Source organism: Felis catus, chromosome B2 (assembly GCF_018350175.1).
Source record: "Felis catus isolate Fca126 chromosome B2, F.catus_Fca126_mat1.0, whole genome shotgun sequence".
Classification (NCBI taxonomy): Eukaryota; Metazoa; Chordata; class Mammalia; order Carnivora; family Felidae; genus Felis; species Felis catus.
The window spans coordinates 69,297,272-69,369,360 of NC_058372.1; positions in this window are offsets into that span (position 1 = coordinate 69,297,272).

The following is a 72,089-nucleotide window of genomic DNA, read 5'->3' on the forward strand; positions in this document are numbered from 1 at the left end:
ACATTCTAACTCAAAAAGTCAGGGCAGTGTTAAAAACAGCAATCCCAGAATTTCTCTCTCTTTTTTTTTAGTGTTTTTAATGTTTATTTATTTTTGAGAGAGAAAGAGACAGAGTGTGAGCAGGGAGGGAGCAGAGAGAGATGGAGACACAGAATCTGAAGCAGGCTGCAGGCTCTGAGCTGCCAGCACAGAGCCCAATGCAGGGCTTGAACTCACAAACGCGAGATCATGATGTGAGCAGAAGTCAGATGCTTAACTGACTGAGCCACCCAGGTGCCCCTGTGATTTGCTCCTTTTAATTGCAAAGAAAAAGTCATGTTTGTCCCCAGTCATTGTCAGCTTCTTTCTCCTTAACTCTCTGGGAAGACCTTTTGCTAATAACATGCCAGGAAATATACCACCCAGGAAAGCTTTGTTCTTTTGTGGCTACTGGAGGAACTCTTAGCAAAGAAAATAAAGTGGATGACTAAGTGCAAAACATTCATTAGAGTACTCTCCAAATATGTTTTATATGAAAAAATGATTTGGCTACAGAGAATGATTGGTATGTCAAGAATTTCATTTCAGGCAACAATTTTGTTATTAGAACAAGCCTCAGTTGTCTACACGTTGGTTTTGTTTACGAGATGTAACGTAAGATAAATAAAAAAGAGAACTTTGAATGCTGTTATTTGCCATGCAGTACTTCTATTGTAAGTACAGATAATAACAGCTCTAATATTTTTTCATTTCCTTGGGTATCAAATCTCCTTCTCACTGCACACGATGCCTTTCTCACTGCCGCTGGCTGCTGTGGCCACACTGCTCCAGCTGCTCAAGAGACCTGAACAAATAATCCAGCAGTTTGTCTCTTGTAAAGAGGAAACAAACTCATATCTTTAAACTCAATCTCTTGCATGTCTTACAAGGAGCAACTGAAGTGTTTCTTATAGTCCAGGATACCTCAAGAATGAAAGTCACTTAAAATAGAGGCATCTTACACTGTGCCCAATTCCCTGAGCAGCTGATTACTTAAAAAAAGAAAAAAAAGGGGGGGGGGAATTATAGGATCTAACTTGATGCATGTACCCAGCACAGTGCTGTCCCTAGCTGGAGAGCCTAGGTCTGATTTTAAAAGATACTCCGGCAGCCTCACAAGGTAAATGTCTCTTTTGCATTCAGTTTATCGTCTCAGAGGAAGTTTCACAGGAAAAGGATTTCTTGTTCTCATTACATAATTGCCAAGCATCATTTTAAAATATGTCCAAGCATCTGAAATATAGAATTTTCACGAACCTTTCATGTGGCCACGTGATATGGTAAAATGTGTTCCATCTCAAAGGTTAAGAGTATTAGGGGTGCCTGGGTGGCTCAGTTGGTTAAGCGTCCCAATCTTTCAACTGAGGTCATGATCTCACGTTTCCTGAGATGGAACAACTGCCTCAGGCTCCAAGCTGACAGCACAAAACCTGCTTGCAATTCTCTCTCTCCCTCTCTCTCTCTCTCACCAAATAAATAAATTAATTTAAAAAAATGGTAAGTAGATCAGAATGTTGATTGCAGATCTACTTGAATCTCTTGGGTTTCTCAACTACAAGACAAGTTTTGCAACTGTCCCTACAGGTGCTATAAAGACAGGTGCCGTTGATACAGGAAAGTGCACTTTGGAAAACACTGCCTGTTACATGTCAGTGGTTCTCAAAGTTTAGAATGCCCCAGGATCTGTTAAAATAGGGGCGGCTGGGCTCCTGGGTCTCTAACTCACTGGGCACAGGACAGGGCTGGAGATTCTGCATTTCTCAGGGAATACTGATGCTGCAGGTCTAGGCAGCACACTTTAACAGAAACAGACATAAATTAATTGCTCTCAAACTACAGTTAGAGCTTCACTCTCACTTTAATCCCCCACCCATTTCTGTTTCAAACAGAGCAGTTGGGCATGTTTTATTTTTATATCTTTGCCAATATTGGGATTGTGGGTAGTATTTCATTTGAAAGAAGGGTTAAAACTGTCAGTTTAAAAAAGTATCCAAATGGTAAAGCACTGAACTGCACATCTTCCATATCTTAGCAAAAGGAAATGGACTTTATAAATTATCTGACTACTTTAATCAGATGGAAAATCTAAACTAAATGTGAGCTCAAATTCTGGAAATTTCAAGGGCTTATAGTATTCATCTTTGTTGTCCTAGATGCTTAAAAAACTCCAATTGTCCTATATAGGACTGTTAAGGCACTCAGAGATTTAAATCTGAAATAATCCGGGGCACCTGGGTGGCGCAGTCAGTTAAGCGTCCGACTTCAGCCAGGTCACGATCTCACGGTCAGTGAGTTCGAGCCCCGCGTCAGGCTCTGGGCTGATGGCTCAGAGCCTGGAGCCTGTTTCTGATTCTGTGTCTCCCTCTCTCTCTGCCCCTCTCCCATTCATGCTCTGTCTCTCTCTGTCCCCAAAATAAATAAACGTTGAAAAAAAAAATTTAAATCTGAAATAATCCATAAGGAGAACAAGTTTTAGTGTGGTCATATTATTAATACCATAATATAAAACTAGTTGCCAATTTTTAAATATACTTATTCTTTCTGGTTTTTTTATGGGATATTAAGAGAATTAAATGAGTTTGTGTTAGGCAACTGAAATACATTAAACAATTCAAACTTGTGATCAATTCATAATTATTACAGTTCATGAAGAAAAACTGAACATTAATCAATCAAATGCTTTCCTCCAAATTCTACCAATGACCAAAACATGTGAACCATATTTATTCATTCTGGAAAATATATGGTGGGATTTTTTTAGTACATGTTTAATTATTAATGTAAATTTCTTAGATTAATATGAGAAATTAAAAATGAAGTAGAATTGCACATAGTTTATAGTTTCTATTACTATTTCCAATGGAAAGAAACAAGCCTCCTTTAAGAAATGGGTATGTCCATATTTGTGGCAAGTAATATACAAGATGTGCTTATAACATCTTGTTTTGTCGGAAAGAAAGGAAGTTTTCATATGATTAAATGAAGTTGTGATACAACATAAGAGCCAACTTGGAGGAGCTCCCACTGAGTAAGCTTGGTGTAATTTGATCATCAGAAAAAAAACATTCACTGTAATTGATTAACACACATTATATATAAAATTCCATGTTTATAATGATAAAAAGACTCGTTGGCCAATAATGCTATCTACTAGGGCACCAACTCATCACTTTGAAAAAAAGTAAAGGAAAATGACTAAGCATTTATTCTGCAATTTTTGAATGGCCTGTATTTCAAAATAACCAATAGTAAGTGAGGAAAACTGTTCTTTATAGAAAGTGTTCAGCTTCAAAAAGTGCAGACAGAATGACAGAATAAGAAAATCACCCAAAGTGAAATAATGAATCTAGGAAACAGTTATTAAATGGATTCTAAAGCTATTAAGTGAAGTGTAAATGAAGAACTTTATAGAGGAGAAATCAGGCTGACCCCACCTATATCCACTGATTACCTTTCATTAATAATGAAAGAAGACCCTTTGTGTTTTAAGAGGTGCTTCAAAAGAAAGTTGAAAACATCCATCTAGGAAGCATTCTTGCTAAATAATGTGTCTGAGTCTAATCACACTTCCATATCTAACTACCAGCTTATAGGGAATAGAGGAAAAGTTAACAACATCAAATGAAGCAATCAGCCAAATGTGGAAATTGAAACATTCTGTTGGACAAGAGAGCTGGTTTCTCCAACATTCTAATCATTGGCAACATGGAAGAGGTGAAAGTGAGGAGATGGCACAGTTACATTTAAAAAGGAGACATAACATAAATTAGAAGACCATACCTCTAACTAGATTCTAACCTGACAAAACAACTATAATCTACAATCATATGTTTCTGAAACAACTGGAACAACTGAAACAACTATATTTTAATATAGCCTATGTGGGGTAATATTAAGGGAATATTATCAACTTTATTAAGTGTGATAATGACATAGATACAAGTATATGGATATGATGTATGTATTTGTGTGTATATATACCTTTTCTCAGCTATATATATGTGTGTGTATATATATATGTATACACACACATATATATCTATGAAGTCTTTCCTGATATTGCCATAATATCTGAGATGTGCTTTTAAAACACTTGAACAGAGGGACGCCTGGGTGGCTCAGTTAAGCATCCGACTTCATCTCAGATCATGATCTCATGGTTCGTGAGTTCGAGCCCCCATCAGGCTTTGTGCTGACAACTCAGAGCCTAGAACCTGCTTTGGATTCTGGTCTCCCTCTCTTTCTGTGCCCCTCCCCCACTTGTGCTCCATCTCTCTCCCTCTCTCTCAAAAGTAAATACACATTAAAAAGTTTTTGATAAAAAAATAAAACACTTAAACAGAATAAAATATTAACAGAAAAAAATAGTTGAAACAAGATTGGCAAAATGTTTATAATTATTAAAGCTGTATATTGATATGTAACTATATAATTATTAATATATACCATTATCTCTACCTCTGTGTAGGTTTGAAATTTTCTCCTCCGAATTTATAAATGATAATAAGTAGAGAGAGATGACCCCAAAATGACATAGGACACCAGAAGAATCTAGTCCCGTGTTTCTCAAATACTTTGGTCTCACAAGCTCTTTATACACTTAAAAATTATTGCGGACTCCAAAGAGCTTTGGTTTATATGGGTTATATCTATTGATACTTGCCACTAGAAAATAAAATGTAAATTTTAAAAATATTTATTTATAAATCATTTATAGCCCTAGTAAAGCTATTATATGTTAACACAAATGACATAGTCTTGTTAAAAAAATTAGTTTCAAAAAAATTAGAAGTGACATTTAAAAAAAAATTTTTTAACATTTATTCATTTTTGAAAGGCAGAGAGAGACAGAGCGCGAACGGGGGAGGGGCAGAGAGAGAGGGAGACACAGAAACAGAAGCAGGCTCCAGGCTCGGAGCTATCAGCACAGAGCCCAACTCGGGGCTCGAACTCATGGACTGCGAGGTCATGACCTGAGCCAAAGTCGGCCATTTAACCGACTGAGCCACCCAGGCGCACCAAAGAGTGACATTTTTAAAATATTTGCAAATTTCTTTATATTTTGGCTTATTAGAAGAAATCAGAGTTCTCATATTTGCTTTTTTATTCAATCTGTTGAAACATCTTGTGTGAAACATTTGAAAACACAATCTTATAAAAACATGTAGCTGGGAAAGGAAGGAGTGTTTAATAACCTTTTCAGATAACTTTGAATATTCTTCCATGATATTATAACAAAATCTGGTAAGTATTGTTCCTTAGATATTAGTTGCAGTATAGGACCCAAAAACATATCAATACACTTTTCATACTTTATTACAATAAAATCCATTGGTCCATCTTGCACCTTAAATGGATATTTTATCCATGCATGATTTTATGTTACATATTTGTCATTTAAGATATATTGGTTCATTAAGTTATACGGATTGTTCAAATGATTTCATGTTTCAAAAAATCACATTTTTTGATACTAACCACAGATATCAGAAATTTTTTTTAAGCATTGGAAAACTGTCAAGCTCATGGTAGTGGATGGTTTTCCAAAATTCTAAGTTTCTAGGTTAAATGAATGTCTTAAAATGTCTGCCTAATACCCAGTCTGCTGTGGTTTTATCTAAATGTTGTAACCCAGTCTTAAAAGAAGCTTCTATTTCAGCTCACATCTCAAACAATTGCACAAATTATTTTTTTTGAGACAATCATTCTACCTTGCTAACCAAGAGAACTGTTTCGCTCATATTTCCTACTTCCTCACACAGAATATTAAAGAATGTTCTATACTCAACGTTAGAGACTTAATGAAATTAATAAAATTATCTGCTCTGTTAAGGACACTTTAAGTGAAACTATCCATGTATTTTTAATTTTTAAACTATGAGTGCATGAGAGTAAAGTAAACAAGAACTACTGGTCCAGTTTCATGATGATGCTTTGATTCTGGGCCAAGCTAGCTATGGTTTTGCTCACTGTTAACTTCTGTACTATCAGTGAAAATGTCAACACCATGAAAAAAATTAGATAGCATCTTACTATTATTATAAAAGTAGTTTTGACTTCACAGTCCCCTTGAAAAAACTAATCATGTAAAACTTCCCTAGATCATCTGCAAAATATATAAGTAAAAGAATCATCAGTAGAAAAGGCTAGTGTAATCAAAAGGTTCATTTACTAGTCAACCGTTTCCTCCTCTCAATAGTTGGTTTTTTTAAGTGTTTAGGCTTATATAGAATTTTAAAACTAAAAAGAACTTCTTAGAATTTTTATTTCTTGATCAGCAAACCTAACCTGAAAAATTTATTATTATGGGGGCGGGGGGTATCTTAGATACAAGAAATAACATACTTCTTCATATATATGGATTGCATATTTCCCACACAGCACATCTTGTACAAAGAAAAGTTCTGATACACTCATAACTTGTGGATCAATGACCCGAGTTTCATCTCAGGAATATGCAGAGCTAGGCCAAAAAGTAAACTGGATCTCAATGGCAATATGTGGAGAATATGTGAGGGTTTGTAGATACAGAAGAGTTTTCTTCCTTCGAGTTCCTTTTCCTCCTTGTAGACAGTATCTCAGAGCTTTCCTCAAGCTGTCCACTGATGGTTTGAGTTTTCTTCTCCTCACCAACTTTCTTATCAAATCTCCAGACTCAAATCTAAATACTAGTCTTGCATTCTCATTTCCTCTATTTTTTCCAAATATGGGCTTTTATTCACCTCCTCTTTTAAAATTTGATGTGACAAGAAATATTAGTGAAGAAACATGCTAGTTGAGGTTTAATATGGAAAAGTAGCAATGGCATGGGTTCCTCTTTTTTAATAATTTTTAAAGAATTAGAGATAAGAGCTCTCTGAAAACCCTAGTCTTTCTTTCTGTGCTTCCCCCTGATGTTGTCATGAAAGAAACAGTCAAAAGAACTAATAGAGTGGGCAGATGTGCAAGATATAAAACAAACACATTGAGATCAAGTATTTGTAAGCATTTATATATTTTATATGCACCTAATTAAATGAAAGAACTGCTTTTTTTCAGAAATTCACATGTTGAACACAAACATTCTTCCAGTCTAAATCCAAACCTTCTTTTGCCTGTTTTGTTTCATTCACTGACTCACTTTGAATAGGTTTTCTACCCAAAGTTTGTGGTTTTCTTGGTAATAATATAATTAACCTAGTAAACATAATGCATTTGTATTACAGCCTGAAACATATTTTTGTATACTAATTAAGGATTAATTTATTGTTTCTAGTCAAAACAGAAAGAAGAAGGATTTGGGCTCTCAGACCCCACACCATCTGCATTTCTAATGACAACAGAAATCAAGTTGGCACATTCACAAGGACAAACTCTTTTAGAAATGTGTCTAATTTTAGCAAGCAGCAATGTTATTAAATTTGACATTCAAAAGTATATGTAACTTTGCAGAAGCATTTTATTCTACCATAATTTATAACAACATAAATAACTATATAGTTAATATAGGTGCATTGTTTACTTAATATGTTTTGTTCCTTCTTGTTAACTTGAACAGAATTAAGCACAAACCCTAAGTAAGGTTTTCAGTTGGATCAGATCATTTGATAAGAATTTGCTACTTCTTCTGCTTAGCTGATTAGCAAAACTTATCCTGGGGATAATTTTTTCCTAGCATTTTTCAGATGGTCACAGATTCTTAGTGGTTACTCCTTTTTTCTTTTCTTTTCTTTTCTTTTCTTTTCTTTTCTTTTCTTTTCTTTTCTTTTCTTTTCTCTTCTTTCTTTTCTTTCCTTTCTTTCCCATAGTCTTCATAAATGAGATGAAACAATGCAAATACACCAGTCAGTATCACCTATTACCTTTCACCTGTTACCTACCACCTATTAACATCTGGGGAATCACATATGCCTAATAGAATCCTTCAGTCATTTTCTCAAATTATGCAAATCCATGGAACAAGGGGAAGTATCCTCCTCTTTGTTCTACTACTAGTTTACTGGTCTCAGGCATCAACTGCTTCTAAAGTTTCACACTGGGAAGCACCACTAACCAGTCAAAAGCATCTTTCATTTGGGGCACTTAGTGTTGCTTATTCTCGTCTTGCTGACTAATGTAATGATTAATCACTACATGTCTATTTTTGTCTTAGTTTCCATCAAATAACTGCAATTTTGGAAGCATATCGACTACATGTCTTTCTAATAAAGATTTTCAATATCACAACACTTTTTAGGTAGGTGTGAGCATCAGAATCACTTGGGAAACTAACTTAGGGATGTTTTCAGAAAAAGAATCTCTAGAAGTGAGACTAGGTTCAGGTAATTCCAAAATATGTCCATGTGATTCTGAGGCATACCCTTGCCTAAGAAACAATATGTTTAGTGTTCAGTGGAATACTCAATACTTTATTGAGTCTTATATTTAACTAAGAACAATTGTTCATAAATATTTTCAGTAAAATCTAGAATTATTAATTTGAATAGTACACTTAGCTTTTTAGGCAAACCTTATATCTTATGGTTTTAAGATAGCATTTCTTTTTTATTGAAGTATAATTGATCTGCAATATCCCATTAGTTTCAGGTGTACAGCATAGTGATTCAATATATTTATACATTTTGAAATGATTCCCATGATAAGTCAAATTACCATCTGTCACCATACAAAGTTATTATGATATTATTGACTGTATTCCCTATGCTGTACATTAAATCTCCATGACTTATTTATTTTATACCTGGAAGTTTGTACCTCTTAATCCCCTTTACCTATTTTGCCTGTCTTCCAACTACCCTTCCCTCTGGCAACCACAAGGTTGTTCTCTGCATTTATAAATCATATGGCATTTGTCTTTCTATACCTGACTTATTTCACTTATCATAATATCCTCTAGATCCTTCCATATTGTTGCAAGTGGCAAGATTTAATTCGTTTTTGTGGCTAGAAAATATACCATTGTATATATGTACCACATATTTTATCCAGGTACCTATCAATGGACACTTAGGTTGCTTCCATATCTTGGCTACTGTAAATAATGTTGCAATAAACAGGACTGCAGATACCTCTTTGAACTGGTGTTTTCATTTTCTTCGGATATATCCACAGAAGTGGAATTACTGGATCATACAATAGTTCTTTTTTCAATTTTTTGAGGAACTTCCACAGTTTTCCACAGTAGCTGCACCATTTACATTTCTATCAAGTATATGAGGCTTCCTTTTTCTCTACATCCTTGCCAACACTTGCTATTTTTTGTCTTTTTGATAATAGCCAATCTGACAGGTGTGAAGTGATATCTCCTCGTGGTTTTGATTTCTGTTTTCCTGATTGTTGCTAATGTTGACCATCTATTCATGTGTCTATTGGCCATCTATATGTCTTTGGGAAAATGTCTGTATAGCATTTTAACATTTACTTTGCATGTCTATCATGGTTAATTGTTACTACACATGAAGTGATATGTTCTGTAAGAGGAGAAAAAGTGTTTGCCTTCCTAATCATTATATGCACTGTCTTTTGCCCAAAGCCAAACACATAGAAGGTGCCTGATAAATGTTTCTTGAATGATACAACATAAGTCTTTGTACAACAGGCCATCAGTCTTTTGGTAATAGAAAGCTTCAATCCAACAATAAAATTCAAAAACTGTTTCTAAAACATATTCCACATTTTTATTTTCATAACAACTTGTGATCTGCACAGATGACATCCCTTTGCAACTATTCAAATGGCCCTTGACGTAGTTACCAGACTTGTTCTGCCTATACAAAAAATTCAGTTTATGTAACAAATTCTAGATAAGGCAAGACTCGGTCACTCATTAAATCTTTTAGAAAATTATCCCACCAATATTATTGTGAAGTTTGATCCAACGTATTTCTACCATATGGGTGCCCCCATGTAGCATGAAAATGAAAGTTTTGCAGATGGATTTAAGAACCACCAAGAAGCTGCCTTGAAATTTTCATCATCTATCATCATTCCTGAGAAAGTATTGAAATGGCTAATAAGCTCTTTCATATGTAGGGTTTTTAAAAAATATATATTCTTCAGGGTTCTCAAAATAAAATCAAATATCTGCTGTTGTAATGCTTATAATTGTAAAGCAAATATACTTGTTTTGCGGGGTAGTTAGCAAGAATATCTCCTTTACTTTCTAATATACTTTTATTATGGATTTCAATCATTTAAAAAATTTTTTTAATGTTTATTTTTGAGATGGAGAGAGAGACAGTGCATGAGCAGGGGAGAGGCAGAGAGAGAGGGAGACACAGAATCTGAAGCAGGCTCCAGGCTCTGAGCTGTCAACACAGAGCCCAAGGTGAGGCTCGAACCCACAAACTGTGAGATCATGACCTGAGCCAAAGTTGGACACCTAACCAACTGAGCCACAGGTGCCCCTGGATTTCAATCTTAATACAAAGATTCTTTGTTGGAAAGTCATAGATTTCTTTCTTTTTAATTTTTTTTCTCAATAAGTCACCCAAATTCTGTAGAAGCACCTTTGTATTTATATTATGTCAAAATGGTGAACAAACTCAGCTATATATCTATGATAAGTGTGGACATTACTCTTATTTTTTATAGTTTTTTTTCTTTTTATGTTTCAAGTTTTTATTTAAATTCTAGTTAGTTAACATATAGTGTAACATTAGCTTCAGGAGTAGAATTAGTGATTCATCACTTATATATAAAACCCAGTACTCATCACAATAAGTGCCTCTGAATGCCCATCACCCATTTAGCCCATCCCCCTACCCACTTCCCCTCCAGCAGCTCTCAGTTTGTTCTCTATAGCTAAGTGTCTATTTTGTGGTGTGCTGCCCTCTTTCCTTTTTTTTTCTTTCCTCTATCTTCATCTGTTTTGTTTCTTAAATTACACGTATGAGTGAAATCATACGGCATATGTCTTTCTCTGACTGACATATTTCACTTAGCATTATACACTCTAGCTCCAGCCACATCATTGCAAATGGAAAAATTTCATTCTTTTTGATGGCTAAGTAATATTTCAGTGTGTGTGTGTGTATGTATATATATGTGTATATATATATATACATATATATATATACACATATATATACACATATACATATATATATATATATATATATATATATATATAGACAGTGAAAGAAATAATCGATAAAACTAAAAGGCAAACTTCAGAATGGGAGAAGATATTTGCAAATGACATATCTGATAAAAGGTTAGTATACAAAATCTATAAAGAATTTGTCAAACTTGGGGCGCCTGGGTGGCGCAGTCGGTTAAGTGTCCGACTTCAACCAGGTCACGATCTCGCGGTCCGGGAGTTCGAGCCCCGCGTCAGGCTCTGGGCTGATGGCTCAGAGCCTGGAGCCTGTTTCCGATTCTGTGTCTCCCTCTCTCTCTGACCCTCCCCCGTTCATGCTCTGTCTCTCTCCATCCCAAAAATAAATAAACGTTGAAAAAAAAAAAGAATTTGTCAAACTTAACACCTAAAATACACATAATCCAGTGAAGAAATGGGCAGAAGACATGAATGGACATTTTTCCAAAGAAGACACAAAGACGGCTAACAGACACATGTAAAGATGGACATTACTCTTAAAATGGAGCATGGCGAGGACTTCTAGCTTCTAGTTCCACATATAAGAACTTTGGAAGCTGCCACTCCATCATAACAAGTAAAAAGCTGAACAGACTGAAAAACCAACAGTTCTTCTAGTGGTTCCACCACAAGAGAGAAAAGGACACAAGGCCAACCACTGCCTTCAGGACTGGAAAGTCAGACAGGTGGATACAGACAGTAGAGGCTTCCTGGAGCAGACACTGTTTTTTCAGAAAACTGCCTTGGGGACCAATACCAGGGGTTGGAAAACTTCAACTGAAATTGAAAAATTGATAGAGGCTCCATGCAGTCAAGTCAAGAGTTAAAAACTTGAGAGGAATGCAGTCATAGGGGCCCCCACAATATTGTGAGATTTATCACCAGGACCTGAACCAGATTCCCATAGTAAAAACTAGAGACACATCTCTTTGGGATTCTGGTAGGGAAAAGGGAAAATTTTTTTGAAATATGCAAGAAAACTCTGTTCATAAGAAGGACTAATGTCAGTGGAAACTAGTTAAATAGAGTCTAACCTGCTAAGATATTATCAGAGCCAAACTGACGAGCAAAATGACAAACTCCAGCTGGTTCTAGCCTTCCATGTGTGAGAAGGAACTCAACTCCAGCCCACTCTGACTATCTTACCCTGCCTAAAGGAGAAGAAAAAAAACCCTGATAAATGGTTATAATTTAATAATATAAATTAATTATATATTATTAATTATTATTATTAATTATTTATTATTATAAATTAATAATTTAATGGTTATGAAGTTCATAATCCACAGACATAGGCTTGCTAAAATACAGACCCAGCCATAGGACTATAAACCATTTCGCTCCCCACATCACACCTCACCACCACCTTACTAAAGGCCTTTTTACAACAATTCCTTTTACCCAGTACATAATGTCTGGGTATCAGGAAAAAAAATTAATTATAAGGCATACCAAAAGGTAAAAATGCAAGTTGAAGAGACAGAGCAAACATGAGAACCATATATGGCAGTAATGTTAGAATTATCAGATGAGGGATTTTTTAAAAAAATTTTTTTTAATATTTATTTTTGAGACAGAGAGAGACAGAGCATGAACGGGAGAGGGCCAGAGAGAAAGGGAGACACAAAATCTGAAGCAGGCTCCAGGTTCTGAGCTGTCAACACAGAGCCTGACGCGGGGCATGAACTCACAGACCGCGAGATCATGACCTGAGCTGAAGTCGGACGCTTAACCGATGAGCCACCCAGGCGCCCCAGATGAGAGATTTTTTAAAAACTATGATTAATATGCTGAGAGACCTAATGGATAAAGAAGACAGCCTTCAATAACATATGTGCAATGTAAGCAGAAAGAGAGAAATCCTGAGGGGAATAAAAAATAAAAAGAAATGTTAGAGATAAGAAAAAGAAAACAACTGTAACAGAAATGAAGAATGCTTTTCATAGGCTTTTTAGTAGACAGGATACAACTGAGGAAAGACTCTCTGAGCTAAAGTATATAGCAATACAATTCTTGTAAACCAAAAAACAAAAAGAAGAAAGACTAGAAAAAAACAAAACAAAACAAAACAGACTATCCAAAGACCGTGAGACCACTAGAAAAGGTGTAAAATACACATAATGGGAATATCAGAGGAAAATAAAGACGAAGAAAGAAAATAAATATGAGGCACAATAATGACTGAGAATTTCCTTAAATTAATGTCAGTCACAAACCATAGATTCAAGAGACTCAGAGAATACCAAACATGATAAATTAAAAATAAAACTACACCCAGCCATATCATTTTCAAACTAAAGGACATCAAAAATAAAGAAGAAACATTGAAAGAAACCAAAGGAAAAAAAACACCTTATCTATAAAGGAACAAATAAAAACATTACATAGCTTTTCCTCAGAGACCATGCAAACAAGAAGAGAATAGAGTAAAATATTTACAGTGTTGAGATAAAGACAAAAAATAAAAAAAAAAACCAACCTACAATTCTACACTCTGCAAAATTATCCTTCAAAAGTGAACAAGAAGCAAAGACTTCATCAGACAAACAAAAACTGAAGGAATTTGTTACAAGTAGATCTGCCTTGCAAGAAATGTTAAAAGTTCTTTAGAGAGAAGAAAATAATACAGGTCATAAGCTTGAATATACACAAAGAAAGGAAAAACTCAAAGAAGGAATAAGTAAAGATAAAACAAAAACTTTAATTTTTCATATTCTTTTTTTACTTTTAATATTCCTAATAGATCTAACATATCAGTGTGTTCAAATAGCAATGAGGTACTTAATTATGTATGCATATATATGATATGCACATATATATTTATATACATATTCATATAGATATTCTTTCCTCCTGTCCCTTGTACTATATATATGCTTATGTATGTTTATTTAAAAGTGAAATGAAAGGCAGTAATGATAAAAGTGACAGGGAAAAGGAATTAGGGTTATTCTGTTATTATGAGGTACTCAGAGTATCTGTGAAATGGTATAGTGTCTTCTGAAAGTGGACTTAGATTATTTGTAACTGTGTGCTATGAATTGTAGAGAAGCCACTACAAAAAGCAAAAAAAATAAGTAAAACATGCTAAGAGAAGATGGAATCATATAATATGTTCACTTAAAACCATAAGAGGCAGAAAGAGTAGAAAAAAATAGGAATAAACAAGGGCAACAAATATAAAACAGTAACAAATATGGCAAATATTAATCAAACTATAAAAAATAATCACTTTGAATGGCAATACTCTAAGTGCACCAATCAAAAGAGATTGTCGGAAGGATCCAAGAAAAGATCCAACTATATTTGTCCACAAGAAACTCACTTTAAATATAAAGACATATATAGATTAATAGTAAATGGATGGAAAACAAAAGAAAGCAGAAGTTGCTATATCAATTTCAGACAAAGAAGACATCAAGATAAGGAAAGTTATCAAGAATAAAGGAGAGCATTACATAATGATATAGAGGTCAATTCTCCAAGAAGGCATAACAATTCTTACTATGTATACAACTAATAAAAGAGCATCAAACCACATGAGTCCAAACCTGATAGAACTGCAAGGATAGATAGATAAGTTCACTATCATATTTGGAGACTACAATACCACCTTCTCAGATTGGACAGATCCAACAGGCAGAAAATCAGTGAGGACATACTTGAACTCAACAACACAATCATAACTGGATATAAATGACATCTATAACTATTTTATCCCAAAACAACAGAATACATTTCTTTTTTCATTCTCATGCAGAGCAATAACCAAGATAGACTGAGGTCTAAGCCATAAACACACATAACAAATTTAAAACAATAGAAATTATACAATGTCTGCTCTCAGACCACAGTGCAATTAAACTACAAATCAGTAACAAAAGTTAAATGGAAAATCCAAACATATATGGAGATTAAACAACACACTTCTAAATTACACATGAGTCACAGAAGAAACCTCAAGAGAAATTTAAAAATACTTTAAACTTAGTGAAAATGAAAATCCAATTTAGCAAAATTTGTGGGATGCAGTAAAAGGAAATCTATACCATTGTATGCATATATTAGAAAAAAGACTTATAATAAATAATGTTTCTACTTTAATAAATGAGAAAAGAAGAGCAAATTAAATCCAAGGTAAGCAGAAAAAAGGAATAAGAAGAATTAGAGCAGAAATCAATAAAATTGATGAAAGGAAATCAATTGAAAAAAAGCAATGAGATCAAACCTGTTTCTTTAAAAAGATCAACAAAACCTGTAAGTCTTTTTTTTTTAAGTTTATTTATTTATTTTGAGAGAGAGAAGGAGAGAGAGTGCAAATGGGGAAGGGGCAGATAGAGGGAGAGACAGAATCTCAAGCTAACTCTGCACTGTCAGTGCAAAGCCAGACGCAACAAGGGAGTTCGAACTCACAAACTGTGAGATAATGACTTGAGCTCAGATCAAGAGTCAGACGCTTAACCCACTGAGCCACCCAGGTGACCAAATGTGTAGGTCTTTAGGTGGAATCACTAAGAAAGAAAAAAAAAAAAAGAAGACACAATTTAGTAATATCAGAAATGAAAGGGAGGGACATCATTGCAGAACCCATGGAGAATAAAAAGATAATAAAGATATACCAAAACAACTCTATGTCCACATATTTGTTTACCTAATTGAAATAGACCAAAAATCTAAAAGACATAACTGTTAAAACTCACACAAGTGAAAAAAAAAGAAACTAGAAAAAGATAACCTGAATAGGTCTATATCTATTAAAGAAATTGAATCAATAATTAATATTTTTCCAGAAAAAAAATTACCAGGCCAAGATGGGTTCATTGGTAAATTCTACCAAGCATTTAAGGAAGAAATTATACCAATTTTCCAAACTCTCTTTCAGAGGATAGAAACATAGGGAATACTCCCTAGCTCATTCTGTTAGGTTAGGCAATACTCTCACGCTCTATTATCATTAAACTAAAACTAGAAAAGAAAAACTACAGATCAGTATCTCTTGTGAACATAGACGTAACAAGTCTTTGACATCTGGATTAGTTGAAAAAGTAGTGCATTCATATTTGATCTATTAGATAGAAGTAGCTGGTTGTTTCAAATAACTGGATCCCTCCCTTTGTTTTTGTATCTGATCAGCACTATGATAATATTCTACAACAGACATCATGTTTTTTAGAATTAAAATCTGGAGGGGCGCCTGGGTGGCTCAGTCGGTTGAGCAGCAGACTTCGGTTCAGGTCATGAACTCGCGGTCTGTGAGTTCGAACCCCGCGTGGGCTCTGTGCTGACAGCTCAGAGCCTGGAGCCTGTTTCAGATTCTGTGTCTCCCTCTCTCTGACCCTCCCCCGTTCATGCTCTGTCTCTCTCTGTCTCAAAAATAAATAAACGTTAAAAAAATTTTTTTTAGAATTAAAATCTGGAGAATAAGAAATGTAATCATAATCTCTTTTTTGCCCTGCACATAGATCAAGGTCCTGGGTTCTCACAGTACCACCTGCTTTAAGACTACTTGACTCTTGGGACGCCTGGGTGGCTCACTCAATTAAGCATCTGACTTTGGCTCAGGTCATGATCTCACACTTTGTGAGTAAGGACATCATCTCAGGGTTTGTGGGTTTGAGCCCCACGTTGGGCTCTGTAGTGACAGCTCACAGCCTGGAGCCTGCTTTGGATTCTGTGTCTCCCCTTCTCTCTGCCTCTCCCCCGCTCATGCTCTGTCTCTCAAAAATAAATAAAAACATTACAAAAACATTTTTTTTAAAAAAAGACTAGTTTATTCTGGGGATAATGCCTATCAGTGTGTCCCTACAGAGTTATTAATAGACAAAATCATGCTACTGCAGGGTTCATTCCAGAATTTTGAGAAGATTTAATATAAAAGATGTTAGCTAAAATTCAAATTTATGCTTAATTAAAAAAAATAAACTGTAATAAGCTGGAAACACAAGCAAAATCTCTCACTCTATTAAAAGGTAGAGCCAAAACATTGCACTAAGCTTCATACATGAAGGTCACGATAGAAATATTCTCACCAAAGCTATTAAGAATGAGACAGTACTATGCAATGTCATTGCCATTAATCAATATTTCACTAAAGATTATCCAAAAAGAAATTTAAAAATAACCTGTAACTATTTGAAGAGACTAATATTGTCTTCTTATAAGATCAAAACAAATCAATTAAAAATTTAAATTTATGGGACGCCTGGGTGGTTCAGTCGGTTAAGCGTCAGACTTGATTTCCTCCCAGGTCATGATCTCATGGTTCCTGAGTTAGCCCCACGCCGGGCTAGGCACTGACAGTGCAGAGCCTGCTTGGAATTCTCTCTCTCTTTGCCCCTCCCCACTTCTCAAAATAAATAAATCAGCTTTGCAAAAAAATTTAAATTAATAAGATAATCAATTAAGGTAGCCAAATAAAGATAAACTTGTAAAATAAGTAGAACTTCCCTGATAAATCTGTCTGAATTTATAAAGGAATAAAAGAAAATAATCTCATTAAATCCTGCAAGAAAACCGATAAAACCCATAGAAATGATCCTAAAAAAAGTTCCTTCCTGATAAAAAGTATACAATTTTTGAGTGACACATACAAATCAATCAAACCTGAAATGAAGAGACTTAGTATTAAATGCCAATTTTATTAATTCAATGTCATTTCTATTCAGGATCCAACAAGGATTTTTATAAAATTTGACTAATTTTCAAATTAATTTGGAAGGAAAAATTGCAAAATCATTTCAATATTTTGAAAAACAAAAGCAGGAACAATCTGTGGTGATGTGTGTTACCATATATTTAAATATACTTAAAACCAATAGTAATTTTTAAAACTGCATTGGCACCTGAAGACAAGCAGAGAACTATAACTTCAAATAATGTTCGTAAAGAGATATTTATATCTATAAAATTTAGTTTACGATATAGTTCAGGTAGCATTTTAAATCATGCTTGAAGATGAGTCATGAAATTAAGTCAGTTAATACATGATATTGTGAAAATAAGTTATCTAGAAAAAAAAAGTTTAAGTCACTACCTTGCTCCTCTAAAATACATAATTCCACATAAATTAAGGAAACAAATGATAAATACATTTAAAAAAACAAAATAAAATAGCAGATTTTTAAAATCATCTTAAAATGGGAAATGTCTTTCAGTATAAGACACATAATGTAGAGAACATAAAGGAGTAGACTGACAGATCTGATGGCATACAAATTAAAAGCATCAGTGCAATAAGGACACCACATACAAAGGTAAAATACAAGTAGCAGACTGGAAGAAAAAATGTGCAATGTATTTCACTGAGCAGGATTTCTGTGCAGAAAACATGCAGAATGTGAGAAGAAAAGCAGACCAACTGGAAATGTGGAAAGGCTGTCATCTCATTCACAAAGGGAACACGATGAATGATCAGCATATAAATTGTTGCTGAGTCTTAGCTGTGTTAGAGAACGAAAGTGAGATCATTTCTAGATTTTACCCATCTATAAGACTGTTAAAAATTTTTAAAGTTTGAAACATCAAGTTGTGTTGAGAATACAGAAATAGGTACATGGTCACATTGTTAGTAAGAATGAAAATTAATGGAGTTACTTTGGAATGTAATTTGCAGTATATATGAAAAATGAATAGCATAGAGTTAATACCACAATAAATAGTCACATATCTGCAAACATATATGTTAAATGATATCCATTCTACTGCCGCATGTGTTGGGGGAAACAATGAATTTAATCAACCTTCACCAAGATTCAAACACTAAAATACATTTTAGCATATCCATACTAGGGAATATTTTGTGTCCATTAAAGACAATGAAATCAATCTAAACTTACCAACACAGAAAGATATGTAAGTCATATTACATAGAAGGCATAACATGCATACAATGGTTTAATTTAAATATGAAAGTAAATGTACACCTGAAGATAAATCTACATATACAGAGAGGCCTGGGGGTATACACTCCATCCCTGATAGGGGTTACATGTAAAAAGGGGAGTGATAATAATAGTTTGTAAGGAAGAGGTTCCCATTTTGCTTTACTTGTATACTGTTTAATCTTTTTTAATGGAGAATGTTTCAATTTTATTTTTTTAAGTTTATTTATTGTGAGAGAGAGACAGAGAGAGAACACCCATGTGCATGAGCAGAGGAAGGGCAGAAGGAGGGAGAGAGAAAGAGAGAGAGAAACCCAAGCAGGCTCTGCACTGTCAGCGCAGAACTCACAGACCATGAGATCATGACCTGATCCGAAATCAAGAGTCGGAAGCTTAACCAACTCAGCCACCCAGGCACCATGAGAATGTTTTAATTTTAAAAGATTAATGCAAGTTACACACTGAGAAAACATTATCTGCCCTTGGTCAAAGCAATTGCATTTGAACCAAGAAAAAGACTCTTAACTGTAGAGAATAAACTGACGCTTACCATAAGGGAGGTGGGTGGTGGGGATGGGTTAAACAGGTGATGGGATTAAGGAGGGAACTTGTGATGTAAGTAATGAATCACTAAATTCTACACCAGAAACTAATATTACACTGTATGCTAACTAACTGGAAATAAAACAAAAACTTGGAGAGATTTCTCATAAAAAATAATTACATTTGGATACTCGGACTGCTTATTGGTATGAAAATAAGCCTCAGATATTCTTATTGAAATAGTTACATATCTATAGCCTAAATTTTCGATTTCTAATAGACTTCGCAGAAAAAAAAAGTTCAATTGTAAATTTAAGTCTCCCATTGACAAGTTTCTGGAAACTATTTTTCTTTCAGGCAATCAGTCTTTATTTTATTAATCTTTTGACTGACTTACTAGTCTATTAACCAGAAGGAACCAGAAAGTGAGGGTGTAACTGATATCAACAACAAGACAGAGCTGACATATTTATTGGTCTAGGAAACACAAAATCCGTGAATCAGCTTTATATCCTAACATGTGGTTCACTTATCTAAGTAAAATATATGCCTATCAAAGAATTTTCTATCTAAACTTGTATTCTTGTTTCTGAGACAAGAGGTATGATATTATGTACACATGCATGCACACACTATACACACATGTCATACACATAGTAACACATATAAAGAACTTGAAAATGCACATCTGAAACATCTGGAAAAATAAGATTTTATTCTGTGCTTATCAATATGCTAGCATATTAGATCTGGAGCTAGGCTGTAGAGATCTTGTCCTCTCCTCGAGTTAAAGATAAAGAAATTAGTCTTATAGAAGTCAAGAGATTTGTTCAAGGCCATGTTGATTATTAGTGTATGGGCAGGACTACATCCCAGGTCTTCCAATGGCTATCCCAGCAATAGTAACATTCTAGCCATTTTCTTAATGATAATGGAAGTCATACAATATTTTCTTTTCTTTTTATTTTCTTACAAGGATCACTGTTTATTTCTTTTGAAAATATTTTTTCTTACAGTATTTTAAATTTAAATTCCAGTTAGTTAACATACACTGTAATGCTAGTTTCATGTGTAGGATTTAGTGATTCCTCACTTATACACAAAACCCAGTGCTCATCACAAATGTTCTCCTTAATACCCAGCACCGCTTTACCTCATCCCCCAACTTAAATTTACAATTGAACTTTTTTTTTTCTGCAAAGAACTATTAGAAACTATTAGAGTTGACTTCAGTTTCTTTCGTAAGTGTTCTATAGTTCTCAGACTATAGATATTTACCTCTTTGGTTAGGTTTATTCCTAGGTATCTTATGGTTTTTGGTGCAATTGTAAGTGGGATTGATTCCTTGATTTCTCTTTCTGCTGTTTCATAATTGGTGTATATAAAAGCAACAGATTTATGTACATTCGCTTTGTATCCTGTGACTTTACTGAATTTGTGTATCATTTCTAGCAATTTTTTGATGGAGCCTTTTGGGTTTTCTACATTGTCTCATGTCATTTGCAAATATTGAAAGTTTGACTTCTACCTTGCTGATGTGGATGCCTTTTATTTCTTCTTGTTGCCTGATTTCTGAGGCTAGGACTTCCAGTATTGTGTTAAATAACAGTGGTGAGAGTGGACATCCCCATCTTGTTCCTGACTCTAGAGGAAAAGTTCTCGGTTTTTCCCCCATGAGGATGGTATTAGCTGTGGGTCTTTCACATATGGCCTTTATGATATTGAAGTATATTTCATCTATACCTACTTTGTTGAGGGTTTTTATCAAGAATGGATACTATATTTTGTTAAATGATTTTGCTGTACCTATTGACAGGATCATATGGTTTTTATTCCTTCTTTTATTAATGTGGTGAATCATGATCACCGATTTACAAATATTGAACCACCCTCGCAACCCAAGAATAAATCCCACTTGATTGTGGTAAATGACTCTTTACTGTTGGATTTGATTTGCTAGTGTCTTGTGGAGAATTTTTGCATCCATGTTCATAGGGATATTGCCATGTAATTCTCTTTTTTAGTGAGGTCTTTGGTTTTAGAATCAAGGTAATGCTAGCTTTGTAGATGAATTTGAAAGTTTTCCTTCCATTTCTATTTTTTGTAATAGTTTGAGAAGATTAGAGATTAACTTTTCTTTTAATGTTGGTAGAATTCCCCCGGAAGCCATCTCCCAGATGGAAAAGGCCCTGGACTTTTCCTTGTTGGAAGATCTTTGATTACTAATTCAATTTCTTTGCTTCATATGAATCTGTTCAAGTTTTTTAGATCTTCCTGTTTCCGTTTTGGTGGTTTATATGTTTCTAGGAATTTATCCATTTCTTCTAGATTGCCTGATTTGTTGGCATATATTTTTTTATAATATTCTATTCTAATTGTTTGTATTTTGTGATGTTGGTTACAATCTCTCCTCTCTCATTCATGATTTTATTTATTTGGGTCCTTTCTCTTCTTTTTTATAGGGGTTTATAAATTTTATTAATTTTTTCAAAGAACCAGCTCCTCACTTCATTGATCTGTTTTACTCCTTTTTTTTCTTTCTCTATCATTTATTTTTAATCTAATATTTATTATTTCCTTTCTTCTGCTAGCTTCAGGCTTCATTTGTTATTCTTTTTCTAGCTCATTTAGGTATAAGGTTAGGTTTTGTATTTCAGATTTTTCTTGCATCTTGAATAGGCCTGTATTGCTATATACTTCCCTTTTAGGACTAATTTTGCTGCATCCGAGATGTTTCAGACAATCATGTTTTCATTTTCATTTTCCCATGTTCATGTTCCCATGTATTTTTTTATTTCTTCTTTAATTTCCTGGTTGGAAATGTTTTGTACAATGTTAACTTCCTTGTGTTTTTGGTCTTTTGAAATTTTTTCTTGTGCTTGACTCCAAGTTTCACAGTGTTGTGGTTAGAAAATATGCATGGTATGTTCTCAATTTTTTGCACATGTTGAGGCCTGATTTGTGACCTAGTATGTAGTCTATTCTGGAGAATGTCCCATAAGCACTCAGAAAGAATGTGCATTTTGCTGCTTTAGGATAAAATGTTCTGAATATACATGGTAAGTCTATGTGGTAAAGTGTATCATTCAAAGCTATTGTTTTCTTATTTATTTTCTGCTTAGATGATCTGCCCATTCCTGTAAGTGTGGTGTTAAAGTCCCCTACTGTCATTGTATTATTACAATGAGTTCCTTTATGTTTGTTATTAATTGTTTCATATATTTGGCTGCTCCCAATAAATATTGATAATTGTTAGACCTTCTTCAATTGACACCTTTATTATGATATAGTGCCTTTCTTCATCTCTTGTTGCAGTCTTTGTTTTAATGTCTACTTTGTCAGATATAAGTATTGCTACCCCAGCTTTCTTTACACTTCAATTTGCATGATAAATGATTTTCCATTCCTTTGCTTTAATCTGCATGTCTTTACAACTGAAATGACTGTCTTGTAGGAAACACATAGATGAGTCTTGTTTTTTAATCCATTCTGACACCCTTTTGATTGGAGCATTTAGTCCATTTACATTCAGAGTCAGTATTGAAAGATAGGAATTTGTTTTGACATTATTTCTGGAGACTTACTCTCTTCGTTTCTAGTCTGTTTCCCAAAGAGTTCCCTTGTATATTTCTTATAGGGCTGGTTTAGTGGACACAAACTCCTTTAGTTTTTGTTTGTCTAGGAAACTCTTTATCTCTCCCTCATTCTGAATGATAGCCTTGCTGGATAGAGTATTCTTGGCTGTAGATTTCTCCCATTTAGCATGTTGAATATATCCTGCCACTCCCTCTGGCCTGCCAAGTTTCTTGAAGAGATCTGCTGCTAACTTATTTGTCTTCTCTTGCAAATTAGCTTATGTAAATCTAACATAAAGGTATAACTTTAATGCCTCAGATGTTCCTCGTATAGTGGGAAAGGTGGAATGAGTTAGAATGTATGTTGGAATGTGTTGGAATGCATGTTGCTTGAATAGAATATGATAAAACAAATTAGATAAGGGAATATTTATTGCAGCCCTTATATGGGTTTTCCTTTTTTAGGGAAATCATTTTTATGTTAAGTGTGTATTATTGTTTTGGTACAAATAATGGTAAACTAACACTATTTTCTGACACCAAAATTCTCTGAAGTTGATCTATGTCCTTAAAGCTCCTTCCCTTCAGACACAAAAACTATAGGCATTCTACAAAAACAAACAAGACAATATTATTTTAGGTTCTATTGGGCCCATTTCCATTCTTTCTCATGAAATTCTGAATTCACCTGTACTGATATCATGCTTTTGGTTCTGCCCAGTTACTTCTATTAGATTTCTACTTCTAGGAATAGCATTTTATGATTGTGCTTTGGTTGACTTTGTTTATCACTATACTGACCCAGGTATCTATACCTGCTCAGTCCTTCAGTATTCAGGTTCATTTTTAATATTTCAGGTACTGTTTTTTTTTGTGGGGAGCAGTGAGCTTAGAAAAACTGATGATCCATCATCTCCTTTCAAGGCTGATGCTTAGTGTTTCCTTGGTTGGGTCCAGAGTAGCCTTTAGTCAAGGCTAATTTAGGCCCACTATTAAGATCCTACCCAATGTCCCATGTATTTCAGATCCTTATACTCTGATTTGTGGGACTCCCAGTTTTGCATGAGCTCCAGGAGTTGTATGTTTGTTTTGTATTTTTTTTTTTGTTTTTTTAACTATTGCTTTTTTGTGGTCTTTCCCTGGCATTGGGAAGCATCTTCTCACTCATGATCAGACTGATTCTCTGAAAAAACCCAGGGAACTGTTAAGATCTTCAGAGCTTTCTCTCTCTGGCAACTCCATCCTCTTACATTTTCTGCCATACAAATCTATTGACCTTTATTTAACCAGGTTTCTGCTTGTGCTTCTTAACTTCAAGTGGCTGCCAGACATTATCTAGATTCTCCTTTATTTGTGATGTCTGGAAACATTTTCTAGCAGTAAATTATTGCAATCATTAGGCTTAACATTTTAATTTCTCTTCTCTAATCATCACAGTTCTGTGAATCCTGTAATCCAGTATCTAAAAAAAAAAAAAAAAAAACATTATTTCACATATTCTACCTTGTTTACTAGTTATTTGAGAGCAAGAGGATGAATTCAGTCCCTGTTAGCCTGGCATGGCTGGAAGCAAAATTTGCCTTCTCTTTTGTAAACACAAATAACCCCAAATTTTGGATATGCCCAACTATGCTAAACTTTACTCACTTTTGTACATAAAATTAAAAGGCTCTGTTTTAAGAATGCTTATTCATTTTTAAAAATTTTTATTTTTATAAGGGGTGGGTAAAACAATACAGTGATTTTTTTCACTGCTTTCATACTGTATTCTGTTAAGATTTATTTAATTTTTACCTGTAGGTTCAGGACTTTACCACACTCTAACAGTCCCAAAAGGAGGAACTGAAGAAATTCTATGCTGGAAGCTCATTAGTCAGCCTCATGCAAGTCCCTACATATCAGCTCCTCTTCTTCAGTGGCTGAAGTACTTATCTAAATAAATACGTTTTAATTTGGACCCCAACGCTTTTATTCACTTATTGTCATTCATGCATTCATCCACTGGACACATAGTTTTTGAGCATCTACTGGTAATCCAACACAGTCCCTCAGCACTAGGGACAGAGCAGGATTGAATAAGGCAATATCCTTATCCTCATGATATTTGCATCATACTGAGAGGAACAAATAAGGGTGGACAGAAAAAAAATAACAATCAGTAAGAAAACAAATAAATGATCAAAACTGAGAAATACCACAAAGGAAATAAAGGGGGTGACTTGAAAGAGATTGAGGAATGCCTATCTGAAAGGTGACGTTTCAGCTGAGACCTAAATGGCAGGAAGAAATTGACCATGATAAAATTCTCATGAGAAATGATTCATAGTAGAGTCAATAGTATCAGCTAGACACTTAAGGGAGCAATGAATTTGACATATATGAGGAATGGAAATAAGGTGAAGGGTTAAATGAAAATCATGGATTTTTCCCCCTGCTGGAATTCTGCCTATTGTCTTCTGATGTACATCTCAGACACTATGACTTGTTACAAGACCTGACTAACCCATGGGTTTGGGAATTGAAATACTAATTACAATTAAATGAAGTCCTCTATTTCCTCATGATACTTTCTACCACCATTTTAGTATATTCCTTATAATGCTAATTCTGGTCAGTTATCTCTTTGTCTTCCCCCACAGCCCTGTGAAATCCTTAATCCTTAAGGGAAGAGTGTGTTGTGCTATAGGGCCCACTTGGTTGTCACAATGTGTGTAACACATTAAGTACTAAAGAAAATCTTACAGAATTCATAACTTGACTCTACAGCCTACTGATATTAATAGTAAATAATACTAGAACGGTATTGTGAGGAATGAATGGGTAGTACCAGAATATATAAATGAGCCAAATGCAAAGATTACAAGCTAAATGGAGATACTGCAGACATTCTTATATTATAAAATCTGTATCCCTTAGTTAAGTATATCTGCATTGCAGTAACTATAAAAGGATAACCAAGAATAACTGAAATACTACATTTGGGAAAGAATTTGCTAATTTGAACACGGTAAACAAAACATTTTGTAAGGCATTGCTAAATTTATAAGGTACATCTTTGTATGGAACACAGTCCTGGGACTCCTTGCAGGAAATTCTTGGAATATCCAGGCAAAAACTTTAAAAATAGTCAAATATCTAAAAACATGTTTCAATTTTTTTTAACGTTTATTTATTTTTGAGACAGAGAGAGACAGAGCATGAATGGGGGAGGGTCAGAGAGCAGGCTCCAGGCTCTGAGCTGTCAGCACAGAGCCCGACGCGGGGCTCGAACTCACGGACTGCGAGATCATGACCTGAGCTGAAGTCGGATGCTTAACCGACTGAGCCACCCAGGCACCCCTAAAAACATGTTTCAAAAAGGAATGTGATTTAGAAAAATAAAGCAATTTCTTGGAAAAGAGGCAACACCCTACCCCTTTACCAAGGAATGGATAGTGGTGTCTGACCTACTAGATTTCTGTTGGCTAAGTTCTGTTGATTAACTTCAGCTAAAATTTCTCCAATTGTTAATTTACTTTGTTTTTATTTATGTGCACTTATTTGAACAAATGACAAGGGATAGTGTTTAGCCAAAAATCACTCATTAAAATTGTATCTTCTCCAAGAGATTTTCTGAACTGTTACAATACTTTTCTCCATGCATTTATATATTCTCCAGTAGTGCCCATTGTTGCCAATAATTTCAAACTATGCTTATTTTGAAATCAAATAATAATGGATATTTCACTTCAACTAAAACACATAAAGGAAATTGTACCTACTGCATAAACTGGCAAGTCTTTATAAAAACCAAGTCTATTTAAGTATCCTAGGCTGGTGGAGGGAACTTTGGATCAAGTCAGAGAATAATATATTATTCCCAAATCAGCCATGGGTAACATTGTATGATCTTGAGAAAATGCTATCACTTATCTTTACTTCAATCTACAATAAAGTACAATACACTATACATGTTTCAATTTTATTTTGTAATTTTATTGAAGTCATTAATAAAAGACTAAAATTGCTATTGCACCAACTTAATAAGGCATGTAATAATAATAGCTAATGAAGATTGCAAGCTTACAATAAGGTAGGCACTCTGGTAAGACTTTTACATGCATTACTTCTTAAACACATATTATAGAAAGGTACTTTTATTACCTCTAAGATTCACAAATGAGGATACTAAGGCTTAAAGTATGTTATTAAGTTGCCCAAGGTCATGGAACTAGTAAATAACTGAGCCAAAATTTCAGTCCAGTTGTTTGATTAAAGACAGGCTCTTAACCGCTAAAGTAATGTGATTATACTAGATTTCCACTGGCTTCATACACTTGTATCTAATCTCTCACATAACACATTGCACATATTTGCAGGAGAGTTTATATGATTTGAGAGTATAGGAAGTAGCCAAAAAACCCAGAATGCTTCTCTGTGTGTAGCTAACTGATCTCTTCAGAAACCAAGAATGTAGCACCCTCTAATCACCTTAAGCTTACTGGCCCTGACAACAGGAACAGATGGCCTGCCTGGGACTACACAATAGCACGGAAACATTCTGGCAGGAAAGAAATCAGGACATATGAGTGACAGCGGCATCACCATCACTTGAGAACCAACTCTACTCTTTTTCTTTCTCTTTTAGCAATTTATTTCCTGCATGAAAATATCATGCATGATATCTTCTGACACATTTGGCATATTTTGGCAGTAATCATTTTCATAAAGAAATGTGTATTTAGATTAATTGAGGCTTGCTGAGAACTTGTTTGATGAACCAAGTGCTTGTTATGTGGCCTGGCTTGTGAAGTATGCAAAGCATTGGGATAGATTAAGGAGAAAGAATGTAAATCCTCCTCTGGAAATATTGAAAATGTGTAACTATGATTATTTGCTGAGGATAGGCATCTTCATCTTTTATATCAACATCCATTTGGATGATACATACACCAACACTAAAATACAAAAACAAAAATCAAAAGGACTTCTTTGGAAATGTCTAGCTCAAAGTCTAGTTTCCTTTTTTCTCTATTTCTATAAAGTCCCACGATTCTTCAACTTCCAAAAGCAACTAATTAATGTAAAAAAGGTAGCCATTCCTAACTAGAGTTCATCATACTGCCTCAATTATTTTACCTCCAGTTACTATTTCATCATCATGAAGAAAACGAAATATGATAAAAGTCATTTCTATTCTGAAAGAACAAATGGAGTACTTAAATTTTTCATATTTTATCCACCTTCCTTTCTACTTGGAACAAATGTTATTATCCAGTTGATCAGAATCTATTTATTTGTACCTTATTGTTATTTAATAGTCCCTCAGGGCTCTCATTTACATCTTCTCTGTGAAAGGAGGATCAAAACAGTCAAATTTCAGTGAAGATTCTAAAATCTGCACTCCTTTACCAAATAGACCTCAGAAACAGACAAGGAGAGGGCAATGCCAAAGTACACTGGGAAATTTGGCAGAAACACCACCTCTTCTGCAGTAATTAACTGACATTGTAGAATAATAGTTATAGGGAATGTGAATGAGACCTATTAACTTCCTTTTCACCGGTCTAGCATAAAAGTTTCTTTTTTTAAAAAAAATTAATGTTTGTTTATTCTTTGAGAGAGAGAGAGAGAGAGAGAGAGAGAGAGAGAACAGGAGCAGGGGAGGGGCAGAGAGAAGGAGACACAGAATCCAAAGCAGGCTCCAGACTCTGAGCTATCAGCACAGAGCCGGAAGCGGGGCTCTAATTCATTCATGAACCACAAGATCATAACCTGAGCCAAAGTCAGAGGCTTAACTGACTGAGCCACCCAGGTGTCCACCATAAAACTTTCTATTGCATGTAACTGTATTTCAATTCATTGTTTTCTTTTATTATTTCAACTAAGTTTTCAAAATGTCAAGAACATTATGGGCATATTAAAATTGTGTTGCTTTATGATACTCTTTTTCATTTGAGCATTACTATTATACAAACTGTAAGCTAAGCTCCCAAACCAAATCTTCTTGAACTGAAACAATTGGAGACGAAGAAAATGTGGAGTTGTAATTATTTGGTTAATTGTTAACTTGGGGATCAAAAGTCAAATCTAAAATGTTATCTTGACTTCACTAATGAAATACACTTCCCTTTATCTAATTTTATAAGAAAACTTCTAATAATTTTTAAAGAAATTACCATGCACTGAATTTAAATTGATGCTGAATAATCAAAAACAGAAAAATCTTTCTTGAATTGTAGAATCATACATCCTCAAAAGAATTAAGCCAGAGAATAGCACATGAGAATCACTTTCAAGAATACCTAGAAAACTTTAATAGTAATTAACGCATCAAAGTATAGTACTAGTATTACTAATATAAAATATTACTAGTAAAACTATGTTAAAAATTTTATAAACATGGCACATGTTTTGCAACAATTACTGTGTTTGGTATTAAAAATAAATAAATAACTTGAAACATCCCCTGTAATCATTACTAGGTTCATCATCCTCAAATTATTCTCTAAGATTAGTGCAGTTCCAGCCAAATCTCATTACCTGAGAGTTGTCTTTCATCCATCTATTCTATGGCTTTTGGCAAATGCATAATGACAAGTACCCACTATCATAGTACCATACAGAGTAGTTTCACTGTCCTAAAAATCTCATGTGCTACAGTTATTCATAACTCCCTCTCTCTCCCTCAGTCTCTGCCAACCACTAATCTTTTTACCATCTCCATAGTTTTGCCTTTTCCAGAATATTATTGTAGTTGACAAGTATTTAGCTTTTCAGACTACTCTTTTTTTTAATTATCAATACGCATTTAAGATTCTTTCATGTCTTTTTGTGGCTTAATAGCTCATTTATTTTTATCACTAAAAAATAGTCCCTTGTCTGGATTTATTCATATCCATTCACCTACTGAAGACACCTTATTTGCATCTACATTTTAGCAATTATGAATAGAGCTGCTATAACATTTATATACATATTTTTTGGTAGACAAAAGTTTTCAACTCATTTGGGTAAAGACCAAGGAATGTGAGTGCAGGATCACATGGTAAGAGTATGTTGGGTTCAGTAAGAAACCACTAAACTGCCTTCCAAAGTGGCTGTACCATTTTACAATCCCACCAGAAATGAATTAGAGTTTCTGTTACTCTGTGCCCTTGCTACCATTTGGTGTTTTCAGTATTCGGGGTTTGAGGCTTTCTAATAGTTGCATAGCAGTATCTCATTGTTGTTTTAATTTGCAATTCCTTAATAACTTCTGATATTGAGCATCTCTTTTTATATGCTTATTTTCCACTTGTACATGTTCTTCTGTGAGATGTTTATTCAGATCTTTTGCCTACTTTTTAATTGTTACTTCTAATATTCTTCTTCATCTTTTAATTTCAGCAGTTTGACCATAATATCCTTAAGTGTGATTTCTTATATGTATTCAGCTTGAGGTTAACTGAACTTCTTGTACCCATCAAGTATGTTCTTCACCAACTTTAGGAATTTTGATATTATTTCAAACACTTTTTCCCCCTATTTCTCTCTCTCTCATTTAATTCAAGAACCTTAATTATGGACATTTAAATTTCTGAAATTGTCCCACAGAACTCTGGATATGTCTACTTTTTCTTTCTCTGGATTGGTTAATTCTATTCATATGTCCCAAAATCTTTTGTCATTTCTAATATGCTATTAAGCCCATTCAGATACTGCAGATATGGTATTTTTCAATTCTAGAGTTTCCATTTGTAACTTTTTTTATTTACTTTACTTCATAACTTTTTAAATTTACTTTATTTACTTTTTTTATTTACTATGTATATATATATATATATATATATATATATATATATATACACACACACACTCAGATCTCAGATTAATTAATTTATTATTTAATTTACATCGAAGTTAGTTAGCATATAGTACAACAATGATGTCAGGAGTAGACAGCTTAATGCCCCTTACCCATTTAGCCCATCCTCCCTCCCAGAACACCTCCAGCAACCCTCTGTTTGTTCTCTGTATGAGTCTTTTATGTTTTGTGCCCCTCCCTGTTTTTATATCATCTTAGCCTCCCTTCCCTTATGTTCATCTGTTTTGTATCTTAAATTCCTCCTATGAGTTAAGTCATGATATTTGTCTTTCTCTGACTAATTTCGCTTAGGATAATACCCTCCAGTTCCATCCACATAGTTGCAAATGGCAAGATTTCATTCTTTTTGATTGCTGAGTAATACTCCATTGTATATACCACATTTTCTTCATCCATTCATCCGTTGATGGACATTTGGGCTCTTTCCATACGTTAGCTATTGTTGATAACACTGCTATAAACATTGGGGTGGATGTGCCCCTTCGAAAGAGCATAACTGTATCCCCTAGATAAATACTCAGTAGTGCAATTGCTGGGTCGTAGGGTAGTTCTATTTTTAAGTTTTTGAAGAACCTCCATACTGTTTTCCAGAGCGGCTACACCAGTTTGCATTCCCACCAGCAATGCAAAAGAGATCCTCTCTTTCCTTATCCTGGCCAACATCTGTTGTTGCCTGAGTTGTTAATGTTAGCCATCCTGACAGGTGTGAAGTGGGATCTCATGTGGTTTTGATTTGTATTTCCCTGATGATGAGTGATGTTGAGCATTTTTTCATGTATTGGTTGGCCGTCTGGATGTCTTCTTTGGAGAAGTGTATATTCATGTCTTTTGCCCATTTCTTCACTGGATTATTTGGTTTTTGGGTGTTGAGTTTGATACTAACCCTTTATCTGATACGTTGTTTGCAAATATCTTCTCCCACTCCATCGGTTGCCTTTAAGTTTTGCTGATTGTTTCCTTCACTGTGCAGAAGCTTTTTATTTTGAGGAGGTCCCAGTAGTTCATTTTTGCTTTTGTTTCCCTTGCCTCCGGAGATGTGTTGAGTAAGAAGTTTCTGTGGCTGAGATAAAAAACATTTTTGCCTTCTTTCTCCTCTAGGATTTTCACAGCTTCCTATCTTATGTTTATGTCTTTCATCCATTTTGAGTTTATTTTTGTGTATGGTGTAAGAAAATGGTCCAAGTTCATTTTTCTGCATGTCGCTGTCCAGTTTTCCCAGCACCACTTGCTAAAGAGACTGTCTTTATTCCATTGGATATTCTTTCCTGCTTTGTCAAAGATGAGTTGACCAAATATTTTGTGGGTCCATTTCTGGGTTCTCTATTCTCTTCCATTGATCTGAGTGTCTGTTTTTGTGCCATAGAATTTCCACTTGTTTCTTAAAGTCTCTATTGATGATCTGACATTTCATTTCTCTCATTCATTAGAGGCAAATTTTCCTTCATACCCATAATCATAGATGCAATAACCACTGCTCTCATAATCCTTGTCTGCTAATTCTATCATCTTATCTCAGGTTCATTTTTCACTGATTGTCTTTTCTTTTGAGTATAGTTAATCACTTCCTTTTTAAAAAATATACTGGAGGGCATAGTCGACTTTATCCTGAGTCTTATGAATTACACATTATAAACACTCTGGATTTTGTTGTGTTTCTCAAAAAAGGATTTTTTTTTTTTTTACAGGAAGGTATCTTGTCTTAATTCAAATTCAGACTACCGATAGTTGTCCTTGTGGTGAGTGGCTGTTATAATTTACCTCACTTCCTGCTTGGAAGGAATTGCCTGGAATGTACCTAGCACATGTGCAGTTTAGGGGCTACACAAAGATTTGAGCAGAAATTATACAAATAAATTTCATCTCCCCTCTTTGTCTCTTTCCTTTCCATGATCTCTGTTTCTCAGTTTTCAGTTGTCATGGCTGTATCAAATTCTATCCTATGGTTTTTCAAGACCAGAATAATGAAAGATTTTTTTTAATGTTTTTTTTTGTTTGTTTGTTTTTTGTTTTTTTTGTTTTTTTTTTTTTTTAGCCACCTAATACAGCATGTACTGGGGCCTTAATCTAAAAGGCATAAAAGTTCACACAGTACAGTTCTTTTCTTCCAATTAGTGACCCTAACAAGTATCTCCCTTCTTTCAGTCCACTCTTCAGTGCTCCCCAAATAATTTTTTTATTATGTCTAGAGTTTACAGTTTTTAACTGTGGGAGGCTTGGTATAATAGGAGCTATTCTTCCATTACAGAAAATTGAAATCTTTGAAGCAATGCTTTTTGTTAAAAAAAAAATTACAAATAACTGAAATTCCATCAGCAGAGACTTGGTTACATAAACTATGCCATAATCACGAAAAGGAGTGCTGAACAGCACTGAAAATGAATGAGCTACAGCTACATGTCATGATATGGATGAATATTAGTGCATTAGTTGATGTAGGACACATCATGCCACTGCAAAAATAACATATGCTAATCTTGATGACTAAACAGCACAACGGTTTAGCATTGTTCATTCTAATAGTGCCCTCAATCTAGAGCAGGGATCAGCAAACTTTTTTGTAAGGAGCTAGATAGTATTTTAGGTTTTATGGGTTATACAGTCTCTATCACACCTATCAAAGCATGAAAACAGCCAAAGACAATATATCTATGAATGGGCATGGCTATGTTCCAACAAAATTTTGTATTCAAAAATAGGAAGGGTGTTGGATTTGGACCATGGACTATAGCTGCTAATCCGTGGTCTACATAATTTTCATGACCCCCTGGCCTTTCTTCAGTGGCTTATATATTCAGGATGCTTTGACTCTTTGATACCACACCAACTTAACAGTGAAACTCCTCCACGATCATGTAAAAAGAGAGCGTTAGAGCCAGTTATACAGCAACAATTAATTACTGCAGCCCAGAATAACACACACTACTTCTGCTTAGTGCCTATTGGTCAAAATTTATCCTGTGACCCTAACCAACTATGAGAAAGCTAGGAAAGGATGAGAACAATTATGAACACTAGAAATGTCTAATTTAATATAATATTGAGTAAAAATGCAAGTACCAGAAGGTTATACATAACATAAAGAGCATATTATAGAGTAAAACTAGTAAAAATAAACCATATAATTGTTATATATTTAAGAATATTTAATGATAATAAAAGGCAAAAAAAGTTTAAACTGTAATAAATTAAAAATTAAACATGGTGCTTGTCTTCTGGAGGACATAGAGAAAGAATACATTGGTACATTTCAACTTTTTGTGTTGTTTTAATTCTTGGACTGAGAATTATGCTCAAGAATGTTTATTACTATGAAATAAAAAATTCCATTATGAAAATTATCAATTCAGAAAGTATATGTGTAATGGTTAATTTTACATATCAACTTGACTAGATCTTGGGATGTCCAGGTGTCTGGTTAAACATTTTTTCTGAGTGTGTCTGTGGGGGTTATTTCTAGAAGAAATTAGTATTTTATTTGGTAGACTGAATACATCATACAGACCCCCACAATGTGAGAGGGCATCATCTCATTCATTAAAGTCCTGAATAGAAAAAAAAAGGCAAAAAAGTTGAATTTGTTCTCTGCCTGATTGCTAGAGCTGGAACATCGAAGTTATCCTGCTGTTATCCTATTTTCAGTTCTCAGGGCCTCAGATTCAAACTAGAATCTATATCGTCAGAGTTCTGGCTCTCAGGCCTTTAAACAATATCACTGGCTTTTCTGGATCTCCATCTTGCACATCTTGTGATTTCTTAGCCTCCATAACCTTATAATAAATCTGTTCCTAGATACATATTGGTTCTGCTTCTCTGGGGAACCTTGACAAATACAAAATGTTACTTGTTCCAAAAAGTAAATCTTCAAAGCAAGTTATGTGTTTATTTTATATGTTTTCATTGCATGTTACCTCTCTTCGCTGTAATTTCAGAAGTTTCTGTGTAATTATGTTTAATAACCATTACCTTCACTACATTGAAAGCTCCATGAGAAAATGACTTAACTGACTTGCTATTATTATCATCCCAATTCCCCTAGTAATTGCTTCATCACAATAGATATTCAGTAAATATTTTTAAATGAATAAACCTGAAAGCAAGGCAAATAAAATGAAGAAGAAAATTACCCAAATACCTCAATTCTTCAAAACAACTATAAAATGTAGGGCATTTCATTTTAGCTTTTCGCTATGAATTTTTGCATATTTACATAGTCACAATTTCACATTTACTTAATTTTTTTTACTTAGTATGTCAGCATAAGTCTTTTATAAACTCTGTAATTATAATTTCAAAGGAACACACAATATTCCACTCAGAAAATTCTCCACAGTCAGCGCACCCATTGCTCTAGTAAATAACTGAGATGAAGAATTGTCATTATTATTGTCTTTGTTTCTGTTGTTACTATGATAATAAATATGGCAATGACTTCTTTGTTCTGAGAGGTTTTCATGGATATTGAGTTTTTCTTTTAGGTTATATATCCATAATACAAATTTCTAGTAGCATTACCTGATAATTTTGTAAGTTTTTAATCGATATTGGAGAGGTAAAACTTATCTTTGATTTAATTTTAAATAATATTCAATTATAATCTGATAACTCTGCTAAGTGCTTGTTAGGATAAAAGGCTTTGAATTTTTGTTCTTGTTATTTTGTACTGGGAGATTTTGTGGGACTTTTTTGTTTGTTTCTTTTTTTGTCAGTGGATATGGCAAGTGCTATACAAAAGGAAGTGACTTAGACTTCAGAGATCTTTTTTGACAGAAAGCTGTGATATTTAAAAAAAAAAATGTGATGCCTTAGGGACGCCTGGGTGGCTCAGTCAGTTAAGCGTCCGACTCTGGCTCAAGTCATGATCTCGCGGTTCGTGAGTTCCAGCCCCACATCGGGCCCTGTGCTGACAGCTCGGAGCCTGGAGCCTGCTTCAGATTCTATGTCTCCGTCTCTCCCTGGCCCTTCCCCTCTCAAGCTCTGTCTCTGTCTCTGTCTCTGTCTCTGTCTCTGTCTCTCTCTCAAAATAAATAAACATTAAAATTTTTTTTCAAAAATGTGATGCCTTAGAAAGATGGTATTGAAAAACACAACTTCAGCTAGGCCAAGCAATGCTCTTTAGGATAAATACAAAATGCAAGGGCAAAAAAGAGTTATTTTTAAGAATGTTCATGCATGAATGATTTATAAAGATAGTCCCAAGCTATATGCACTGTACCTACTATATTCCCAAGTGGAAGCACCCCAAATCAAGTAGTAGGGACTCAATATGTGCTGCCAGGAATATCTCTGGGGACTCCAGACCTCTTATTTCAGCCCAGACCTGCTCATTTCCAGAAAAAAAATAGACAAATCCATTTTCTTTAAATGCTAAATGAAAGAAAAATAAATCTGAACAGCATGGAAGAGTGGCAATAAAATGTTTGACAAAGTGTGTGGTTTTTTTTTAAAGATCAGAGAATGTTGACACAAATTTTAGATGTTACATAATGTTAGCTGTTATTTCTTAAACTCGTGAAGAGAGGAACTGGAGACAAACTTTAGAAGTTGTAAAAGGGAAAATACAATACATTTTGAAATAAGTATATTTTAATGATGAGAATTAGAGTTACTTCATTTTAATAGAAGGGAAAACACTACAATGAAAAATAAATTTCCTTTTATAGAGACATAAAAACACATGGCCTTGTGCTCAGGTTAGACTCAATTTAATGTCCCCCATTTATATATAGTAGGTATTTAATGGAGAAACAGAAAATGACATCAATCTGGCTCTTATTTATGGTTACTAGTTTCTGTTATCCTCAAAAAGCTAGGAAAAAATGGTCGAGGCTAGTGGTTTTCAAAATATGGGCAGCATAAAATTCTTCCTTCAGATTAAATTTTACTCTAAAGACCAAAGTTTAAAATGGTTAAAAATACTGCCCCCTTTAGTTGCACCTGGTGTGTGAGTCCCGGCTGTGGCCTCCTAGACCTCTGTACCACACATTCAACAACTGCTGAGGGCCCTCAATGCCCAGGATAAATTAAGCCCCAGTGTTACTCTGCATAATCATTCATAAAGGGTGATTGAAATGTGGGTGGGTAGGCCATGGAAGGGGAGACGTTGCTGCCACAAAACATTATAAAGATTCATATCAACGATATGAATCTTTTCAAATATGTTTATGCAGAATACATTTAAATGAAATAATTATTTTGTGATTTTTCTGTTTTAAATCATATAACCAATAACTACTCTTTGATAGTCACCACACGTACCACATGATTTTTACATATTATTGCTGAAACTATAAGGTAGGTGTTTCTATTTCTAACTCAAGTTCATAAAGCAGGGTTCAGAAAAGTTAAATCTCTAAGTTAAAAAACTAATGGCAGATCCATTATGCAAAAGTTGGTCTCTCTGATATAGAAACATGTGCTCTTTTCTTTATAACATTTTGCCTTCTAATAAAATTTTACCTCTAGAAGACCTTTAGCATTATATCTTATCATCTTTAATCATCAATAAAAAATTTTATCTAACATAGATATATATTGAAAGTCATAGTTTTTTTAAGCTTTTGAGCAATGTGGTAAAATGATGCTTACAGTGTCTAGATTGCTAAAGTAAAAAAAAAATTAATTGATTTCTTCATGAGAATTGAGATTTTTTTTTTCACTGACAGAAGCCCCATCCAGAGCTTAACCATAGCCAAGACATCAAATGATAGAGGTAAATGTTACCACACTATTAGAGACAACTGGTAAATCCTCATTAAAAGCTTCTTGTTTTGCATTTTAACCTGTCAATACAATTTTAAAATCTTTTTTTTTGTATATTATGACCATCTAAAAGAAAGTTTGGATTTTGTTCATCCCATTTTGAAATCACATTTAATTAATTCTGTGATGGCAGTAGTTAAATAAAAGAATCCCATTGCTGTAATTCTTGCTTATGTTTTAGAATTCAAACAGAATGCCTTAGTAGTGAAAAGAAAAATAATATTGGCATTAGACATGTTTTTTTAGACATTTTTATTTATTTTTGAGAGACAGAGAGAGACAGAGCATAAGCAGGGGAAGGGCAGACAGAGAGGGAGATACAGAATCTGAAGCAGGCTCCAGGCTCTGAGCTGTCAGCACAGAGCCCGATGCGGGGCTTGAACTCACAAACCATGAGTTCGTGACCTGAGCTGAAGTAGGACACTCAACCGACTGAGCCATCCAGGCGCCCCGGCATTAAACATGTTTATTAAAACCCTGCTGATCTTACAATAATTTTACCCTTTGAGGGATGTTTGAATTCCTAGTGGAACACAGAGAACAGGACAATAGATCATGAAACAGTGGACACAATTGAAGAGGCTCCTGGAATAATAGAAGGATGTGCTATAAATTTTATGCTTTCCCCAAAAAGACCTATAGGCATTTACTAAAGCATTTGTGTACTAGGAAATGGAAAAAATCAGACATTTCATGGACGTTTGGATTATAACTGCCTCTGTGCTAATACTAATTCCTATGAATCTAAAACACTTTAGTCCATTTGTCCAAGTAGTAGTTTCTTGGAATTAGGTGATAAATGGAGACTTAACTTAAATGCATTCAGTAGGTTTTTTGAACCAAACTCTGGTTTCCAAATTAAGATGAGAATAAATATAATAAGCAACTGAGAGAATGTCCATAGAACTCTCTGTCTTGTGGGAATAAGGCTGAAAGAGCCACATGGAAGTTCCTGAACTTTGGGCCTTGCATTAGTCATGGGTCTCCAGAGACAAAGAACCAATAGGATAGATGGATGGATGGATGGATGGATGGATGGATGGATGGATGGATGGGCAAGTAGATGCATGGATAGATGGATAGATGGATGGATGGATGGATAGATGATAGCTAGATAGACAGATAGATAGATGACGATACTTATTATGGGAATTGTCTCATGTGCTTATGGAGGCTGAAAAATTACACAATCTGCTGTCTGCAAGCTGGAGAGCCAGGAAAGCTCGTCTCAGTCCCAAGACCTGAGAACCAGAGGGTTGCTAGAATAAGTTCTGGAGTCCAAAGTCCCAAGAACCAAAAGCTCTGATACCTGGAAGCAGGAAAATATTGAAACCCCAGTTCAAGAAATGAGAGGGAATTTACCCTTCCTTCACCTTTTGTTCTATTCAAGCCCTCAACAGATTGTGTGATATGACCCACACTCGTGAGGGCAGATCACTTTACTCATCCTACTCAATCAAATGCTAACCTCTCCAGAAACAGCCTCACAGACATACCCAGGAATAATGTTTTACTAGCTATCTGGGCAACCCATATGCCAGTTAAGTTGACTCATAAAATTAAACATCATATACTTTCTTTCATAAATGTGTAACATTAGCAATATCATATACTTAACTTGGTTAAGTCCTGGAGATTAGTCCCACTAATAAAGACAAGACATAGAGGAGTAGTGATTTCAATTACACTATGTTTTAATATGCCTTTTGTTCTATGCAGAAGGGAGATCTCTAAGAATGAATGAGTTATCATAAATTCAATTAACTAGTGATTCCAATCATTAATGTTATTCCACATTATATTCCACATTATATTCATTATCACTTCATATTTATGTGATATCTTCCCAAACGTATTAACAAAATTCCCAGCAAATTATATGCAAATATTGGTCTGGAATGTTTTTCTTCCTCTCTCCTATAAGCTAGCAAAAAAAAAAAAAACAAAACAAAACAAAAAAAACAACAACAAACAACCAGGATTTGTTTGCACTAATTTCATAGGGGTAAAATTATACCTTTATTAACTTACTGACTTCAGTGGCTTTATACCACTCAAGACCTTTTTATCTTTCTCCCAAGACTGTATGTTCTCGACTACCTGATTACAGCAGGCTCATAAGACCTGGTGAACAGAAAGCAGCAGGTCGCCAGATGACTTGGTAAGTTGCTATTTCCAGAGGGTGAGAAATGATTCTTATTAAAATACAGGGGCCCAATTCTTCTGTGAAGTTCTGGGGAATTTAGAAACCTGGAAATTTCAAGTTCCTTCCAAAATTGAAGACAGTTTGCTTCACCTTGCACTCTTCACCACAAAGAATGAGACACAACATGTGGTATACCCTTTAATAGTTTACAGGAAAAAATATTGTTTTGAGTGTGTTGCTCTGATTCATTTACTGGGTAGTTCAATATTCTACAGTATGAGAGAAAAAATAGAAAAAAGAAGATATTTTAACTGATTTGGATTGTACATCTATAGCTCTTTCTCTGAGACCTTGTGATCTAGGGAATTCAACATTGTTCAAAATATCTGTGTCATACCTGGATGTTATGTAGTATTGTGGTAAGCTGTAACACAGAGAATCCTATGGTTTTAGGGTAAAACCGGGACTTTATTGACAAGTAATTATTTTCCTGTAGAGAAATAATTATTGGCTTGTTGTTCCTTGCCCTAGTAAAGATTGAATATCTGATTACAGGTAGCAAGGTAACTAGGTGTTACCAGATGTTATAAACCAGAAAAATCATGCATGTTCCTCAGAACTATATCATGAAATACAAATGTGAACAGGATCTGAAAGCACAGGTGTGTTACGTTAACAAGTAGCTCATGTTCTCACTGTGTTCATCCCTGCCAAACTTCCACTCTTCCCTCAACCCACAATTGCAGATGGAGGGACATGCTAAAAGAAGAGTCAAGTGATTTACTGAAGACTTTTCAAAATATGCTTGAAATAGGACTTGTGACATTTTAGCCCTACACACAAGTTAGATTGTATGGCATCCAATTCGTTTGGCAAAAGAGAAGGCTGAATAAGACGCAGATTAAAAATCTACATGAGTGGGTGGGGAATAATTATTTGGATGTAGAAGAACTTAGAAAAATTGGTACATAGTGGTTGGTTTCTTGGTTGTTTTAGAAAGAAGTATGTGGAGGGAACATTTGGAATGAATTCAAATGTAAGAATATTATACTCCATGTGAATGTTCACCAAAGGGTCCCCAGTACAATGAGGACTCTCCATACTCTGATGATTTTCAGTCAGTCCCTTTCCCATGCCTTCTTACTGCTTGACCAATGGATGCTATGATCCATTGGCCAAGGCAGAGTCAGAGGTGATGTAAAAACAAGTACCTCCCCACTCCATAGCTCACTAGCTCCAGCCTCTGCTGAGCATCCAATTTTCTAGCAACAGTGAAAAGAGACCAACTCTAAACTTAATATTCCCTACGGATCTAGATAGCTACCTGATTGTGGATTGAAACATTAAACTTCTTCCATCACAAAGGGAGTAATAATTTATCCTAACTGCAGTAAACATTTAGCCTGGAGTTAAATTGTCCTCCCCTCTGACATGTCTCTTCTAGCAACCCCATCTCTGAGCTTACTGAATGCCTTATGCACATTGTTTCTGATGAAAGAACTAATTTCACACAGGCAAAATTAAGTCAATAACCTGACACTCACAGAAATTACTGCCTTAGCAGTTACTATATCAATCAAATCACTTGACTTTACAGAGAATTGAAGTTGTCTGAATGGAAATAAGACAGAAGACAACATCTAATAAAATTAGGATGTTATCCAAGGTGAAGTATGTATATTCTCTGAACCAAACCTTGAATACAGGAAATAAAGGATAGAAGTATGTGTAGATCTCTCACTCTCATACCTAGTGAATCCCACTCTAGTTAATATTCCCCATATATGTCCCTGGGTTCTGCTACTTATCTTAGAGCTCTTCCAGGAGATTTTTAGAACACAAAGGTAAGTTATTTCAGGAGGGGCCTCGACAATGGTTTCATGAATTAGAGGCTGAAGCTTTCATTTGTCCATTTCAAGCTCCTTCTGCTATAGGAGAAAGATGCAAAATAGAGGGTTATGAATCCTGATTACCAAGAGGAAACAGGTTTGCTAGGGAGACTATTGTAGTATATGTATAAACCAAGGTCTTCCTAGGGTGCCTCCTAATCTGACAGTAAAACTTATTAAAAGGCTCCAGAAATTTCATAAAGACTACAGAAACATCAAACAAGATCACCAATTAATGCTATTCCTGAAAAATAGTAGGTTGATTTACCTCATGATGAAACCAACCTCAATTTCCTGTAATAATGGCTGAGGGCAAATGAAATGTTGAATAATTAATAAAGAGAGCAAGCATAAATACAGTGATGGCCTTCTGATAATTGTAGAAACATAATGTCTTCATCTGGGCACCCTAGAAAATATAACAAGTATAACAAGGAAAAGTTTATGTGCTAAAGTTTTGGGGATATTCAATTCCAGGGGGAATATTGAAGAAGGAAGGAAGGAAGGAAGGAAGGAAGGAAGGAAGGAAGGAAGGAAGGAAGAAAGAAAGAAAGAAAGAAAGAAAGAAAGAAAGAAAGAAAGAAAGAAAGAAAGAAAGAAAAAAAGAAAGAAGATAGAGAAGGAGACAAAACAAATACAGGGTGATGCATTTTTTTTTTAGCTTTTGCAGCTTATTGAGAGAACACAGCTGGTTTCTTGGTGAAAGAAGGGTTTTGGAGAGGCCATATGAAACCACTACCTCCAGTTCATGTAGTCAGGAAAGGGAAGCAATGAACCCACTGGAGTCTTCACCATCTCCTGGCTTCCACTGGTCAAAGCCCAACCCACAGGGAGGTACAGCCTTTCTATTCCAGGTTGTGTTAGCTAGTCCCTCTGGGTAGCCATTGGGAAAGTTAGAACCTTGGTGGTTTCATTTGGAAGGACCCAGACACTGAAGCTGCTTTCAGTCACTAGCTCTGCAAACTCAATGGAGCCTGGGCAGAAGCACAGCCCTTGACCCTGAAGGAGGCTGAAATCATGTGCTGTATTGGGAGATGAGGTGAAATTGTAATAAACAAAGCTTTGTGACCTGCTTTGGAATTGTTGTATACTAAATCCAGGCCCAAAGCCTGAGGTACAGGAAGGTCAGACTGGATCTGGGCTAGCACTCAAACTCGATCCCAGACTTAGGGACTAGGATGCCCACCCATAGGCTTAATTCTTTCAGTGTCATAAACACCAGATTAATAGGATATTCATGTATATTTCTCCCTTTTTCATGTTCTTTTCTTTTTATACATAGACTGTTATTGGTGGTTGTTAACTTTAACAATTTAGTTCATAGTATATAGAATATCAAAAGTTAAAACTCAAGAAAGAAAAAAACACTGACAATCTGTACTGGAAGCAGGTTGCATTAACTATTGAAATATTTGTTAATTTACATTTGGAGACAAAGGAAAGCAACATTTTCTTTGTATGAGTAATAGTTGCATTATTTGCGGTACATACACTGTGTTCAGGCTTTCAAGAGGGAGTATTTTGAATTGGACAGCTAAAGAACGGACTCTAATAAACATTTCTGTTATATTTACCAATGACTTTTGAACATCCCTCTTTTGTTCAAAATATACTTTTTCAGGTTTTCTATGTTAGATCCTCTCACTCCTAAAACAAAACCCAGAAACCTACCTTCCTAAAGTCCCCTGCGATGTGCAAGCATGACATACCCTTCACTGATGAAGCACATTCACAGGAGGTTTTCTAAGCAAAGAGGGTGAAGGAAAAAGGAGTTACCAGATGGAATCTAACCCAGCAAACAAGAAGGGTAGCAAATAGTGGAGAGGCATTCAGGTTCCCACAGCTGTGGTGGCAGACCAGTGACCTTACCTAGTGTCAGCATTTTCAACTAGCACCTGTGCTCAACGCAACAATGGCAGAGGAGTTGTCAGTAGAATAGAATGAGAGGAGAAGGTGAGTGTTCTCAACGGAGAGCCTGACTCCCTGACTATCTCAGAGATTTTGAGAGCTCCCAATATTCTTTTTAAAAAGCAAGTTTTGCCATTCATGTTAAGCCTCAATACAGCTTTTGTTGTTGTTTTTTTACATTATATATATTCCTTTTAGAGTTATTTGATATTTGCAGTGGTTTCATAACTACATATGGAAGCTGTTTCAAGTTGAGTTTCTTACTTTGTCAAAACTATACCCACATGCACACACACATACATATAGCCAACCAAAAATTTATTTAAGAATGGTATGAAGTATAAAATATGCTGAAAAATGTAATTTAAAATCTTTCAACTGGCAAGCTTTCAAGTTGGACAGAATTTATCAGCCCAAGGGCAACCTGACATACCATATGAACCTTCAATATGAGGTTCACATCACAGAATACGAGGACACAGCTGTAGTTGGATGCTATGTTAAGCAGAAGCAGAAATTACCAATCTACAAGATTTTGTGGTAAGCACCACTGCAGTCTGAAGGCAGATAGCCTAACTTTTGCTTACAGTGAAATTTAAAATGTATATTTTGGGGTTTAAACACCTCTGAAAACAGAGAATCATTAAATTACATGGAATTAACTGTAGTTATCCAAAAAATGGGATTTTCAATAAACTAATTTTCCAAGGTAAGAGGTATACTCAATTAGAATTATATCATAAGAGAGCCTTGTTTGTATTCCCTCCAACTTTACTGATGTAAGCTTTCAATTTCAATTGAATTTGTTCTTGAATAAAATGTTAATTTACAGTATTTTCAACCTTCAGGGAGACTGAGGATAAAGAACTCCCACAATAGGTAAGAGAGGGAAAATTGACGAATTATGGGTTTTTTAAAGTTTATTTATTTTGGGGGGGAGAGAGAGAGTGTGTGTGTGAGCAGGGAAGGGTCAGGGATAGAGGGAGACACAGAGTCTGAAACAGGCTCCAGGCTCTGTTCCGACAAGACATGGGGCTTGAACTCACAAACTACAAAATCATGACCTGAGCTGAAGTCAGAAGCTTAACTGACTGAGCCACCCAGGCACCCCAAAAATTGACTACTTGGCACCCCAAAAATTGACTACTTCAATCTGAATTTCATACACTAAACAATTTATATTTTCTTCTGTTCATAGCTAAACGTCATTTCAAAATCATTCCCTACCAGAAAGTCATTGGGTCAATTAAATAGAACACTTTAGCCAAGTGATAGGAAAATATTGCCCATTGCATGTGCATTCTATTCCCTAAGCATCAGGTAGTGGGTGCTTTTTTGAGAAAATAAAGCTATATTAGAAAAATAACAATAGACAGAAGAATGAAAAAGAACATGATCCTTCTGCTTTAAAAATCGATATAACATTTTCAGATTATAAAAGTAGTATGTTAATGTAAAAACATTCTGAGAGATTATTTGTAACCAGAAAACATTTTAATTACATCATTCATAGTGCATTAGTAATACTCTAGTTAGGTAAACTTATGACTCCCTATAAATAAATATAAATATAAATATATACATATAAATGTGTATATACATTTTGTACATATATATGTATACATTTTTGAAAGATTCTATGTATGATATGTATACATGTATATAAAAATTTTTACATTATGACGTGAATTCCTCTTTGATCTATAATATGTACCTTTCACTTCATTGTATGGAGACACTGTAATTTACTTAACTGCTGTTGTTGGACATTTATATTATTGCTAATCTGTACCATGACAAATTATGCTAGAGTGCAGATCCTGTTACATTATTTTATGTTTATTTTTCATTATTAGGATAAGACTCAAAGTGAGCAGAAAGAAAATGGACAATTTTATGTTTTTGAAACTGGGTACCATATTACTTACCAGAAAGATTATATAGCAGTTTCCACTAGAGTAGCAAGGTATCACAGCTCCATTTTCAGTACAATCATGCCAAAAATACATATTTTAATTTGTTTTCTAATTTAATTATTGAAAAGTGCAAACCATGTTTTAATTTGTATGTTTGGAAACTAGTTTTTTTAATGTCAAATTTTAGGGTTTTTTATTTCTTCTCTTATGAAATGCCTTTTGCATTTAAAAAAAATTTTTTTTAATGTTTATTTTTGACAGAGAGAGAGAGAGAGAGAGAGAGCATGAGTGGGGTGGGGGGGAGAGAGAGAGGGAGACACAGAATCCGAAGCAGGCTCCAGGCTCCTAGCTGTCAGCACAGAGCCCGACAGGGGGCTCAAACTCACAGACCCCGAGATCATGACCTGAGCCGAAGTCGGACGCTCAACTTACTGAGCCACCCAGGCGCCCCGCCCTGCCTTTTGCATTTTTGATAAGGTTTTGCCATTTTCTTATTAATTTGTAAGAAAAAATCTTTATACATTAAAATTTTATCATACATGATGTATACATTTTCTAGTTTCTTTTTTATCAATTTTAATCACATCCCGAAGAAAGAATTTTAAAGTTTTAAGTGTCAATTTTTATTGGTTTCTTAAACTGGTAAGCTGACAAAATTAGATAAAAAAATAATTATACTTACCTCTAGTTACTTATAGTTTCACCTTTTATATTTAAATATTTTATCCATTTAAACAATATTTTGGTGTAAAGCCTCAGATAATTTTTTAAAATAATTAAATAATTACCCAGCTCCAGTTATTGATGGATCCTTCCTTTTAATTGTTACATTTATAATACAAATACAAAATATTTGAAGGCTTTTCTTAGCCTGTTCCACTAGTTTGTCTATTTGTTCAGAAATACTATACAATTTTATTTATTTCTCTATAATAACACATTAATGTCTAAAAGAAACATCTATCTCCTTGTTAATCTTTTTTCTCAGAATTGTCTTGGCTCCTACTACTCGTGTTTTTTTCCCAGATGATCTGTAGAAATCACTGACCCAATTCTCAAAAATCTTATAGAATAATCCATTACACTGAATTTCATTGAAATCCCACCTACATGTTTCTATAATTTGTCAAGATGTATTCAATAAGTTTCAGAAAAAAATATATTTTCACTGTATATAGTCATGCACTTTTTAATTAACTATACACCATGTATATTAATAGTTTCCATGTGTGTATGTGTACTTACATGTATACATATATAGTTAGATTACACATGAGATTATGTGTGTGTTCCTGTCAGAATGGCTAAAATTAACAACACAAGAAACAACAGGTGTGGCGAGGATGCAGAGAAAAAGGAATCCTCTTGCCCTGTTGGTGGGAATATAAACTGGTGCAGCCACTCTGGAGAACAGTATGGAGATTCCTCAAAAAACTAAAAATAGAACTACCCTATGATCCAGCAATCACACTATTAGGTATTTACCCAAAGGATACAAAAATACATGTTTGAAAGGGGTACATGCACACCAATGTTTATAGCAGCATTATCAACAATAGCCAAATTATGGAAAGAGACCAAATGTCCATTGGCTGATTAATGGATAAAGAAGATATGGCATGTATACACACACACACACACACACACACACACACACACACACACACATACATAATGGGACTATTACCCAGCTATCAAAAAGAATGAAGTCTTGCCATTTGCAACTACTTGGATGGAGCTGGAATGTATTATGCTAAGCAAAATAAGTCAATCAGAGAAAGACAAATACCATATGATTTCACTCAAATGTGGAATTTAAGAAACAAAACAGAAGAACATAAGACAAGGGGGAAGAGAAGACCATTAGAGACTTTTAATGATAGAGAACAAACTGAGGGTTGCTGAAAGGAAGTGAGTAAGAGATGGCCAAATGGGTGATATGTATTAAGGAAGGCACTTATGGTGATGAGCTCTGGATGTTGTATGTAAGTGGTGAATCACTGAATTCCACTCCTGAAACCAATATTGCACAGAATGTTGACTAAAATTTAAATTAAAAAGATAAGAAAAAAAGAATATGTATGTGTATAAAAGAATATATATATATATGTGTGTATACCTATCTATCCCATTCTTCCATTAGTAATTTTTAGCATCTATGCATGTAAAATTTTATCATATAATTTATTTGGGGAATGAAAATGAAATTTGTCTCTATTATCATATTGAGATTTTGCATTAAAATTATTTCTAAAGTGTGCAGCTAGATTGAATTTGCTCACACGTTATTCAAGATTTGTCCGTTTTTTTAAGAGATTGCTCTGTAGTTTTATTTTTGTTTTTTTGAGCTCTGATATCTGCTTTACATTACCTTTGTAGAATATTTTGTACATCTTGCTATTAGTTTCATATTCTAGATGACTGAATTTCATAAATTCACTTCAAATTTTTTAAAGAACTCATTGGAAAAATCTTGACCCCAGATGTTTTCTTGTTTTTTCTTTTTGCTTTAAAAAAGCTCTCTAGCTGCTGAATTAATTTTCTGGGGCAAATTTTCTTAACTTTAACTTAAAAGATAAGCTGTCTATTGGCAGATACAAATATTTTGAGACACATGCAAGGGTGTATTTAAAATTTATTCGGTTTGTGTGTTCTCTATTTTTTTTGTCTTCCCTTCTCAAGGATATAATTATTTGAATACAGACTATAAAACAAAAATTCAAATGCTTTATCACTAGTGTCACTCAAAGGCATATTTTTACTGACTTCTTCAATATCCCATCAAACTGTTCCACTTTTTATAGAATATTTAATTTACACCTTGCTGTGGCTGCTTTTGATATTTTAGCATACACTTTTGCTTTATTTTTTACACAATTTATTTTAAAAAGACAACTCTGCTTCATAAGTATGTTTCATAACATAATGCTATTTTCTATTTTAAAATCAGTTTAAATCACATACAAAGAAAATTCACTTTTTGGAAAAGCATTACCCCATTTTAAAGCAATATGGTATATGGATTTTCACTTGCAAGTTTTGGTATTTCCATGGAAATAGATGCAGGAAACAACCCCCCGGAGAAAACATGTTTGCTGACACATATCTAAATAAGAGGGAAGGCAAGAACAAAACAAGAATACTCCTTTCTTGATTTAAGCCAAACTGTGAGAATAAAGAACATATAAATATAAATATATATATGAATGTGTATGTGTGTGTGTTCGTGTGAGTTTAAGGCAACAAAAGAATGTGGAAAAGAAAGGCTGCTTCTATGATTTACCTGTTCAAAGTGAATGCTCACTTCCTGAATGAGAAGCCACCCAGTAGACTGTCCATGTAAATTGTCTTCTGCAAGCACAGAGCAAGACAATGGAATGGTTAGCATCAAAAGCACAGTGAGGTGTTCTACTTACATGTGTCAGTTCTAGCCAATCTCTGCCATTGTATGTGTTTTCTTGACAATAAAATGGTACTGTTGTTGCTTAAATTGTTTATTCTGTTTTTATGGAAATTGCTTATTAATCTATACATTATGATAAAATTATTACTTTATATTATAAAATGGTTTTATTGGAACTTATTTTTGAAAAGTTTTGGCAAACCTTATATTGTGAACTCTTGTTATCATATTCTGTACCTTTCCACTGAAACTTTGCTTTCTTTAGATATAATATTCATACTTTTATATGTATCTAAGGACTTGGTTCTCATCCATTCTTAAATGAATCTATGCTATGGAGTCAGTGCCTGCTTGCTTCTCAGATGTTAGAGTAATACCTCAATGTGAACAGACTGTAACCTATTTGCAAGGCCTTTTTATGATTATTTTAGATTTTAGATTATGGCAGTTATGTGGATTATTTTAAATCACAGATGCAGGCAGGACAGACCAAATCAATGAACATAGTAGTCACCCCTCAGCTCTGGGGAATACATTCTAAGATCCCCAGTGGATGCCTGAAACCACAGATAGTATTGAATCCTATATACACATTTTTTGTCCTATGCATACATACCTATGATAAAATTTAACTTATAAATTAAAATATTAGAAAATAAATTTAGTATAGTAATATATGTGCTGCTTTATTAATGTAGAGTATTGCAAGATCTAGCAGGTAGTATACCTACCATAACTTTGAAGTAGTTATAAGTGTAACCATATTTTCAGTTTTATGTTACATAAAAAAAAAATCATTTCAATTGGTAACAAAATCACAGCTACTGCTAATATTGTTGAAATATGGTGCCTCAATTATAAAGAAAATAACCTAAATATCAATTGGAGATGAGTTAAAATATACATTTCTTCCCTTTCAAATTCAAATACTAAATGAATAAACACCACTTAAGGACACTTGACTCAGAATGACTACAAGAAAGATAAAATAGTAAAAGAAATTATTTCCCCAACCAAGTTCTAAGGATTATAGTGGCCTTATAATTTAACCTTTCTATAACTTGTATCTTTGCTTTTCAGAATCACAAAAATTATGTATATATGAATCTTCTGTAATACTTCACTAAGATATTAGACTTATAGCAGTGTTTAAGAGCTTCATAATTCTGGAAATTAATTATCCAAAGTTGCCCAAATAACTCAACTGTCACCACTTATTCTTAGAGATGGTACCCCTTATTTACTACACTGCAATGAAGTGCATACTTATTTTTCTTTGAACTTTGTTTTTCTTTTTTTTCCTTCTTTAATGTTTATTTACTTTTGAGAGAGAGAGAGAGAGAGAGAGAGAGAGAGAGAGAGCATGACTGGGGGAGGGGCAGAGAAAGAGGGAGACAAGAATCAGAAGCAGGCTTCAGGCTTTGAGCTGTAAGCGTGGAGCCTGACATGGGGCTCAAACTCACAGTCATGACCTGAGCCAAAGTCAGCTACTCAACTGGCTGAGCCACCCAGACACCCCTTATTTGTTTTCTTAATAAGCTACAGTTACAAAAGCAGTTAATACTATAACTCAGATCAGTATCAATCAGTATTTCAAATCTTTTAAAATATGGCACAGTTTTCTGAATTTAAATGACATATGTTAAACTTTGCTCTAATTAGTGAAGCTGAATTAGTGAAGTTCTAATTAAGTCAAATGGTGATGAGCTAAAATGGATCAACTTTGGAAAAGGTCACCTTTCAAATAAAAGTACCCTGGCACTTCTAGTAGGATTTCTTTAAGCTCAAAGATGCTCTGGATTATTTTTCAGAAATGTTTTCAATACATACAGTTAAGGGATGGACAAATTTTGTCACATAACCAATTTTCTCAATATGTTTTCAAATACAAATTAAACTTCTTTAATCTATCAGCTTCTTAAGAAATAAAATGATGAGCAAGATGGCAGAATAGCATGGAAGTGGTTTTTTTTTTTTTTTTTTTGGCATCTCGTCCCTGAAATGGAGCCAGATCAACACTAAACAATCCTTCACACCTAGAAAACTGATTTGAGGATTAACACAACAATCTGCACAACCAGAACCACAGAACTCGGCAGGTACACAGCACAGAGAGGTGAACTGGGGGAGAGAGAAGCCGTGGAGGGCAGGGAGCTGTTTTTGCTTGTGGAGAGAGAACAGATTCAGGGGAGAGTACAGGAAAAACACCAAGAATGGGGCCATTACACTAACTGGGCCCACAGTGCTCTAGACAAACAAATGTCTCTCCCCCTGCTTAGTTTATGGACGATTTCTATGGAAAACCAGATGTAATTTCAGTCGTACTTCATTCTGTTCACTGGTGCTTTTATTAATTTTTTTCCTTTTTTTTATTAAATTTTTAAATTTTATTTTCTTATTCTTGAATACAGAAAGAGAAAAATATGTTTTTATTTTCTATTTTTATTAAAAAGATTTTTAATTTTTTCTACTATATTTTTTACTTTTTTGTAAATTTTTTAAATTCTATTTTACTTTCATTATTTCATTTTATTCCATTTTACTGTATTCATTTTTTCAAATTTCCTAATGTTTTCCTTTTTTCCCTTTTTTAAATTTTCTTTTCTTACCCTTTTTCTCTAATCTATCAAGATTATTTCAACAACTAGACCAAAACACACCTAGGATCTAGCATCCTTTATTTGATTTCTTTGTGTTGTTTTTAATTTTTTAATTTTAATTTTTTGTTACTTTATTAATTCCTTTTCACCCTCCAAAATGATAAAACGAAGGAATTCACCCCAAAAGAAAGAACAGAAAGAAATGACAGCCAGTGACTTAATCAACACAGATACAAGCAAAATGTCTGAACCAGAATTTATAATCATGGTAATAAGAATACTAGCTGGGGTTGAAAATAGAGTAGAATCCCTTTTTGTGGAGGTAAAAGAAGTAAAACCTAGTCAGGATGAAATAAAAAATGTTGTAACTGAGCTGCAATCTCATATGGATGCCATGGCGGCACAGATAGATGAGGCAGAGTAGCAAATCAGTGATATAAAGGACAAAATTATTGAAGCAGAAAAAAGAGGGAGACTAAGGCAAAAGAGCACAAAATAAAAATTAGAGAACTGAGTGACTCATTAAAAAGGAATAACATCAGAATTATAGAGGTCCCAGAAGATGAAGAGATAGAAAAATGGGTAGAAAATTTATGTGAGGAAATCATAGTAGAAAATTTTCCTAACCTAGAGAAAGACACAGATATCAAAATCCAGGAAGCACAGAGGACTCTCATTAGATTCAACAAAAACTGACCATCAACAAGACATATCATAGTGAAATTCACAAAATACTCAGGCAAGGAAAGAATCATGAAAGCAGCAAGAGATAGAAAGTCCTTAACCCACAAGGGAAGACAGATCAGGTTCACAGCAGACCTATCCAGGGAAACTTGGCAGGCCAGAAAGGAGTGGCAGGATATATTCAATGTGCTGAATCAGAAAAATATGCATCCAAGAAATCTTTATCCAGCGAGATTCTATTCAAAATAGGAGAGATAGAAAGTTTCCCAGACAAACAAAAATTAAAGGAGTTCATTGATTCCAAAACCAGACGAAGACCACACTAAAAAGGAGAACTATAGGGGCGCCTGGGTGGCGCAATCGGTTAAGCGTCCGACTTCAGCCAGGTCACGATCTCGCGGTCCGTGAGTTCGAGCCCCGCGTCAGGCTCTGGGCTGATGGCTCAGAGCCTGGAGCCTGTTTCCGATTCTGTGTCTCCCTCTCTCTCTGCCCCTCCCCCGTTCATGCTCTGTCTCTCTCTCTGTCCCAAATAAATAAATAAACGTTGAAAAAAAAAATTTAAAAAAAAAAAAAAAAAAGGAGAACTATAGACCAATTTCCCTGATGAACATGGATGCAAAAATCCTCAACAAGACATTAGCCAGGTATATCCAACAATACATTAAAAGAATTATTCACCACAACCAAATGGGATTTACACCTGGGATGCAGGACTGGTTCAACATCCACAAAACAATCAGTGTGATTCATCACATCAATAAAAGAAAGGACAAGAACGACATGATCCTCTCAATAGATGCAAAGAAAATATTTGACAAAATACAGCATCCTCTCTTGATAAAACCCTAAAGAAAGTAGGAATAGAAGGATCATACCTCGAAACCATAAAAGCCATATACAAAAGACCCAATGCTAATATCATCCTCAATGGAGAAAAACTGACAGCTCTCCCCCTAAGGTAAGGAACAAGACAGGGATGTCCACTCTCGCCTCTGTTATTCAACATAGTATTGGAAGTCAGCCTCAGCAATCAGACAACACAAAGAAATAAAAGGCATCCAAATTGGCCAGGAGGAGGTCAAACTTTCACCCTTTGCAGATGACATGATAATCTATAAGGAAAATCCAAAAGATTCCACCAAAAAACTGCTAGAACTGACCCATGAATTCAGCAAAGTTTCAGGATATAAAATCAATGCACAGAAATCAGTTGCGTTCCTACACACCAAGAATGAAGCAACAGAAAGAGAAATCAAGGAATCGATCCCATTTACAACTGCACCAAAACCCATAAAATACCTAGGAATAAATCTAACCAAAGAGGTGAAAAATCTATACACTGAAAACTATAGAAAGATTATGAAAGAAATTGAAGAAGACACACAAAAAATGGAAAAAACATTCCATGCTCATGGATAGGAAGAACAAATATTGTTAAAATGTCGATGCTACCCAAAGCAATCTACATATTCAATGCAATCCCTGTCAAAATAACACCAGCATTCTTCACAGAGCTAGAACAAACAGTCCTAAAATTTGTATGGAACCAAAAAAGACTCCAAATAACCAAAGCAATCTTGAAAAAGAAAAACAAAGCAGGAAGCATCACTATCCTGGACTTCAAGCTGTATTAGAAAGCTGTAATCATCAAGACAGTATGGTACTGGCTTAAAAACAGACACTCAGATCAGTGGGATCAGACTAGAGAACCCAGAAATGACCCACAAACATATGGCCAACTAATCTTTGACAAAGTAGGAAAGAATATCCAATGAAATAAATACAGTCTCTTCAGCAAGTGGTGCTGGGAAAACTGGACAGTGACATGCAGAAGAATGAACCTGGACCACTTTCTTACACCATACCCAAAAAATAAACAAAAATTATGCTAAGCGAAATTAGTCAGAGAAAGACAAATATCATATGACTTCACTCATAGGAGGAATTTAAGATACAAAACATATGAACATAGGGGAAGGGAGGCAAAAATAATGTAAAAACAGGGAGGGGGACAAAACAGAAGAGACTCATAAATATGGAGAACAAACAGAGGGTTGCTGGAGGGGTTGTGGGAGGGGGAATGGTCTAAATGGGTAAGGGGAATTAAGGAATCTACTCCTGAAATCATTGTTACACCATATGCTAACTTGGATGTAAATTAAACAATAAATAAATTATAAAGAAAGAAAGAAAGAAAGAAAGAAAGAAAGAAAGAAAGAAAGAAAGAAGTAAAATTATGAAAATTCATTTGAATGATTCTTTAAACAATGGAATGGACAGAGAAGTAACTAAACTGTATAACCTTTGCCTAATTATACATGATGAATAGGAGTAGACTGTAGGCTAAAACAAATATATGAACAAACAAATGTTTCCTAGATTAAAAGAATGTATGTGTTAGTATCTGGTTTAAAATGCCTTCTCTCAAACCTGCTTTAATATATGCTATATGTATCGAAAGGTAAAAATCAAAAGAAGGCAACAACAAAAATACTCTGTCTAGTAATCACTATTTCTCATGAACCTAGAAAATATTCCCTCTATGCAGCCAATGGAACAAATTGAAAGGCCCACTTTTTGCCAAAGTGCCCTATGTTATTAGAAACAGAAAATTGTGCTTGTTTAATGGAAAGTAGAACATGTCCTCTTACTTTGCCTCCTATTAGTGGGTTTAGCCATATAAGCTTTTAAACAACGGGTTAGCCTTGAATTTTTTTAAAAAGAATTTAGAGGGCTATTTAACCTCTGCAAGCTCTGATCAGAAGCCATCTTTCCTGTTCAGTCCAGGGAATTGACTGGATGGCCAACACAACCACAGGGAAGGCAAAGAAATTGCTGGTGCTCAGGAATGAGGAGCCTGAGATTCAAATGCTAACATGACCACCTGTCCATCTCTGTCTCCGCTTCCCTTTGCTTATCATACTTCTTTTTTTTGACTGACATCATCCCAAAGGTAGACCCAAAGTTCTAGAAACAAAGGACTTTGCACTTCCCATAGTTTATGATTCACATGTTTGCCACCATACTGTATTTTATATGTTAAATATAAAAGATAATGTAATATTATCTCTTGACACAGTTCTAGCCCAAAAATCTCTGAGGAAGGACTCAGGCTAGCCTATCTTTAGTCAGGAACCAATTGCTGTGCAAATCAATTACCACTACCTAGACAAAACTCCACAAATGGCATCTCTCTCAGAAATACATGATTCAAGTGTGGAAAGAAGCAGTTGCCAAAAATAAGACACTGCCCTTAAATAGGTGAGTAGTGTTTAAAAAGATAATACATGTGTACTGTAAGATATGCACTGTAAAAATAATGATTCAATAGTGATAATTTGGGATTAAGAAAAAAGCAGACTATTATATATTACCAAAAACCAAGAGAAGGGAATGGGAACTCAAAGGCCTACCAACTTTTGTTCTATATAATGAAGTAAATAAAAATAATTTAACAAAATAATAGAGGTAATACTTTTTTTAAATTAAAAAACTATGGTAAGAGATAGTTTCAATAAACTAAGTTCTATTTATAACTCTCTTGTTTATAAGAGACATAACTACAATAAAATGACAAATAAATGTTAAAAATAAAATGATGGACAAAGATTTATCAGACACATTTCAACATTTCAACATAAATAAAGCAGAAGTAGGAAAACTATTCTAGAAAAAGTCGAATTCAAAATAAAATAATTTCAATAGTTTAATAGATTTTAGAGAGATTGTATATCACACATAGGTAAAATTCATCATACAACATTTAAGGAACTTTACATATCAAATAAAAATGCATCAAATTATGTACAGTAAAAACTCTTAGAAAGCAAATAAGATATTAATAGAAACAGTGAAAGACTTAACCTCAATAAATCTTTGGCATAATGTGCACATAACAAAGAGACAAAGAATGTAAATAATATAGTAAACTTGGAAATTCGTATTTTAAAAACTAAAACTTTTTCAAGTAACCACAATATAAAAAGAGTGACTGGCACATTAGTCCATTGGCACAACACCAGTAACTTTCTAAAAATTATCATATGAACTATAATATATTCCCACAATGCAATAAACCAGAAACCAATTACAGAGGGTTAAAAAGAAAACACAGCCATTAAAGTCTGGAAATAGGACATCTTAAATGCTACTGTACTAAATAAAACTCAAAATTATTACTCTAGACTTTTAAAAAATAACTAAAATTAGGATACTACATTAGATCTCATGGAAGATGAAAAGAGCATACTCAAAATGAAGACCTTCAGTATTTTTGTTATTTTATTTTTTATAATTTTATTATTCTTTAAGTTTATTTATTTATTTTGAGACAAAGAGAGATAGTGCAAGCAGAGGAGGGGCAGAGAGAGAGGGAAAGAGAGAATCCCAAGTAGGCTCCACATTGTCAGTGCAGAGCCTAATGTGGGGTTTGAACTCATGAACCGTGAGACCATGACCGGAGTTGAAATCAAGACTCAGACACTTAACTGACTGAGCCACGCAGGGATCCCAGTATTTTTATTTTTAAGAGAAATAAAAGTAGACTGAATATTCAACTCAATAACTGAAGAAAAAGTAAGACAAATTTAAATAAAGGAGGAAATAATGGAAATTCTAGAGGAAATCAGTAGATCATAAAGACAGAGTACAAATAAAAAATGAATACAAGAGCTTGAACTTTTGAAAAATGAGTGATAACCACTGATAATTCTAAATAAGATGAAAGGAGAAACCTAAGAAAACAAAATTAAGAATGACATAAATGGTACAATGAGAAATGTTAGGAGATAGCATTTATAAGAAAATATGAGGTGAAACTTAATGCTGGTTATTTCTCAGGGCATGACTCTTAATTCTTCAGTTTAAGACTTACCTGGAATATTAGTTAAAGACACAGATATTTAGGCCTATTAAAGTTACTGGATCAGAATGTCTACAGAATGAGCTAGGAATCTAATTTCTATCAAGTGAATCTTTAAAATTCACAATTAAATTTTGAGAATTATTAAAATTTGAGAATTATTACCCTCTACTAAAAATACTTGAATTCTTACTTGTATGTTTCTTAAAAATTACATGATCAAAATTGACAAGAGTAACGATGGTTAAAAGATGAAAAACATGCAAAAAGTTTTCTTTACAAAGGATGCCTAAATCATGTGCCTTTAGAATGTAATAAAATGTTGAATAAATAAATCATTAACTGTTCCAGAGCAAAAAAGATGGAAGGCACCCACATCAAATTACAAAGAAACATATCCTTGATGTCAAAGCAGGGTAAAAACAGCATATTAAGCAACTCTAGAGATCAAGTTCATTTTAGACTGTAACACAAGAATTCTAAATTCTTAAGAAATAAAATTCAAGAGCACATTAAAGGAACTATCCATTACAATAATATGGGCCTTGAAAAAGAAATGATCATTTAATCTAATAAAATATATCATTTTAATTTATCACATGAACATGTTGATTAAGAATATTTATAAAGCAATAACAATTAGTAACAATATATGTGAAAAGGCAATCAGAAATCAGCACTGATTCTTTTTTTTTTATTTTAATTCCAGTTAGTTAATATACAGTGTTATATTAATTTCAGGTGTGCAATACAGTGATTCAACACTTGCATCCATCACTCAGTGCTCATCAAGACAAGTGCACTCATTAATCCCCATCACCTTTTTAACCCAGCCCCCATGCCCCTCTCCTCTGGTAACCATCAGTTTGTTCTCTATAATTAAGAGTGTATTTCTTGATTTGTCTCCCTCCCCTCCCTCCCTCTCTCTCTCTCTCTCTCTCTCTCTTCCACTTTGTTCATTTGTTTTGTTCTTAAATTCTGCATATGAGTAAAATCATACAGTATTTGTATTTATCTGACTGACTTATTTCACTTAGCATTATACTCTCTAGCTGCATCCATGTCATTACAAATGGCACGATTTCATTCCTTTTTATGGCTGAGTAATATTCCATTGTATGTATATATACCACATCTCCTTTATCCATTTATCAGTCAAAGGAAATTTTGGTTTCTTCCATATCTTGGCTGTTGTAAATAACTCTTCTATAAACATAGGATACAAGTATACTTTGAATTAGTGCTTTTTAATCTTTGGGTAAATACCCAGTAGTGTGATTGCTGGATCATAGGGTAGTTCTACTTTTAACTCTTTGAGGAAACTCCATACTGTTTTCTAGAGTGGCTGCATCAGTGTGTATTCCCACCAAGAGTGCATGGGATTCCTTCTTCTAACATCCTTGCCAACACCTGTTGTTTCTTGTTTATTATTTTAGCCATCTGACAGGTGTGTGGCGATATCTCATTGTAGTTTTGATTTGCATTTCCTTCATGATGATGATGAACATCTTTTCATGTGTCTGTTGGCCATCTGTATGTCTTCTTTGGGGAAATGTCTGTTCATGTCTTCTGCCCATTTGTAGTTGGATTATTTATTTTTTGGGTGTTGAGTTTAATAAGTTCTTTATATATTTTTTGGATACTAACCCTTTCTCATATATGTTATTTGTGAATATCCTTTCATTCCATAGCTTGCCTTTTAGTTTTGTTGCTTGTTTCTTTCACTGTGAAGAAGTTTTTGTTTGTTTGTTTTTGTGGGGTTTTTTTTGTTAGTTTCAATAGTTTATTTTTGCTTCTGTTTCCCTTGCCTCAGGAGACATATCTAGGTAAAAGTTGCTATAGCCGATGTCAAAGAGGTTGGTGCCTGTGTTCTCCTCTAGAATATTTATGGTTTCAAGTTTCACATTTAGGTCTTCAATCCATTTTCAATTTACTTCTGTGTATGGTGTAAGGAAGTGGGTCAGTTTCATTCTTTTGCATGATGCTGTCCAGTTTTCCCAACACCACTTGTTGAAGAGACTGTCTTTTCCCATTTGGTATTCTTTCCTGCTTTGTTGAATGTTAATTGACCATATAGTTGTGATTTTATTTCTGGGATTTCTATTCTGTTTCATTGATCTATGTGTCTATTTTTGTCCTAGTAAAAAAGCATAAAAATCCACAAAGAAATGATGCGAGTGAGACACTGATGTATGAAAAACTTTCAACTTACATAATAATTGAAGTATTAAATACTTCTAAAAAGATTTCATGTTAAACCATGAAAATAAACAGTATCACTATCTAACTGGCAAAGATTATGAAAATGATGAAGGGCAAAACTTGCCACAACCACCCCAAACACAAGCTTGAAAGGAGGATATGACCATTCCAAAGAAGCATGTTGTCATAATGTAACAATCATTTTATTAGACACCCATGTGAGACTTCAACGCAGAAGGGGTCAGCTGGAAGTGGGTAGTTGGTGGAACGTCTCTTCAGGAATGGTGACCGTGCAGATTGACATTCTGTCTCCAGCATCATGGGCTGTGTCTGTGCTGTGCTGAGCTGCCTCCATGGTGGTTTCTCTGCTGGAGCAATCCCTGTAGTATAGATAGGGAATTGTTCCTCTCTCCATAGTCTCTGATATTGATTCTCAGTCATTACTTTGTATTGAAAACAATCTTGATTGAATTCTATTAGTTTCAACTAAGAACACTGGTTGATTCAGAAGTTGATACTACTTCTAGTTGTAGACAACTGATACTTAAAAGAATAAAACTGGTTATTTTTCTGGTTTGGTTGTTTCTGAGGTTGTACAATTATAACTTATACTATAAACTTATAACACACTCTGTCCCAGCAAATAACTAATTTACAATCAACCATGATCACCTGGCATTAAGTTTCCATTGATGGCAGGACTTTGAAAAACCCAATGTCCATTTCTATAAAATAATATGATGAACATGACGACTAAGAGATGTGGCTTCGAATTGCACTAGAATGCTACAAAAATAAAATTCAAAGTTCTAAATTTTTATTCAGGCAGAGTCAGAAAATCAGGGATTTTCTGTGACTGTGCTAAATGAATTTCTCATCATTTGCAGCCACAGGGCTGAAAGTGCAAAAAAATAAAATAAATTAAAAGTTAACATACAGTCCTATGGCTTGACAATTTACAGCATCAGTTGAATTGCAGCCTTGCCAAAACTCTTATGTAAATGTTAAAAAAGATAGGGCACCAAGAACTTGAATTAGGACTCATGGGAACATATACATGGTTTAAAGTAGTGGTTTTCAACTGGAGGTGTTACAATCCAAAGGCTTCCATAAACATGTGGAGGTACTTTTACTTGGGGATGCAACTGACACTTATCACTTAGGTACAATGATTTTAAATGCCCTCAAAATGTGGGAAAACCCTGCACAGAGAAGAATTGCCTCACCCAAAATATCCACAGCATTCCAACTGAAAAGCTTTGAGTAATAAGCACCCTTCAGTCTGACTGAACCTCCTTTGCCATCAGAACTATCTCCTTTTTAACAGTGCTACCAAAACATTTACCTTGAAAAGTGGATCAGGATTAAGTCCAGCTGCATCATCAGGAAAAATACTAAGAATGGTTTAAAACAAAATCGAATTGTTTTCCCTTGCATTTAAAAGTAGTCCAGAAATAGGTAATCCAGGACTTGGAATGCATCCTTCATGGTCACGGCACCCCAGGATTCAACTACCTTTCTATTCCCCATCTTTAGTGTACTGTCACATTGTCCTATCTAATTATAGTAAGCAGGACAGGAAGAAGGATGAAGAAGAGTGAACACTGCTTTCTTTAGGAACTTCTTAGAAAGGCCATGTGACTTCTTTATGATTCTCATTGACAGGAATTGATCATACAACAAGCGCAGGTGCAAAAGGGGTTGGGAAAGGTGCTATTTTACTTAGAGCACATGGCTGTTCACTTCAGAAGAAAGCTCTGAGATTAATGTGGAGAAGGAGAATGAATATGAATATTGTGGTATACAGTCAACAATTTCTGCCACACAAAAGCAATCTAGTATTCTCCATGCCTGCTCTCTAGTTATCCTCTATTATAGATTCTGGGATGAAAAGGTTTATGTTCCAAGCAAAATTCAATATGTTGTTAATTGATATGTGAAGACCTGGAGAAAATGTGTTAGAATGGATTCCAAGGGTGCTAAATAAAAGGAGAGAAACATTGTAATATCTGATCAAATTTAGTTATATAAATGTATTTACCAGAAGTTTGGATTCAATATGCTAGCTGAGTACAGGGAAGTAATTTTAACCTGCTCTATTGTTTTACTGAAATATATACTTCACAGTGGACTAGAGTAAGCAGATTTGAGATGTAAACAATTCCTTTTTATACTACAAAGAGATCTAAAGGTTTATGAAGGAAAAAGTTATGTAAATTTATTATGTAAAATATTCTGTCATTTTGAAATTAAGAGTACTAATTTATATTAAAATTGACACCAGTAGTAATCCAGGAGATACCTTTTCACTATAATACATTGGATCTGGAAGGTTCTAAATCTTTGATAAGTATTGTAGTGGATGGTTTTTGTAAGACAAGTATACTGGTAGAAGTTACTGATATTAAAATGGGCTTTTTAATTTCAAAAAGAATGAAGGAATTCTGAACTGCCAGACACCAAGTTGTGTTATTTAACTAGCAGACGGAAGTGAGCATGCTTACTGTAATACACAGCAAGGTAATTACCATGGAGTAGTAATTAGGATGGTTATAGAGATCATAGAAAGATTAGTAAGCATGAAATTTATAGGTCAAAATAGATACAAAGCCAATCAAGGTCTATGTGCTTTGCATAAACAAATGCATTCTAAGTCTGATAACAGAGATGTAACATTAACACCGGAACAATAGAGTCACAGCTTCTTCCTTAATCCCAGATCTGGGTCAGTTCAAGATTGAATCCCTCAAATACAGTAAGGGAAAGACTTGCAATAATATCATAGTTTATATGGTAATTTTTTCTTGTAGCCTTTAAAATATAACTTTTGTCCTGATAGTGAGGTGACTGTGAAATGGGTAAAAGGAAATATACGTATTATTCTAAGATGCTTGAACTCAATGATTACTGCTCAAAGTAGGGAATGAAAGTTGTGTGATCTAGCTGTTCACTTATATGAATCATGAGTAGAAAAAAACCTATATATATATATATATATATATATAGAGAGAGAGAGAGAGAGAGAGAGAGAGAGAGAGAGAAGATTAGAAGCTCTTATATATATAATGAGAAGTTTAGAAGATAGCAGATCAGAGTGCTATACTTCTGGGCACTGCATCTACATTTAGATAAAAAGGGGAAAGGAGGGTAAAAGATAAGGTCAAATGTTTTCTTAACAAGAGTTTTCCAGATTCTTCCAGGAAGTCAAGTCCTCTCCACTTACTTCTGATTCTCATTAGCCAGACTGTGCCATATAGTCATAGTTCCAGAAAGGCTAGGAATTGGGAGTATAGTATGTTCAGCCTCTAGCAGAAACCAGCATAGCTGAAGCTGGTTTAAATGGGTATTCAGAGAGCAAACCTTCCTGCCTCCAGTGGAAAATGAAGATTGAATTCCATCTCATTTGGGGTTCAGTGGGATCCCAGGCACATCCTGTGTTATAACCCTAATTTCTGTGAATGTAGTATAAACAGATGACGTTAGGAACTGGCATTTACTAACGAAGTAAAGGCTTTTATGGTAGAGTTAGTAAGAAAAGCCTCTTGAGTTTTCCTTCTTACCAAAATAATAAACCAAAACATCACCTCTTTGGGACAATCATCACCAAAGACTGAAAAAAGCAAGAATAATGATTTCCTAACATATCAACATTTAACTTGACCAGCCTATGCAGACAGAACACTCTTGGAGATTATTTTGATTAGCGTAAGCTTAATCGGGTGGTGAATCTATTTGCAGCTGCTGTTCCAGATGGGAACTCTTTCCTGGAGCAGATCACCACAGCTCCAAATACCTGTCATGTACTTATTGGTCAGCTTTTTTCTCCCTTCACTTCTATCCCAATTATCAGAAGTTATTTGCTGTCACATGGACAGCAGCACACATCTAGCATCCTACAGATTTTATTACGATTTATTATAACTGAACCACAATTTAGCACACAGGAACCTCAATTATCTCACCATCTCAAAGGCATCATCCTGAATCAGATAAAATGTCATGCTCCGATAAAATGGCGAAATAAAAAATGGAACTCCAGAGGCCTTTGTAAGACACATGTCAGGAGGTAGGAGATAAGTGGCACTTGTAACTTAAGTTAATGACCCAGAAGCCCAAGACAACTGGGAGATCCCTTTTCTTAGCCTGTGCTCTTCAGAAAGGAGAGCCTGGTACATGCACATAGTTTGAGAAGTGATTCAGGAAACAGAAGTGAGAGACCAAGGAGAATAAAACAGGAAAAGAGGGAGAGCCAAATTATTGAGTCTGTCAATCCCACCTAGACCTTCTGAGTTGTGGACAATGTATCTCAGAACCATCCACCTAAGGGAAGGCAAGAGAACGATTTATTCATCAGCTCCATTTTCCATTTGTCAGTTTGTAATTCTTAATTGTAAATGCATGAAAGCTGAATTGATTTCCTTGATTTCCACAGGGTCCCATACCACATCATTAGAGATGCCCCAGGACAGGAAGTAAGAAATATATAATACAGTTAGACTTTCTGTGGAGCTGTAAAATATGCCTCAAAATGGTCTGCTTGCGCACATATCTAGCCCTAATTAGACACTACTTATGGTACATTAATTCCTTTGTACTTCCACATTGCAAAGGCGTATTTATTCCAAGTGAGTTTCTGAAGGGTTCCCATGTCAATGCATCAGAAGAGTTCAGGACCAAGAGTCAAGGTCAATGCAATGCAACTGAGGCAAGGAAGTGTTTTCTGCAACCAGTTGCCAGAGTAGTATCAGGAGCAAAAGGTGGACTGAGAAAATGTGAGGTGGTTTAATTAAAGTTTAGATAAGCCTTCTAGAAAACATTTTCTTTGCAAATTCCAACTCAAAGTGGAAGACACAACATTTGGTAAAACTCTTTAGATTTTCGAGGTAACAAAAAATCCATTTAGATATCCTGTTATGACCCATTTACTGAATGACCCAAAGGCTGCCAGTTTTGACTGGGTCCTAAACACTAGAAGATTCTCTGGTGTGACTAGTATGACTAAACCACAGATGCAATGTTCTTGAAATATCTATGGCAGATTGCGAAGCTGAAATTAATGATTCTTACAAACCTCAGTAGGAGATTTATAGCAGATGTCTCTAAAGTTTGGAAGTAAATAGTTTCCTCTTGAGAGGCAGCTTTGCCTTGCTTCTGAACTCCAATAAAAATTGAATGCCTAACCCTAGGAATAAAGGCAAGCATAAATCTGAGCAGCCTTTTATGAATTGGCTATTATCTGATCAAGTCATAAATGGTGTCAACAGCAGCATACTAAATGTATTTCATGTATGGGAGACTGAGCATGGGTAGGTGCACAAACTGAGTTCCAAAAGCAAGTTTCTCCTACAAGTGCTGTGTCTACACTTCCACTGCCATACCTACCTCAACTCTTGGCACAATCTCTTGAAATTCCCTGTAACTAGATGCCTCTGAATAAAATATATGAGCCTATTTTATAGATTGTTCAGCAGTACACATTGACACATGAGGGGAAAAGATTCCCGTGGAGAAACAATTCCATTCGTGTGACCCCGAAGGACATTGGAGATAGGAAATACAGCAGAAATTCCAACAGTTGTTCTTGTGATTCATCAATTCCTGGAAATGACCACTAGTCTGGTGAATGATCAAGAATCTAGAAGGAACAAGATTAGAGGAGTGGAGACAGGGATGCTGGAGGACAGGTTATATAAATATAATGGGTCTTAAATGTCAGAATATTTTTAGCCAGTATGGGTATTTACTAAAAATGTCTCCACTGCAAAAAAAGCTCTCATAATCAGGTGGATATGATGATTTGCCCTGTGGATGTTAACTGACTCATTGTGTAGCCAACTCAATGATTGTTCATTAAGCTTATTAGCAGGGAGTACATCTTGGTAGGAACAGATGTTATGCATCATCTCAACAACATGGATTTCCCCTCTCCAAGACTCATCTGGCTACTGGCAGGGTTGAATATTCAATTTTCCAGTGGCTGTGTCTGACCCTGATTTTCTGTTAAGTAACAAAACCCTAAAGGGATCAGTCAACCAGGTAGTGGAAAATTAATTACACCAGACACTTTTTTTCATAAACGAGGTAGCAGTTTGTCCTCACTGAAATAGACACTTCATATGAATTTGATTTTTTTCTCAGGTAGCCAATCTTCACTGAGTTCCATATCAAACACTGTAATATCCCATGCAACATTTTTATGACCTAGGTGCTGGTTCTTCAGCAAAACAAGTAATTAACCGTCTACCTTTAATATATATATTTTTCTTATTTCACTGTTCTCAATGTCCAAATTTTATCTTCTCCCTAGGAAACACCTTTGCTATCTCTTTAATAGATAGTTTCTGGAATCCAATATGTTGTTTAACAAAATATACAGATATGATAAAGGCACAGAGCGTGTTGAAATATGTTAGATTCCCTTGGCCCATTGAAAATTTATCTTTACGAAGGTAATGAAATGTACAACAATAAGATTGTAGGGAGTCCCAGAAAAATCTTACCTATCTCAAAACCACAGGGTATTGCAAATTCCCCACTGGGATTCTGATACATAGACATGAATCTCCCCAGAGGTCATAAGCATCTTTTGAATACCATTTCTTTAAGATGGTTTCTATGGTAATGTAATGGATAGAGCTATAGAACGGTCCAGATGCTATTAAATATGTGATTTTTTATAGATGGCACATCAGAGACCATTAATATCAATACATAGCTTCAATGTCATCTCTTAAAGAGGCACAAAACTTAGCATAGCACCATTGATTTAGAATTCCTGTAAAATCTATTATTTTATTTTCAGATGTTTATTAACCATAACTGCTAAAAGGAAAAAAAATCAAAACTTTTTCTCACGTCCATCATTTTTAAAATCACAAGACATATTCTGTTCTCTCTCTCTCTCTCCCCACCCCCCGCCACGTGTGTGTGTGTGTGTGTGTGTGTGTGTGTGTGTGTGTGTGTGTTTGCGTGTGTAGAGTTGAGGGAAATAGTATATCAAAGAAAGTGAAAATTGCTTGTGCCATATACTTGTAAAACATGTTAATTTGTGCAGAACTATTCCTCCTATCTATTTTCTCATAAGAAAAAGTTGCAATTGTTTATTCTTTTGTAATGATTCATACTTTTATAAGCATAGTATGCCATCCATGTGCTTTAACTCTGTCTGAACTTTATATGCCATTTCTAAACAACCACATTCATTTGAGACATATATTAATAAAAATAAAACAGGCATAGTCATATTTATAAGTTAAACAATTGAATTTTCTTGCTGTTGCATTATTGTTTCTTCAAGATGCCAAACACCCAGTTGGTTCAGTGAATTATACACTTATACACATTTACCTAACTGAGTGGCTGGTATTACCTAAGTCTTTGTTGGATTGTTTTATTAGTTTATTGCATTAATAGACAAAAGGAGGATTTTTTTTCTTTACTTCAAATTTATTACTGGTTCATTAAATACACGATTACGTTTCTCTTTCCCTGGGACATCCATATAGCAACAAAGAAACCAGAGCATCTTCTGAAACAAGTCAGAATGGGAGGTGTCTGGTTGAAGTGGGAGAGGAGTAGCTGGAAAGTGGGAGGGGAACCAAATTATTTTCCCATATCTTATTACTCAAGAAATTTGTATTTAGAACTAAACCCAAGTCTGTCTGCTGATGCTTAGTGAAGCTAATCACTGAGACGTCAGGTTCGCAGCAAGGAAAGGGTTTATGTAAGAGGCAGCCAAAGAAGGAGACTAGAGGACAAGCCTTAAATCTGCCTCCCTAAAAGGGGAGAGAACATTTTTTTTATCATAGTGGTTGAGATTACATACACATTGACCAAAAGGGCAGGGAAACTTATGACTATTAATGAGGAAATGTGGAACATGCACACTGAGCAAACATATATGTAACATACATCCCATGTTCACTTTGGGGTGGAGACTTAACATCTGAATGAGGCAAAATTCAGCCCCTAAAGTCAGGATGTTATCCTTAGGCCAAGGATATGGGGCCATGGGCATGCTCCAAGAGCTGGTACAAACTGGATAGGGTACTGGGCTCATTATGTTGCTTGTTTATAGGCTGGAACTGTATCAGTTTACCTGGATTCCAGGCTTCTGCAGAGACAGTTAGTGGATTTATCGGTGGAATTTGTTAATGGAATCTAAATCTAAAATAGCCAAACTCTTCAAAGTATAGAGTGAAATGGTTATTGCCAAGGTCTGGGATTTTTTTTTTAAATGGAGTAATATTGGTCAAAATTTACAAAATTCCAGTTATGCAAGATGAATAATTTATAGATATTTAATGTACAACCTGGTGAGGATAGTTAACAATATGTTATTGCATACTTGAAATTTGGAAAGAGGATAATCTTAAATTAAATCTCTACGGGGTGCCTGGGTGGCTCAGTCGTTAAATGGCCGACTTCGGCTCAGGTCATGATCTCGTGGTCCGTGAGCTCGAGCCCCGCGTCGGACTCTGTGCTGATAGCTCAGAGACTGGAGCCTGCTTCTGTTTCTATGTCTCCCTCTCTCTCTGCCCCTCCCCCATTCGCGCTCTGTCTCTCTCTGCCTTTCAAAAATGAATAAATAATAAAAAAATTTTTTTTTAAATCTCTACACACACACACACACACACACACACACACACACACACACATTGGTTAACTATGTAGAGATAATGGATATGTTCTTTATTTAATATGTTATGAATGTAGTGATTTGTTCACAATGTATACATATATCAAAACATCATGTTGTACACCTTAAAAATACAGAATTTTTACATACCAAAGATATCTCCAAAAAGTCAAATTGTAAGAAAGGTTTATTGGTAAGCCAAAAAGAAAGATATACTATAGAAAAAATAAAGCAAGTGGCTGATGTGTGGCATGGTCCCTAGTATAAAGGCAATTTGTAGTTTAGAGCCCATATTTATTGCAATTAGAAACTTCCAAGAGAGCTCTGCTTTTGTTCTAGTATTACTTTCCTATTTAATGATGAGATTATTTTAGCATCTTAGAAAACTAACATATCATGTTTACATAGTTCAAAGTCTTTAGATTAGTAAATTGCAGATATGTTAGTAAAATACCAAGACTCAATGTAAATTGGCCAAGTATCTGAGCCACTGCTCTTTTTTAAACTGTACTATTTCACCTCAGGCTGAATTCAATTTGCCATTAATTGCATTCTGTCGACCTTTGAATTGGATCAGGTAGCCTTTATTTGGTGAGCTAGGATGCTATTTTGTGATGCTGTGCACTGTTTACTACTTGCTACCTTCCACCCTAAAGGCAACCGCAGTTTCAGGAATGAGTTGACATATCAATTAGTTTGTAATCAGTGTATAAATTCCTCTGAGTATTTGAGGCCAGCTTCTATTCTTACTTAGCAAGTCAATAGAAAGTCCACCTGGAAAACAGATCCATAAGGCACAAAACAAAATGAGAAACTTGACCTCATTGTAAACTGGAAAACAACTATTGTCTACAGGCAAGACCCTTCTGACTAGATGTCCTCTTGGAGGAAAGCATCCTCGATACCTCTTGTCAACAAGGCTGGAAGTGAAAATATACCTGGTATACCTGGCTGATGCATCCAAGGAAGACCATGGAATCTCTGCTTATAGATATGTGGCATATGTATTCTGGCCCAAGAATTACCAAGCAAAGAACTCATCACCACCGAAATCAGAGATTAAGCTTGGGAAGGATATTAAGTTTACCAAATTTAATTTTGATAATACAGTTATCAAATGTATTGTTACATTATTATTGTAATACAGTTAACAAATTTATGTAATATAGTTAACAAATTTAATTTCTGTAACACAAATGTTTTGTGATGTTTTGGGGCCCTGGATGGAGGGCAGTCAGTTCCCCTTCTTGGGCAACTTTTTTTTTTTTAATGTTTATTTACTTTTGAGAGACAGAGAAAGACAGAACACGAGCAGGGGAGGGGCAGAGAGAGAGAGAGAGAGAGAGCGAGACACAGAATCCAAAGCAGGCTCCAGGCTCTGAGCTGTCAGCACAGGGCCGATGAGGGTTCGAACTCACAGACCATGAGATCATGACCTGAACTGAAGTCAGAAGCTCAACTGACTGAGCCACCAAGGCGGTCCACTGGGCAACTGTTTATTCCACACCCAACCATGTTCCTTATGGGTTTCTCACACACGGAGCCACTATGCACTCACCCTAACTGCCCCAGGAGAAGGTACAAGACAACCCTTTTGCCCCAGAGCCCATTGATATTATTCATATTAGCCAATCCTAAACCTGCTTCCCCCTCCTCACTCTTTTCTTTCCAGAGAAAGCACAATAAAAGTGCTTACCCCCAGTTTCCTCCACCACAGTGCCTCCTGACCCGCCCTGAATGCTTCCCCTGAATGGCCTTGTGTGGTGTGCTCTGTTCTCCCCAGGAAACTGATTAACAAAACTGTAGAAGTCCAGTCTCTTACTCTGGAGCTACATCTGGCTTCACTATAGGGCACTCAAAGTCATATGGTTAAAACTACCCCCTCATCTCTTCAAAGAGAAAAGAAATGTGTGGAAAAGGGGAATGAATTGCCTGGGGTCTCAGAGTTCTTGGCAGTTGAGGATCCAAAATTCAGGTTTCTTCTCACAATCTCATAATCCACAGTTCCTTTCTTTAAACTCTACATGAAAAGCAGAGATTACCAGAGAATAATAATATAGTAATATTCCCAATGTACTGAGCAATTGATGCAGGTAAGCTGGGTCTGAGGACCCAGAGGGGGTCAGTCCCATAGCACTGGCTGAGAGAGTCCTTAGCTACAAGCAGGATGGAAATCAAACACAAGCCAGCTGGAAGTGAGAGCAGTTTATTAAAGATAAGAGCAGATATAGACAGCATCTGGGAGACTTGGAAAAGAAGAGTCTTGTCTTTGGGATTTGGGGATTTTATTGAGGATTGTGGTTTGGTGTACGTGTCCTCTCAGGCATCCAGGACTTTGTTAAAACAAGGACAAGAGCCTCGGTGTTCTTTACAAGTCAATTATTCCTTGGATGCAGGGGGTCTTAACGTCACGATGTTTGGTGCTGGTGGTCTGGAATATGCATATAGTAGCTTCGTCCAGTCATCCTGGCCTGGGCCTTCCTTAGATGTTATCTGTTGTGCTAGAAGACTCTAAAGAAACCATTAACTCCTTGTCCTTTACAAGGGGGACATGCACTATTTGCACTATGAGGCATGTGTAAAGTGAAGGGGCAGGTCCCAGCAAGAATAGAAGCAGGAAATGGAGCAAAAAGCAGATTTTCATGGAGTCCTTCAGTTTCTCTGTCTCATAATGAATAGAACTTATTGCTATGTTTGGCACTGTAATTATCCAACAGTTCTTCAAGGTGTTCATTATAAAACTCAGTTTGCACTTGACAAAACTGGGACTCACAAAGAGGAACTGGTTAAAACCACAAAGCCATTTTCTCCTTTATCATAGAAGCACAATTCAAATGCTGAAGCTTCCAAATCAGTGCATCAGCCTCTGCCTCCATTGAATGATATGAAGCTCATTAAAAACAAGGGTTACTGTTCCTACTCTAGTGGAAGAGGGAAAATCAAGACAAAGAGGAGATAAATGATAGTTGTGAATTATTTAATTTTAATCAATCCACAGAGAGAAATAGTGTAGTCTTAAATGAGAATATGTACTTTCTATCCCTCATTCTTTTCCTTCATTTGCACATATTCTATTCTCTATTTTTTTGTACCTATTGAATGTATATGATGTGCTAGACACTGTTCCAAGGATTCTGCATACAATTCTCAAAACAACCCAATAAGTATAATTAACTTAAGATTAATTAAGATTATAATGAGGATAATAATATCCTCATTTTACAGATGAGGAAACAGAGGCACTCAACTACTAAGCTAAGCAGTATGGCTCCAGAGCCTACCCTTTTAGCCACTGTATTAAACTTGTCTCATATGATACATGCTTCAAAGTCTATTGTACCTGTGTATTTTCCCCAGTGAAGACATCCAACTGAAATGTTCAAAAAAAACCTAGAAATTATATACAATATCATCACATCTATCCCTGGGGGTCTTTTCTATAATATCCCCAAGCTTTATTTCTTCTCTCTGAATATCAGCATAGAGAAAAGGCTGTTACTGAGCTGTTAGAATTTGAGCTATGACAGAAGTGAAAACCCAGGGATTTTTCTGGGGAACTGGATTCCCTGGACATTTGAAAAAAGGGGGAGACTAGCTTTGGAAGAATGTATTTTCTCTGCTGTGACTCTGAAGGAACTATATTGCACATTTAAAGCTAAGAGTAAAATCAAGCTGCATATCTTTGCATATTGGGTTGTAGCACATTTATGGGTATTTGATTTGTCATAGAAAACCTAATAAAGAGGCACCTAGGTGGTTCAGTCCGTTAAGCGTCTGACTTTGGCTCAGATCATGACCTCACCATTCCTGAGTTCAAGCCCCGCGTTGGGTTCTATGCTGACAGTGTGGAGCTTGCTTGGGTTTCTCTCTCCCTCCCCCCACTCTCTCTCTCTCTCTCTCTGCCCCTCCCCTGCTTTTACTCTCTCCCTCTCAAAAATAAATAAGCTTAAAAAAAAGCTTAATGAAGATTTGGGAGGAAAAGCGTGTGGTATCATGGAAAGAGGGCTGGCGTGGGAGTCAGGGGCCGGTTTGGGCTGTGTCCACTTAACTTTATTCCTTCAGCTTTGCTTCACTTATGTACGCTTCCGTTTTCTTCCCTGAGTATTTAAATTGTTAAGGCACAATAAATTATAGAGGGTTCTGG